The sequence below is a fragment of the Nanorana parkeri genome, unplaced genomic scaffold (assembly GCF_000935625.1).
Source record: "Nanorana parkeri isolate BGI_ZX_2015 unplaced genomic scaffold, ASM93562v1 scaffold14, whole genome shotgun sequence".
Taxonomy (NCBI): Eukaryota; Metazoa; Chordata; class Amphibia; order Anura; family Dicroglossidae; genus Nanorana; species Nanorana parkeri.
The window spans coordinates 1,436,657-1,504,264 of record NW_017306282.1 but is presented as its reverse complement, the minus strand read 5'-3'; the positions used below and the strand labels follow the sequence as shown (position 1 = coordinate 1,504,264).

The 67,608-nt window shown below is 41.8% G+C and overlaps 2 protein-coding genes across 2 annotated transcripts in view; both read left to right on the top strand.

The window, feature by feature from the left end:
* The first annotated feature begins 9,577 nt into the window (after positions 1 to 9,577).
* CRY1 (cryptochrome circadian clock 1) lies at positions 9,578 to 48,102 on the top strand. The gene is given in 14 exon segments (XM_018558151.1): positions 9,578 to 9,768; positions 26,628 to 26,736; positions 26,917 to 27,059; positions 28,527 to 28,711; positions 33,764 to 33,852; positions 35,105 to 35,275; positions 35,427 to 35,699; positions 39,688 to 39,839; positions 40,449 to 40,651; positions 40,780 to 40,881; positions 42,545 to 42,637; positions 44,164 to 44,232; positions 45,107 to 45,211; positions 48,024 to 48,102. Coding segments are annotated over 13 exon segments (1,848 nt in total). The 5' UTR covers positions 9,578 to 9,610; the 3' UTR covers positions 45,208 to 45,211; positions 48,024 to 48,102.
* A 16,536-nt stretch (positions 48,103 to 64,638) lies between these two features.
* Positions 64,639 to 67,608, top strand: part of LOC108788399 (dihydrofolate reductase-like) — a 16,270-nt gene continuing 13,300 nt past the window's right edge. The window contains exon 1 of the mRNA XM_018558161.1: positions 64,639 to 64,751. The gene's annotated coding sequence lies outside the window, so the exon portion shown is untranslated. The remainder of the gene's footprint in view (positions 64,752 to 67,608) is intronic.

The following is a 67,608-nucleotide window of genomic DNA, read 5'->3' as shown; positions in this document are numbered from 1 at the left end:
CTGATCTGATGACTGATGGGGGAATATAATATAGTGACATCACCAAATCATTACTCTAGGAATCACCTCTTCATTCGGTGTGTGAGAGGGCAGGCTGCACACTAGAGAATGGAGGCATTTTTGGCAGCACAGGGGAGTTTTCTAAATTTCACCGGGACATAAACAATGGGGATTTCTTGGCATGAACTGCCAAAATATTGCTTATACAGTATCTCCATTATGTAAATCAAAATGATGAAGTTGAATCATTCAAGCAAGCCAAATGACTCTATGTTTGAATATACGTCAACTGTGAAATGAAAGGTGTATGAATTGTAGATCCTGCAAGGAAAAAAATATCACGTTTTGAAAGACAAAGACTTATTTTTGACGCTCACTAAGATTTCAGTATCATGTGCCACATGTGGAGAGTATGTTGCCTTGATGTTTGAGGGCAGGATAATTAATGAAAACATAAGCTATAGAAAAGCTTAGAATAATGGTGTGTGAGAAATGATTCATACCAAAAACATCTTCTCCCGTACTAGTGATTACAAAGAACTTACAGCATGTACTAAATTACTATATTATAATTAAAAGGCCATTACAGAAATTATTTTACAGCTTCTATTAATTTGGTAACCCATCGATATATTAAAGCTATCCTTGTGACCCCTTAATACATTAGAGCACAGTTTATTCCACAGTTTGCATAACGCCAAATGTATAGCAACCAAAGGAGAACAAATGTATGAATCATGTGGAGATGACATGTAAATTCTCAAGCTAAAATATTGTTGATACATTATAGTTGTGTTTGAACTTTATTAAAAAGGAACTTTACCCTTATCTTTGAAATGACAACAAAGATACATATGTTTAGTAATGGCAATCTACAAACAGATACTTATAGATAATTGCTAGCTTTGTTTTCTTTGCATACCCTATTGCTCTTTTCCTCCCCATTCTCCTCACAGTGGCCATTTCATTTCAGCATACAGAGATGCATGCTGATGTGATTTTTAGTAAAAGGGGGTAAAGGTTACAGTATAACTCTTTTAAGCTGGAGTGATGAAGGATTAGACCCTCTGTTGGTTGTTTATTGATGTCTGGGATTTAGGTTTCCATCTACTTCCCACCCTAGTGACCACTGTAACCGGAAGTGCGGAGGATCTGCCTAAAATGGACTCAGTATACACGGTTAGATTTTATTTTTTTTTGCAGAATGTTTCTTTTATTTTGTAATGGGTTGTGTAATAATAAGTTAAAAGGGTTTTTGACTGTAGTGATGAAACAAAAGAGCACGATGGAAATTTTTTCTCAAACGAACAAAATTCTAACAGTGAATATGGTTTTCATTTGGGAAACTACATTCATTCAAAAATTGATTTTCAAAATGAAACACGTTTTCTAATGAGAATTCTCATGTATCTGATCGCATTATGGAATGTTCTGATGAGATCTATACATAATTCTTACCACTTATACCAATCTTTTGTAAAAAAAAAAAAATCGGACAGAAGTCCTAAGCCTTGGCCTTCTGAATCCTAAATGCATTAGTTGTGTGTACAGCAAGCAGATTTAGCTCCTGATGTAATCGGGTGTCTGGTGGAGATGGTAGGCTAAGAAAACCACCCTCATCAACAAAGGCTTTATAGTTTATTGACAGGTATTTATAGCAGACTTCAAAATAGAATTCATCACCCAGGCGAACTGATAATGTATTTTGGGTTTTGAAAATATTTTCTTGATATGGATCTGAAATGTCAGAGTATTGATAAGGCTGAACAGAACATAGCGTCATCCCTTTACAGTATGTTTTAAAAAAACAGAACTCAATAGCTTAAGTTAAAATGTATACACATACAAGATGATTCCGTTCAAAGTTTCAATAAGACAAACGCAGCCTCAATTCAAATGTGTTATTGCTGTCTCTTTAGTGAAACATATTATCTTTATAAATATATATAAAAACAGATATAAAACAAGTTTAAAATGTGGCAGTATCCAAACAGAGTGGGAGTGCTGGTATGGTGAGTATAAGTGGGTTGGGGGATGGCAATGTTTGACAGATGGCACAGTTCACTCACTTCACTCCTTTCAGCATCCAACTCTCCCGGCAAAAGACTTTTGCACGGTTGTATTGGAATTGTTTGGTTCATGCAGATCACATAATGATGCCTATGTATGTCTATCATAAAAGTGAATGTAAAACTGTTATGACATTAATTTACTTTGCAGATAGTGAGCACAAAACTCACACCTCACCTTTCACAAGCCAAGCCAAGCCAAGAGACAGGGGCCAAGCAGTCTGTGATAATAGCATGTACATTACACACCTTTGCAATTCAACCATTTACTGCTCATTTATCCATAAACTTTATTATTTTCTAAATTATATAATTGGAAAAAAAAATGAAAAGAAATATATATACTGTTCATTTAAAGTGTAACTATAGACATTTTTTTTTTTTAGTTTTGGACACAGTAGGGGGAAAGTTTTTATAGCCGTCTGGGGTTTTTAAGAGATTTTCCTTCACTTTCTGTGTCAGTCTTAACGTTGTTACTAGAATAGGAAATGAGGGAAAATCTCCACAGAGAACAGTAAAAACTGACAGGTTTTACCCTCCCCTACTCTATCTAAAACAAAAAAAATTATTTTTTTCGAGATGCACTTTTAGGACCTGTTTGCATCATGACATTGCGTGATACTGTGCATTTAACTTATGCTATCGTACAGTGCAACTACTATGTGGTACAGTGCACTAGGTGCTTTGTATTTCCATTAATTTGAATGGCACCCCAATGCACCTCCCGGGGGCTGTGCATTGCTGTGCAATGTGCAGTACCGCAACACTGTGCGGTGAAAAAAGTAGATGCTCTGTGCAAGTGTGCTTTAAATGCAAGGTATTGTGCATTTAATGCAACGCCATGGTGTGAATGGACCTTTAAAGGGTACAAGCTGATCTATAAGCTTCTGATAGAACTAAACATCTCCTGACTCACGGACAGCATATTACTTCCAGAGTAGACCCTTTATTAGCTGTAAAGGTGAAACGTCTCAGCCCTGGCTCATATACGTGGTTTTGCAAGACAATGTTTAGAGCTTATGTGGAGCAGATGTTGTCTGCTGTAGAGCCACTTTCCCATACACCTTTATCTTCATCTCTGTTGCTCAAAGCCATACAAACACGTGAATATAAACACGTGTCGAGTGAGCCTATGTACAAAAAGGAGGATTGTGCTACACATGTTCACATGTTGAGTATGGCTGCATGCGCCAGAGTACAGTCTCCTTAAAGAGTACCTGACATCACTAAAGTGCTATCACATATGAGGCCTCTGAGCCCCCCATGTGATAGCAATGAAGTTAAGTACAGAAAAATGTTTTAAAAGGTAAAGTTAAATGAAAATCTACAAACCATTTCAAAGGCAACGATTGCTCCACATATTAGGTATCGCCATGCATGCCAGAGTGAGAGCAATAATTCTAGGGCAATTATTCATAGTTAATTCTAAACTGATGACCTGTATGGGCTTTTAAACCGTTGCCCATGGACAATTTGGAGTACTGTATTTTGTTGATGTATCACAAGTGCACGCAATTTTTAATCTTGGCATGTTGGGTATCTGTTTACTCAGCATAACCTCATCTTTTATATTTTACAAAAACATATGGGGTATTCTATTGTGGTTTTTGAACACTATAATTAACTTCTGTAATTGGGTTTGATAAAAAGTTGCACTAAAATCATGCGATGTAATAATTTGCAACGGCTGCCATTTTATTCTACAGGGTCTCTGCTGTCAGGAAATAGATAACTCTTGGGGGTTTCAAGTATTTTTCTGGCCTAAAATGTGGATTATAACATGTGCAAAAAAATGCCTAGGCAGCGAAAGGGTTAAAAGTCTTCGTTTTTAAAGGGAACCTGTATAGGATGACAATATACACTCACCGGACACTTTATTAGGTATACGTTGCTAGTACCGGATTGGACCCCCTTAGCCTTCAGAACTGCCTTAATTCTTCGTGGCTTACAGGGTTATTCACCAAAGGGTGAAGAGTTTGGAGAAGGTAGAAGAGAACAATCTAGGACAAAATAGCAGATTTGGAAACAAATCTCCAATTCAGCTCACTTTCCAGCTCGGCTATGCTGTCCTAGATTGTTCACTTCTCCTGCCTTCTCCAAACTCTATGGGACTCAGAGGCCCCATATGTGATAGCACTTGAGTGATGGCAGGAACTCTTTAAGGAGACATTAGGGGGTCTATGTCACCTTGCTGCCCATTGAAGCTGATCAAGCACAGACCGTGCTTGATCAGCCTCTTCCCTGGCTTCTCTAGCAAGGAAATGACATCTCAGAAACCGAAAGTGACTTAATCATCCCCGCTTCCAGCTTTATTCAGCAGGAAGGAGATGCTTCATGTTCTCTTTTTGCCCATTCCAGTGTGTTGGTAGCCCATTCTGTAACACAGGTCTAAATACCTCTGTATTGTAAAATAAACACGTGGAGGTGGATGTGTGTTTCTGGATTTCAGTTTATAACCAGCACTTCAGAATACACTCAGCAGCCAGTGCGGCCAGTCTTGCTGACAGGGTGCTGCAGCTTTTCTTGTGAGTATGCCCACTGCTGATGCTACGTCTGGTCTTGTCACAGTGGCAATGTATAGTAGCTTTTCAAGTGCTCTGCTGTACATGTAATTGTTGGGAAGCAAGTTTTTGTTTGCTTCATTGCTTTATTGGTAGCCTGGTTCCATAGGTGTTTTTACTTCCTTTGCATTTTGTTCCAAAATTTCTGCAATTTTCTGACTTTGGTTGATAAGATAGCTTCCATCTTCTTTGCTCTCTATTTGAATTCCCAGATAGTGACTAATGTTCCCTAGCTCTTTGATTTCCAAGTTTTGTTTTAGTTTGCGAACTATGATGAATGCAGGAATGTAAATGCATGAGCTAACCATTTTTGTCTAAACTGTGAAGCAGCATTATATATGAATCATGTGCATGATTTTTACATATATGGCATTAGTGGAAATATGCTTTTAGAGACTTTTTGGTTGATAAATACGTTTTGCTGTGTGAAAATCACACCCACCTGGTGCGTGCGTGTGTTAAGGTTAGTAAATCACCCCCTATATGTCTTACTTTGTTCACTATAGCCCACCAGAATACCTCCAATGGCTGTGTTCTCCAACTTGGATCGCTTCTCATTTGGAATATAGGCGTAAGCTTTTACATCCAAAGACTCTAATGTGGCCTAGGCTAGGCTTTGATCCATTTCACATTTCAAATGGTTTGCTTTTAATGGTAGTCTGTTCTGTAGGTATGTTGCAGTCATGACTGCTCCTCCCCAGTACTTGTTGGGTAGGTTGGCACCTGACAGCATGCATCTGGCCATTCACTTTCTCATTCCACATTCTTGTAGATTGCTTGAGTCCGTAGATGCTTTTGTAGGTTGGCATCTGGCCATTCACTTTATTCCACATTCTTGCTGATTGCTTGAATCTGTATAGATGCTTTTATGGAGTTTCTATAAGAGTGCCATTTTTCCGTTCCACTACACCAAACCATTTTGTTCAGGAATTAATGGTGTGGTGGTCTGGTGTACTATACCGTTTCTTGAGATATCATTCCATTTCCTAACTGATGTATTCCCCTACGTTGTCAGTGTGTATAATTTCTGGTTTATGTTGAAATTTGTTGCTAAACATGGCTCTAAACTCTTCAAGTCAGTACATATCTGTTCCCGCCTCATGTGGGAGTTTTCATTGGTCCCCACACATCGCTCTGTATGAGCTCCATGGGGAGGGTTGTCTTTCTATGAGTGGCCTGTGGAAGTGGAGTACGAGTGGCCTTTGCATGTCATTAACATTTGACAAGGCAGTACGGTTATATCTTCGGATAAGACTCTCCTTTATAATATCTCTTATGGCTTCCAGGTTTCAGTGCCCTAGTTGTCTGTGCCATAGGTGGATACATTTGTTGTGTGGATTATGAGTGGCTGTCTTGACTTGTTCATCTGCGGTGATGAATCTGTATAGGTGTTCCAATTTTCCTTTTGCAAGGATTTGCTTATTGTTTTAGATTGTACATTTATCACCTCGGAATTGACCTGTGAGACCATTATTAGCAAGTGCTTTCACTGATAGAAGGCTTCCTTTTAGGTCTGGGACATACAGTAAATTTTTTCGCGAGGTTACTCTGCTTGTCCCCTGACACTGTGATGCAGTTCAAGAATCCTTGACTGTTACCTTCCGCAGTAATACCTTTCCTGTTTGCTAGGAGAACTTTGTTCTTTGCACTGAAATCAAGTTCTGTGAAGAAGGTCATGTCATTTGTTGCGCCTGTGTCAATACAACATCTGCATGGTGTACTGTTCTGAGTCACTTCATGATGTGCCTGCAGTTTCCTTTGTAGCTGCCTTAGTTCTTTCTCTCGTGGGTGCCTCTCGCTGCTCGGCTTCCAGATCGAACAGTCCTTTTTCAGGTGACCAGTCTTTTTACAGGTAAAACACGCTCTGCTTCCTTTTGCTTTGCACTCTCATGCACCTTAAGGGCTTTCTTGTTTTCTTTATTGTGCATATTTTCTTTCCTTTTATCATATTCATCGATTAATTTTCCTTTGACATATTCTAGTGTTAGTTCCTGCTCAGGTCTGGTTTCTAGAGCATTAATACGAGCATTGTATAACTCTGGAAGGCCGCATAGCAGTAATGCCACCAGGTGGTTATCTTTAATTTCCTCTCCAATTGCGTGTAGTTGTTCTATGATTTCCAGCATGGCATTAACATGTTTACACATTTGATGGAATTTTTCTAGCTTCATCTTATATAGCTTGTGTAGCAGATATAGTTTACTGTTTAGGTTTGAACGCTCATACAGCTTTTGTAAATGCAGTCCACATACCTTTAGCTGTATTTTATTTTCTTATATGGATAAGCTGGTCGTCTTCCACTAGCAGACTTATCATTGCTTTTGCTTGCCTGTTCTTCTTGTCCCATTCCTCCCCAGGTCCATTGCTGGGTCTGTCTGTACTCAGTGCTTGCCACAAGTCATCTTTGCTTAGCAGCATTTCAAGCTTGAACTTCCATAGCTGGTAGCTGCTATTGTTGAGCTTTGTGATTGCAAACTTCATATCTGAACTACTTGCCATCTTTCAGTAGCTTGGATGCACCTCTGGTCAACTTACTGTTCTGTTTACTGCCTGAGCCCATAACCTGTTGGTGTTGTGTTTAGATGAAGCACTGAAAACTTAAGGAATGCTGAGTTAAGTTTCACTGGCTTAGTAGAATATTACATCAGAATACAGCATACTGAGAGAACTTCCTGTGTATATCATAGATAAGCATAAACATACAGACTAGCATTGCACTACAGCGCCATCTACAACTCAAAAGACATAACAGTACATTAGCATATGCTTTTGCATTTACAACAGTGATCACTGTGAAACAATCACAGCTCCATGTTTTAATCCCCTCAATACCAGAATATTTCTTAATTTCCAAAAATGTGCAGGAAAAAAAATCATAGTGGAGTGTCTATTTTCCAAAAAGGGGTCATTTCAGGGGTTTTCATACTGTCCTGACATTCTTATTTGCCATCATTTATAAATGAAAGTAAGAAAAACTGTGTTTTTTTTAACTGAAAGACTTAGTTACATCGTAATTTAAAAAGCGGTTATTAAATACCAAAAGAAAGCTCCATTTGTCCCCAAAAAATGAAAAAAATTATTTTGCCACACTGTTGCGTAACAGAGGAATTCTCAGCCAAACTTGCACAGCGCTAAAAACTGAGAAATGGCCTGGTAATGAAGGGGATGTAACATGTCAGTACTTGAAGTGGTTCAAGTACCACCGACCACCAATGATTGTGAGAGGTTTTTATGGGTGGGGGGGTTTAAGGTGCTATTGATCACCAATGACTGTAGGATTGTTTTCCAAAGGTACAGAAATTAAAGGCGAAAGCAAGCAAACCCCAATGTTTGGTCCAAAAACCCAGGGCTTATTAAATGCCACCAGAAAAAAAGCGCTGTCATGATATAAATTTTATTTGTGCACAATGTTGTATAAGTGAGAAAATGTCAAAGTATCACAGCACTGAAAACTGACCTAGTAATTAAGGGGTATACACAGGCTGGACATGTGGCAGCCTCCAAGTAGGTATACACAGGGACATACTGTGTATGTGGCAGCCTCCGAGTGAGAACACAGGGACATATATGTGGCAGACTCCGAGTGAGAACACAAGGACATATATGTGGCAGCCTCCGAGTGAGAACACAGGGACATATATGTGGCAGCCTCCGAGTGAGAACACAGGGAGATATATGTGGCAGCCTCAGAGTGAGAACACAGGGACATATATGTGGCAGCCTCCGAGTGAGAACACAGGCAGTTACGTGGGCAGCAGGAAGCTTAATAATCACTCAGACATTTTACTTTTCTTTCAGGCTGCTTTCCAGGGCCCCCAACTCGTTTCTCCTGCAGTCCTCCCGTGTAGATGCCCCATCATCTTCCTCCTGTGTACATCCATTGGTGTAGCCCTCAATCTCAGTGTCCTGTCCATGCATCCCTCCCCATCTCCCGTCCAGGCAGCCCCCATTTCCCCTGTAGCTGCCCTTATCCCTTCCCATGTAGGAACACCCCCCTCTACCCCATCGGGTAAACAGGCCATGTTGTGCAGCAGAACTAGGGCAGGTGTGTCCTCTATTAGGGTTATATAACCAACAGACTGCCAGCTACTTATAGCAACAAGGAGGAGGGGGGATTAAAGCAGACCGTCTGACACAAAGATTATTTCTGAACAGCCCATCACTGCCGCCGGGGGCCCGGTATGAATTCAGTCGCCCAAACCCGTTGCCATCTGTGAGTGTGTGCGCGCTCCCGCGCGGCTCCCTCAGCCCCGAGCCGCCCTCGCCCTGTGCAACGTGCTCATCCGGGAATTTGCCCAGCGCGGCCCAATCCCAATCACAGGGCCGGCTGGTTCCTCCCCCTCGGCCGCCCCTACGTCCCCAGCCACAACACACCGGTGACAGACGAGCGCCCACGGTGCCATGAAGGAATAGCTGGGACTCTGGGGGGAAAGCAGACGGTGACCAGCGGGCGTCGCCGAGGACGGAACTGCGGACGGAGTTGCCAGCTCTGAGGGGAGGGGGCGGCCAGGAGAACACGCTAGAGAAACGTGAGGGCTGCCTAAGCACGTGACGCCGTCGCGACCAATCCTGGCACGGGGGTGGGGCTTAGGTGACGTGCAGCACAGTGTGCTGATGCGAGAAGTGCGCACTTGGTTGAGACAAACGGAGACGCAGGTGGCGGTGATATCTGTGCTGGACCCCTCAGCGCCTCTGCGCACACCATGTTAAGTAGACCGGTGTTCTTCTCTCATCACCACTCAGAGCCTCCACTGTACTACCCCTATCCACAGGACCGCCTAGGGTGAAGCCCCACTGCCAGCCATCTCTGTACCCTGACTCCCAATTCCTCCAGATGGATACCATGAGCTTCTTCTGGACTTAATCATCTACCATCTTTGTTCCTTCTCAGGGGCTCCTACTCTAGTGCCCCTCTCCCCTGCTGACAATACTTAGGGGAACCTTATACAAGAAAAAGGAAAACAAAAAAACCCCAGAACAATGGGGGTGAATGCTGTCCACTGGTTCAGGAAGGGACTGAGGCTCCACGACAACCCAGCTTTGAGGGAATGTATCCAAGGATCTGACAGCGTCCGCTGTGTCTATATTCTGGATCCCTGGTTTGCTGGATCTTCCAATGTGGGAATCAACAGGTGGAGGTAAGGAAACCCCTGCCCCGCTTCATGGCTTTAAAGAGAACCTGTACGGATAGAAACATGGCTGGCAAGTTACATGGTTGACCTAGTTTTCCAAAAGGGCAGGCTATGGGTTGGCATCGCCACCCTGACTCCGCTAATTGGTGAGTCAGAGATGTGGAAAAATAATGTCGGTTGGGAGGTCAGACTTTTTTTAAAACTTGTCTGATTGTGTGCTCGTTCCAGGTTAAGAGCTTCTTAGTTGATTTAAGCCAAGATGAAGGTGATGGTTGTGGAGCTTGCCCCTTTTAAATGTGACATCATGACACCTGTGGCTGCAGGTTCCCTTTAAAGCTGTGGTCATTGGTGTTTTTCAAGATTTGACCCATACAGGGTTATCTTCTAAGAAAATTGGAAAGAGCTGTGAGGTAATGCATATTGCAATAACTCCTAGCAACCTGACCCCAGTACAGAAAGTTCTGGTAGTTATGGCTTACTGATCTTTGTACTTCATTGGCTTCTAACTAAGTTATGGCCAGTTTCCGGGATGGTGTTCCTCAACCACAAGTCCATGGACCTCTGCTGGTCCTCAGACACAGCTTGAAACGTATGAATAAGAATGGTTGACAGTTTTTTGTTGTTTTTTTTTATTATTACTAAATGTACTGACATTGACTTTTCAGTCTCTAATAAGGATTACCACGCACTCCAGCATTGTTTGTTGGGCTGACGCGACTAGACACAAAGTTGATTGGTTACAACTCTTAGTGCAATACCATAGACGTAATTGGTTAAGCATAATTCTGCAAGTGTTAGCTTTGTTCTTGGGGTGGGACTGCAAAAGGTGGCGCTTCATGTTTTAGATGTGGCACACTGAAACCCCGTAGTTGAGTCTTGAGAACGTTCATTTGAGGTTGGTACACTGGGACCCAAAGTCAAACCCCAAGAACCTTATTTATGGTTGGCACATTGGGACCTAAAGTCAAATCTCAAGAACCCTATTAGGGTTGGCACACTGGGACCCAAAGTCAATCCCCAAGAACCTTATTCACAATCTGAAGGTTATGGAAACATTGGAATTCCAATGAAGAAAGAGCTGAGCTGATTGTTATTTGTAGCAAAGTTAAAAATGAAAAGCAATATTTTGAGTGCAACCAGTTGTTAGTGGTGCTTCTATCTTTTATACATCAGTCTACATATTCATCAATTTTCAGATTATATCATTTTCAGTATTTATATAATGTAGTTTATGATAGGCAGTAGATGGCTTAATAAATAACTTAACCTATATAGGCCATTGAAATAATCCATTGACTGCAGTAAGAAGCTCTGACTTCATGTTTTAAAAACTCGGGACTTCCTTGCCAGTCATATTGACCGTAGGCGTGTGCTTTCTGGCACCGTTGCTGTTTCCAAACCAATGGATTCACCAAGTGTGCATATAGTCATCAAAGCGCTGCTTGCTTGCTTGCTCTGAATCATAACCCTTCTAACAGCAGCCAGCCATGGCAAAGATCCACCTCCTAGAAGAAAACGGCAACAGCTAAGTATCTTTGGGATTGGAAGCCCAAGCGTACTTTTACATATCTGGCAGTTGTAAGCATATGCAGTTGGCATCAAGTAAATGTTAGAGCAAGATAGATTGCAGCAACACCGCTCCCCCCTCCCCTACAGCTGCAGAATGTGACGTGTAGGAAGAGCCATTCCGAGTTATGTAAAAGTGTATAACATGCTTTTGTGCTCTTGCTTTTGTTACCCACTCAAGTCTACAAATGTGCTGAGCTATGTGTTGTCCAAAACAGAATCTTTTAGCAGTTGCTACTGCAGTCTCAGCTCAGGATATGTTAGTTCAAGACGTGTTTAAAGGGGACAGGCACGGGGCTAACTCTTCATGTGGTTATAGTTTAAGGGTGTAACAGGAAAATAATTAAAGATAACCGTATAATGAAACCTTTCAGGGTGTATGGTTTACCGGTTGAGATATTGGGTTGTAAGCTTCGATGTAGCAGGGACAGATGCAAAGAATTCATGGTTGGATGTAAAGCATGACCATTATATAAATGGATCTGCTGGCTTGCTGTGAGTCCAGGATGATCATTGTGTAACATCCGGTGTTTCCACAATGACGCTCTAGTATAATGTTGCATTTATAGTAAAGTTGCTTTTGAACTAGTCAACTTGGGCACCTCTGGAAAGCCTTTTATTGATCGTATTCTCAGATGAGATATACTTGATGCAAGCTCAATCTGTGTCAAGGTCAGAGCATTGCACTTTTTTTCCCCCAGTGGTAACTGGTTTCACTTCTCAAGAGAAGTATTCAGCCAATTTAAACAGACATTCTAAAAAAGTTATACCTGTTTCTTGAGATGTGATTATTAATGGATTGCAGGGTTTACCATATACCGGGCTTGAAAAATTTGATGGTGTCTCATCAGTCAGTCAAAAATGTCACCAGTCAGCATGACCGGACTATAGCCTTGCAATTTATGTTAAAATTTTTTGGGGACAGATAGAGCTTTCTTTTGGAGGTATATAATCACCACTGGGGGGTGTTTTTTCATTCAAAAATGTACCATAAATGTAAAAAAAAAAACAGTTTCCCTACGTTATGTTATAAAACATTTATTCTTACTCATATTTTTAGTAAAACATAAAAGTCGGGGTCACGTCGGGTAAATAGACACCAAACATGGCAAGCCTTAAAATTGAGTGTGTCCGCAAAATCGCAAAAAAACGCCCATAGGCGACGATTAACCTTTTGCCGTCCGCCCGTAGTAAAAAAACGGACGGACGGCACTGCTACATCTGCGGGTTGCCGTCTCCAGATGGCAATTTTTTTCTGCTCGCGTGCGCCCCCTAGCGGGCACGCACGGGCAGAAAAGACCCGACCGTTGCGCACACCCGTTACCGGGTGTTTCACATATAGGCGATCAGCGGGACCATAGCCCGCCGATCGCCTATATGTGCTCGTTCGCGGCTCCCCTAGAGAGGGGTCCTAGAGACCCCTAATATCTCCATAAAGAGGACCTGTCAGTGTGCCTTTGCTATTATATAGGGGGTTGTTATCCCCCTATATAATAGCAATAACAATAAGTGCAAAAACATTTATATAAATAAAAAAAAATAAAAGTAACACATAAAAAAGTAAAATAAAAGTCACATATAAAAAAAAGGGGAAAAAACCCCCCCAAAATGTTTAACTCTCCCACCCCCACGTGTACGCGCCTATAAACGTAAATACGCGTCCGGTGCCCCAGCGCGCAAAAATTACAATTGCGCTACACATGTTACATATCGCCGTGAACGTCGCAGTGAGAGCAATCATTTTAGGGCCATCAATCACTGATAACACTAAACTGATGAGCGGTAACAGCTTTTAAAGCGTCGCCTATGGCCAATTTTGGGTATTATCGTTTTTTGAGGTTTCGCGCGCGCACGCAATTTTAAGGCTTGACATGTTTAGTGTCTTTTTACCCGACGTGACCCCATCTTTTATATTTTACCAAAAAATTGGGTAATAATAAATGTTTTATCATTTAATATAGGGGAAACTGTTTTTTTTTTTAAATTTCGGTAATTTTTCCTTAATATAGTAAAAAAATAAAACCCCCAGTGGTGAATAAATACCACCAAAAGAAAGCTCTATCTGTCCCCAAAAAAGGGTATAAAATTCATTTCAGTACAGCGCTGCATGACGGAATAAATGTCAGTCAAAGTACCGCAGCGCTGAATACTGAAAAATGGCCTGGATGGGAAAGGGTTTAACACCGCGGATGTCAACTGGTTAAAATGCTTTTACTGCTCATCGGTTTAGTGTTAACAGTGATTAATGGCTCTACAATTATTGCTCTCACTCCGACGTTTGCGGCGATATGTAACGTGTGGCGCATTTGTCATTTTCGCACGTAGGCGCTTCATGTACATCACTTCCTGCATTCGGGGACTGAGAGGAGATTTGTATACTACTGAACTCCCTTTGATCTCCTGTCACAGAGCCGTGCAGGCCGCATCGGGCACAGTGGTTTTTTTTTTTTTTTTTTTTTTTTTTTTTTTATAACTGGTTTTGAAACCTTTTGGCCAAGGTCAGATACATCTTGTAGACTAGGTGGCCAATGACCCTTACCAGTTCTGACCACCATACATCCTTTTTTTGTTAATGAGCAGCAAAATGTCACCAGCACTCTGGAAGAACTGGTCAAGTGAATGTCTTTTATTGGCACATATTGTCACACTGATAACGACATTTTGGGGTAACGCAGGGTTCCCTTCAGGCTCAGTATGTCATACTAAACCTGATGAAGGGACCTTGTGTGTCACCAAAATGTCACTATTAATGTGACAATATGCTTCAATAAAAGATGTTCACTTGACCTGGTCTTCCAGTGTGCTGGTGACATTTTTACTGTTCATTGGTTTCAGCGGCAACATCCGTAATCATTTCAGCACCTTTTTATAAGGGGTCTCCAGGAAGGAGTGTGGTGGGATACCGATTGGACTCCTTTGTTGTTAAGGCACATCTGTCTTGACCCTGTAATCCCGATTTTTATATAAGTTGCACTTTGCCTTGTTTATGAAACTGTTTGAGGGAAGCATGGTTCAAAAACAGCCAATCATGTTCATACCTGCAATTCAAAAACAGGTGCATGCAAACATGAATCCAATTGGGTGCTGGGTTGCCTCACAGTGCTCCCCTTATGACAGATAATCAAGGCTCACTGAGTTACTATTGGTGGTTCAATGAAATAGATTCATATAATACTATTTGACATGTTATTAAGACTGCTACAGGGAAAAATGACCCATCGCTTCTATAATTCCCCCCAAACAAAAGTCTTTACCTGTCTTAAAAGTGTTGCACTAGTTTCTTCTTATACAAAGAGATGTCTTTAGACCTGACCTGTACCACTTTACCATAAAGATGCAGTATAATGTAATAATGTCTTAATGTGATAACACTTAATGGTGGGGGTTTTGAGAATTACATGATGCAAGTCATTTTTTTTGGCTTGCTCTAGTTTTCAGCTACCAACAAAAAAACACAAAACCTCCAGACCCCCCCAAATTAGACCTTAGTGTTTCTTTTGTGAGCTATTACATTAACAAAGGTGCTTTAGATGTTTTTTTGTTGCAAGGCATTTATGTTGAGCAGCCTCAAACTCCTTAGTCATGTGACCATATCTTCGCTTGGAAAAAATAGAATTTTACCGTATTGCCTGAGAATTGAGCTGCTCACAGTTCTTTGAAACTTGCAATTATTTCACTTGCTGCATTAATATTCAAAAAGACTTAAACAATTTCCAAATACTATGAGGTGATCTGATTTGTGGATTTAAGAGTTTGTGATGTTGGAGCAGCATCTCTGGATTGATGTGAGAGGGGTAATGAAGATATATATACCCTGCCAGATGTATTCAGAAGATGAAGCTCCACATTGCAGCTTTTATTTAACCCATGGATCAGTGTTTTTCAGTTCATTTCATTCACAATCTTGTGGGGCCTAAGGATCTGTTGGCTCCACCGCTCTCTCTGGTGCTCATTAGCACATCCATTCACAACCTTCAAATGATCATATTTGCTGCAAAATCCACCATAATTAGAATGCCTTTTATCATGCAGTGTCTTTCACCCACACATACCAAGGTTTTTTTGTACTCCGAGAAAATGTCCTAAGGATATATTCTAAGCTATACAGTAAGGGAGGGCAGAGTTTTGCAGGATTCAGAAGCTACCGTATATACTCGAGTATAAGCCGTCCCGAATATAAGCCAAGGTACCTAATTTGACCAAAAAAAACTGGGAAAAAGTATTGACCCGAATATAAGCCGAGGGTGGGAAATGAGGCAGCTACTGGTAGATAGATACCAATAAAATTACATGAATATTTATTTAAAAGAAAAATAACCTAGCTCTGTAAGTGGAAAAGGGGGTACAGGGCTACATATCATGTACTACGGATCATTTAACCCATTCATATTAGCAGAGGATAATTGTAAATCTATTGTTCAGTGCACTCTATATGTAGTATATAGTACATGTACATATAGAGTGCCTGCAACAATACATTTACAATGATCCTCTGCTAACATGAATGGGTTAAATGATCCATAGTACAGGGCTACATACAGATCATTTAATACATTCATGTTAGTATAATTGTAAATGTATTGTCTGCACTGTATTAGCAGTATATACTCTATATAGAGTATATACTGCTAATACAGTGCAGACAATACATATATAATTGCTTAATGAATCTCTCTCTACCCCCACCCCCCCCCCTCACTCACTGTGTCCGTGTGCCGGTGATCGATCATCACATCACGGAGAGAGCAGGGACGAGTCAGCGGCGCGCTGGTCCAGTGGGAGGAGCTCCAGGTGGGGTCCTAATTTAGCTGGCTCAGAGGTGCCTGCCCGCTAAATTACAACCCCACCTGGAGCTCCTCTCGCCTGATCAGCGCGCCGCTGACTCATCCCTGCTCCCCTGCCTGACTGGCCGCTGCGGGGGTTTTTTTTTTCTTCTTACTTACCTCGCTGAGCGTCGCTGCTGCTCCGGTGTGCGGCGCTCCGAGCGGGGTCATCTGGCAGTCTCCGGCCACCTAAATTAGGACCCGGAGACTGCCAGATGACCCCGCTCGGAGCGCCGCACACCGGAGCAGCAGTGACGCTCGGCGAGGTAAGTAAGAAGACGCACTGGCGCTGACTCGAGTATAAGCCTAGGGGGGCACTTTTCACCCAAAAAAATGGGCTGAAAATCTCGGCTTATACTCGAGTATATACGGTAGTTGGCATTGGAAAAAAACATGGGTAGCCTGAGTAGTAGTTTTGTATAGCAGTGTACTTCATGGTTTAACACATGTTTGCACAAAGTGTGCCCTGATATTTGAAATATTTGTCTGTAAGGAAAGGAGCATAAGGTGGTTGTGTTGCTGGTTGGGTGGAAACACTAGAGCAATATTGATGTTATTCGGAATATAGACTCATCTGTGATCATGGCCTTTCCATCTGTTCATTCCTTGTGACCTAATTGCTTTATCCTCAATTCTTATTTTATAGTTTTCTCTATATTGTAAAGCATGGTAGAACTCTGGAGAACGCATTAAAGGGAAATTGCAGGCAGCATGTGAATCTTCAAACACTGAAATAGTATATAAATGGTCTCTCCCTATCCTTTACAGTGGGTTCCCTGTAACCCACTGCTGCCAGAATCCAGAGAGCAATGCAAAGGGTCACTGGGAATGTGATGCCTCTGCTGTGTCACCTCTCAGATGCCTATATTTCAAGTCAGTCTGACTTCAAAGGAAGTTGGTTACTGGTTGTGAGAGACTTTAGTACAGTAACAGTTTTTTAAACCAAGGTTTTGATTTGTGAGCAAGGAGTCTGTAGTGGGCATAAAGCTTCACAGGTAGGTATTTTTACCACTCTTTAAGCCAGGGGTGGGGAGTCATGCCTGTAACAGTTACAGGGTTTTTCACAAAAAGGTGAAGAGTTTGGGGGAGGCAGGAGAAGTGAACAATCTAGGCCAAAATATCTGATTTGGAAAAACTCTCCAATTCAGCTCACTTTTCCTGTTCAGCTATTTTGGCCTAGATTGTTCACTTCTCCTGCCTTCTCCAAACTCTTCACCCTTTTGTGAATAACCCTGTTAGTCTTGCAATGCCTCGTGGGACTTGTAGTTCCACAGCAGCTGGAGGGCCGGAGTTGCCCATCCCTGTCATCGGTTTACGGCTAATCAGTTCTCCATTAGTGAGATTTTTTTTTTTCCTCCCTTGCACTGTTGGAATAATGTTTTTAGCCGATTGTTGGCAGGTTTGAACCCTTTATCCAAAATTGAAAAAAAAAAAAAGTTTTGGGTACAATGCATCAAATTTCCATCCTTGAATGTACATGCATGTTATTACTAGTATGTAGGAAACATTTGTCTGTACACAGTTGCTTGTTCTTCAGAATAAAAACTTACTTTGAATAGATGGAGTTTAGTTAATGGCTTGTTCATCTGCACTTTTCCTATACACAGACCTAACAAACCTGTTTACTTTTCGATCAGAGAAAATCAAAATGGCCACCAGAGATCTACAGAGATCTTTGTATGCACTGTAACTGCAAAGCAGTTGCCACAACATAATGTGTCCTGTCATAACGTTATGCTGGTATACATTCTTCAGCAATTTAATTTTACTTGTGTATCTTGTGAGATTTTTAGAACTATCGGTGACATGTCGCAGTACTTATGAGAGGCCACTTATTTTAAAATGGAACTACAAGCAAAAGGGACCCACAAAGGGACATTGTGGGTCCCTTTTTATAGTACTGATGTCCTACAGTTTGCCAGCTCTCTCGGTTTTCAGTGTTTAATAACAGAAAGTCGATTTTATATCAGCTTCATTAAAAGACTTCTGAGAGGGCAGAAAAGAGCTTATTAAAATGTGAGATCTGAGCCGTGGCCAAAAAAGACCAATGACTATGGACTAGTTACCAGTAGTGCTTGTGTGCCCCCCTGTAGCTGATGGAATGAAATGGCAGATTTTTAGAAAACAGATCAACAAAATGGATGAAGCCGAGGCAGGAAGCTGGTGCATTGTAGGCCCTCAGGTACATCACCAAATATCTGAAGACTAGCACTCGTGGACAGTTGAGCCTGGCCTTTCACTCTCCTGAGTCTCCCTATTGTGGGGTGGCTTAAAAATGAGGATGTCCATCCAAATCTTAGTCCATTTATTCATTATTGTCTAAGCAGGGGCCAGGCACATATACCGTGTGTTGTGATGCCAAACTTAATGAAAAATAGATTTTGGATTTGCATATACTTTGTGCTGCCTATTTCAAGTTTGTGTTTTTTTTTGGTTGCAATAAAGTTATATAACGGCTGACTGTTTTTTCTTTTTATTTGGGGCACATCACCTCCTGCAAAGTACAGAAATGATTCTTTATGTGACCTCGTCCTTTCTAGTTTGTAAACTCTAATCTGTGTACACTTCATTGTATTTATTGTGGGTGACAGACTCTGAGAACATTTTGTCTTTACTTTCATGCACAATCTGACTTGGGCATGAAGGGAAATGACTGGGAATGGTTACGTGTAGTTCTCATGTAAACGGCAAGTAGGTCAGTAAACGGGAGCAGCCCACTCCCCCTGCTGGTTACTAAGAGAGATGACCTACTTTCTCAGATTGTTGTGACATGTCAACTTAGTTTAAAAGAATATACACAATAAAAGGCAACAACTGGTTTCAGGTGAAGCCCGGCCTTCTGTCTAAATTTGGACCGTGCTGAAGTTATTTTTGTACTTTAAAATTGGCTGATAATTGCTCACCCTTTTCTTGTTTATTAAATTACTTGCTTATTATAGAGGATGTCAAGGCTATTTTTCTGCACCATAAAGGACAAATGTTTTTTCATCACATTTCTTTTAAACATCTGCTAAACGTTTTAGAACATTTTACCTTGTATGGTCATTGTGTGAAGTCTTCCAACTACTTTAACCTGATTATAGGCATTAATGTAATGAAATTAAGCACAGAAGGGACCCCGTCACCTGGTGGAAAAACCTTCACTGGCACCCACCTGTAAAAGAAGCTTCTTTATTCTAAGATTTTCCATGTGTGGTGTGTTGAAACACACCCAGAAGTTTCAGATGGCCGTATTGTCTGGAGCTCTTCAAGAGGGGGAAGTTTCAACATGTCACCCACGGAGAGGTTAAGGCCTTAACATGGCCACAGAGCACCGTCCACTGTCAAGAAGTGTATTTCTGTGCCCGGGAGTCACAGGTGTTTGCTTACAGCCGTGGCCAGCAGCGTCTCCAAATCAATCACAGGCTGACAGATACCTTACACGTTCAAGCAGATACATGCATACAGGATGGATCACTGGCCTTGGTCGCATGTAGCTGCTTACACTTGTGTGCAGCCATGACGTCTGCCGGCCTCTTCATTTGTGCAGGCGGTTGGTCACAAACGCATGTGACCCCTGGACACTGAAATATGCTCCTTGACATTGTATCGACCTGCAGCCATGCGAGTGAGGCCTAATAAAGAAGTTTCTTTTACAGGAGACTGCGGTTGTAAGTTGTGGGTTTTTTTTTTAACTTTTGGAAGGGATTTTCCACTTGCCTTATGATTGTGGTGAAAAATCACTTTGCAGAGAATACCAAATTACATGCAAGGTAGTTTTTTCTTTTGTTTTTTTTTGTTTTTTTAAACAAATGCCAAATTTTTGCTTGGACATGTTGGGATGATGTCAAGTGAGCAGCCTTGATCAGCTTTAGTAAATTAACCCCAAAGTGTCAGCCATTGTGTGATCCACTAGTGCTTTTTGAGAACAGCACAAACACCTATAGTGAGCTGGTAAGGTGTCCAAAGAACCCCTTTACCAGTTGTTATCATTTTTGGCTCTCAAACCCTAGTCATAATGTTGTTTACCTAATTCGAAATCTTGGCCCTGTCCATTATTGGACTGAGTGATGATAACCTTTTGCCAGCAGCTACGTTGAGTCCTGATGGTTGCTCTACTAGTTGCTTACAATGCAGCTTGTAGAGGTCAGTCTGATTTTTGATGGACTTCCTACCATGCCTTCACTCGTTATATTGCAGACTGAGTGAATTGTGCATATACTGGTTGTGCTGTCCTATACAGTGTTTGGTATCATGTCTCCATGCTTTATAGTGCTAGCTTTGGGGTCACCTATTTAGTTATCCACCAATCACTGGCTGTGATGTCATTCAGGGTGACTGGCATTCCAACTGGCTATCATGAAATGAAGCAAGGTTCCTGAAAGCTGGATCTCCTTCTGCAAACATCACAAGGCTCAACAAACATATTGGCCCCTTGTGGCTGTGTTCAGGAGCCCTCTTGGGTGTTGGAGAGATTGGCATCTATGATCTAGTTCCCCCTGTTGCATTGAAATAGTTAAGTAAACATTTTTAGTGGAGAAACGTGTCGGTTGTCCTGCTCTGTCCTCTAGAATTAGAGGTTCTGGCACAAGCCTCTCTGTTGTAACTGGGTATTGTGGGCAGGCTTTTCCTCAGTTTTCTGGCACATTGTGTACATAACTTCAGTTAGGTCCTCCGATTTATTCTTGCGTAGTTACTTGTGTGGCTGCCAAGGAGACGGAATCTCAGCTGGCACACAGGCTTTTCTGTCGCATTATTCCTTTCTATCTTTTGTTCATTGTTTTAAAATCATATTTTGAGCACTTACCAGTGAGCAACCCACACAGAATTATGCAGCTCTCCATCCTGTGCAATTACCTAAACCTTTCAAAATAATTGTTAGTTTGTTATCCAGAGCAGAGAACACGTCATCGTCTTATAAGGACTGTATTCATTTAGCTGTTACGGGGCAGCCATGTTATACAAGAATCAGGGCATTTTCTCTTAAGGGTGTTATATCCTGATCATAAGCAAGACACAACTGTGACTTCACCTCTTTAGTGTATTAGGAGTTGTGCAGATATAAAAAAAAAACTAGGCAAAGGTTTTTGGACACCTGACATCACACCTATATGAGCTTCTTGAATGTTGTTCTAAAACAATGGGCATTAATATGGCATTTGCCCACCTTTTTTCTGGCCTTTAAAACATCGTCTGTACTTTTTGCAGAGGCTTTCCTCAAGATTTATTTGGAGTGTTTGTGGGAATTTGTACCTATTCTGCCAAGAGCATTTGTGCTTTAGGTACTTGTGGTGTAGAAGACCTGGCTTGCGTGAGACTTTCCGCTTGGGCTCCTTCACCATTTTTTACCACATACTTTTGGTTATCTAGATCTATGTGAAGGCCAAGTGTACACAACATTTGGCCGTAGAGTGTTTGTTTGTTTTTTGCCTGTGGTAACAACACTGTGGTTCTTACTATGTGCCCCTCTATAGGCTGAAGGCCAGTGATTTAAAATACTATTCTGGGTTCAATTAAAAGCATCTCCTTGAAACACGTGGTATTGTTTTTGAAATCTGCCATTGTAATCACTGCAGTACATTTAGGCCTCATTCACACTACTGCGCATGTACGTGCGTATTGTACCATATGCAAATAAATGGTTCCATACACATAGCCGCGTATGGAGCCGTATATTTGCGTAGCGTAAAAATGCGAAAAAACAAACTGGAACAGAGATGCGTCCGTGCAGCGTATTCCTGCATATTGTACGCGCATAAGCATATTTGCGCGTATGTGCGTACAGTTCATTATAATTTCTATTAGGAATGATGCATTCTGAGAATGCAAATAGGCACGCATATACGTGCATACGCTCGTATATACGCACATAGACACGTGTATATATACGCAATATACAATTTTGCATGAGGCCTTAGGGAGAATTGTAGGAACCTCACAATGATCTTTTAACATGAACCCGACACTTAACCATACAAAAACGATAACATTTAACCCTTTCAGTGAAACCCCATCTGAAATTTTTTTTGTTACATTTTAGATAGTCGGGAGTTAAATCCTCAGTTTTTACTTGGTGTGCGTGCCCATTGGGGAATTCTGTTTACTTCCTGTTTTGTGACCATACAGTGAGTAAGGAAGATCTCCACAATGGGGACACAGACGGCAAATAACAGCTTTTTTTTTTTTTTAAAGGTTCTAACAATCCTACCCGAAATTTTTACCCTCTGCAATTAACCGGAACTCTTAAGAGGGTTTATTTATTTATTTAGTCATGATAATGTATGCAAGTAGAGGTGCCCATACACTGCACGATTCTCGTACGAGAATCGCGGGAAATTTTTTAAACTACTTTACAACCCTCGCAAGACAAAAGTCTTGCGAGGGTTGTAGAGTGTATGGGCACCTTAAGTGTGTTGTGGTGCCATTCTGTTTGAATCCTATCCCAATCACATCTACCCTGTGCACAACAATGCACATGCTTTTCAGCGCACACCAAAATACACAGATATGAACTGTAGTGAAATGCTTTGTTGACTTTAATGCTGCCAGTCCTATCTGAAGTATGTGAGGATGCCAAGGGACATTCCTTTGCTGCAGCGTTGGTGGAGACAGGCTGGAGGGAGCACTGTGCCAGCCAGCTCCGAGGTGCAGGTAAGTATAACTAACTTTTTTCATTTTAGTCCCTAGACGAAAATATAACTGTTAACCCTTGTAGTGCGGGGGTAGCCCCGCTGCAAGGGTTAGTAACAAATGTAGAATACAGGAAGAAGATATATTTATTTTTTGACTAATCACTTCCATATAGTACATTTATCTTTTACTTTTTTCAATTGTAAGCAAATTAAATTAAGCAATCTTGCTTTTTTCCCACTGGAATTAGAAGAAGATTAATTATGGCTCTTCAGTCTAGGAATGGATTCAGCATGTTGTTCTAGGTCAGGAAAAGGCAGTACATGCCATCTAAATCTGTCTCAATCCATACTATATTTAATCATCTATGTAGCGCTGACCTGTCCTAGACCGGGTCTTTGTCCAAATGCAGTCTGCCTTATCCCCGCAACATGCGGCAGCTTCTAATTGTGTCGCTCAGGTGACCAGCTTAGTTGGTGGTGGTGGCAAATACGGCCACATTGATCTGGATTAGGTGGATTTTGAGTAATGATTCCTATAGTGTTACATGCATTGTAAACATTTAATGTCCCACTGGTGTTATCATTGATATACTGTAGCTGGTAAATCTTCGTTTTGTATGTTCACATTCTTAGCAACAGAACATTTGCATGGGGGGGGGTTGCAAGTGCAAATTAACTTTACAGTCTTTCCCGACCACATGCATATTAAGGCTGTAGTCCATCATGGGAGTGAGGTTGCAGCTGTAACCATCCTCCCAGAAGGAAGGACAGTGTCGGCACCAATTCAGAGATGATTTGGATCTACACCCGAGTGATACACAAATGAGATTGTTAGTCATTAAGTTACTTGAATGCATTTTTAAGATTGAACTCCTGAGTTCAGTGGCACTTTAAGATTAATATACTAGCAGTAGACCATGCAGAGGAGCCTTCATTCACATACGTTGTAGTGTACCTAAGGAGCCCTAAAACTCATGGCCCTGAACGGTTCATGAAGTTGGAGCTCTGACTTACCCTGGCTCATCTCCTATGACTCACTAGTGGTTATCAAAGCCGACAGTCAAATTGGTGGACCAGGTTTGAGATACACCCAGGAGCAGGTCAAGGCTCCTAATTTAGAAACTGAATTCAGTAGTCCGGGCTGAATTTATTCTCTCATTAGACTTCAATATTCTTCCAATCGAAAGTCCCTGTCTCAGTGGTGATTCCTACTTATGCCATCCCACATTCGGGGCCCAGTGTTACTGTTGTGGTTTGCCTGCAGTTTGGTTAAAAATAAAAACCAAAGCACTCAAACGATAGGCATTGCTTTTAAAGGCCCAGTTTCCATCCGTTTCTGTGGATTGGTGGTTTAGCAAGATGCAGCTGCCAGCATTTTCCCTCCCATTTGCTCTCTCATTATCATTAGATGCATATTCACTATTTTCGATAGCCTGGTTCACAAACCTCAATGAAACAGTGCTTTCCCCAAAACAGGGTAGAATTGCTGCCACTGTTAGGGGAGTAACAATGGCTGCCACATGCAGACAAAGGGGCTAATATATAAACCTTCTGCCCAACATGTTCCCGCATCTAGAAGGAGCTGAGGACTTCTAGATCCATCTAGGGGCAGGAATTCCATGCCAACAGCACTTGCTCAGCTATGTGCTGGGCCGAGTTTCAAAGTGTCTGTCATTGTGGGTTCCACCTGTGGCCATTTTGGGAAATCCTATGTCTTGACGCGAGGCTCTGCTTTCCTTAGATCAAAACTGCATAAGAGACTGCAGCTACGTCTACATTACAGACCAAGTTAGCTAAATCATCAGTTGTTCAAAAGAACCTTCTACTAGTTCACATAATCCTTTCATCCTCCTGTAGGCCCCAAAACCTTACGCACAGTGCCTCATGGGTAATGGAGCCCTTTCTAGCTCTGCACATAATAAAGCACCTGGGTTTCTGAACTCCTACTGCTCCTAGGTAAACAAACAATATTGCAGACACCTCTACGTTTCTTATTTGCTGCCTTTTTTTTCTGGGGTGAAAAAAAACCAGGAACCCCTTTTATCACAAAGGGGCTGAGAACACACTACTGCCATGTCCCCCTGTTACACCGACCGCAAACAATGTGTTTTCACCAATACTTAATTCTGCCTTTTTAAAATAACACATTCAATCATTTAGAATATGGAGTAAAAGATTGAGGTGAGGTAAAACACTTTTTTAGGTAAGAGGGAAAACTTTCAGGAAAGGGGGGACACAGGGAATTGATTTTAAAAGTGGAGCAGTCCCTTCAAATTAGGGGCTAGTTGGAAGCTATGACCACAAATACATGTAAGACATTATCTCGGTGGGTAGAAATAGATTTCGGGGTTTTTTTCCGATGAGTATACAGGTCCAGAATTATTTTGTTTTAAAATTATCTTGCTATAGGCAAGAAAACTCTTCATGGCTGATACATGCTGAGGCATTTGGGAACTATACGCAGATTACAGTAGCTCAGTCACGTGTTCCACATTTGTGTTCTGCTTGTAACAGAAATCGCTTTAATGTAAAGCATGTAGACAAGGTTACAGGTAAGGAGCGTGTCCAAATAAAACACAGTTCTATCTATCGGACGGAATGTACAGTCGTGCAGCTAATCAGCTGTACATACCAGGGAGCAGATGTTGATCCTGCAGACGCACCAGGCCATGGAAGTGGGTTTTTAGGTCACACCGTTTGTTCTGTTGGATCATTTCAGATTGTTCTGGCTGTAGTCTCCAATCCTGTCCAGGCTTTTGGCTGTCCTTGATTAAATGTTGTATAGAACTAAAGTCCCATGACGGAGCTCATGAAGTGTGGCATTTCTAAATAAATGGTTTGAAAATGTAGATAAGAAGCCTCCAGCCTTTTCTGCCATCTAAGATGTAACATGCCTAATGGAAGTAAGCTGTCTTGGTACACAAAGAATATGAATTGTAATATGTTTGTGCATTTTATGTATGTGTGTTCTGTCACCAATGGTTAATTTGTAAACCTAAGCACTTCCTGTAAAAGTAGAACATTTATACCTATCGTTGCAGTGGCCTGCATCTTCAGACTCGGCAACTTTGCATGTATTCAACACTTGGACATGTCAAATATCTGTTCCTTTGTGGCACGCTGTGGTTCCTCCCGCCAGCTTGTAGCTGCGTAAAGTGACATACAAGCTGGTGAGAGCAAATACAGGGTATGCAGCAGGAAAAGATGTTCATATCCTTGAAAGTAAAGAAAAATTTGCAGTGGGCAGGAGCAACAAAGTTGCAGAGTTTGAGAAGACACAGACAGGCTTTTTTATGTTATTGACTTAACACACCTGGGTATGCCTGTTATCATTAACAACATCTCGGCTTTTTTGAGTGCCTTGGAAATCTCAAATCATGGGGTAGTCTGATGTGAAAAATTTCAGCCCACTCATGTAATCAACAGCCTGCCTGAACCCTGCAAGTGCTTTACCGTACAACTGGCCTATCCTTGTGATGGGCAGTGTCAGTGATGAGGGGCCCAGACTTTTGACTACATTTTCATACATTACCCTGTGATTTCAGGGTCCCGGGGATGCTGGGTAGTTAGGCTGAGCTGGAAGTGTCTGTTGTATGGTAGCATTGCCATGGCTACAATTTTTAAATTCATACATTTTGATTAACTGTACTGCCTGTTGTGAGTTATAAGTGTATAAGGAGTAGTCTGTGTTCACTAATAGAGGATTGAGGTCCAGTTACCAATAGCAAGCGATTTGTGTAGCAAGTGTAGGACGCACATTTTTGCCTTTTTCTTTAAGTGTGTTTTTGTCAATGTTGTCTCTAACATGTTTATGTTTTTAACATGTTTATGTTTTTAACATGTTTTCTTATTGTGCTTTGTTTAGATTCCTGCTTCAGTGTCTGGAAGACCTGGATGCTAATCTGCGGAAATTAAACTCTCGCTTGTTTGTGATCCGCGGACAACCTGCTGATGTCTTTCCGCGGCTCTTCAAAGTATGTTTTTCACCATCGTTCTTATTATTATTCTTTGTTGCCTGCTGCCTTCTAATTTGCTTTCTGTACCATGTTGCATTCATTCCATCCATACTAAAATGTTAATAGATCTAATGTAGTTAACAGAATCTGTTTGTTCTGTATGAAAACAATGTGAATATTTTGTCTGCCCTTTTCCAGGAATGGAAAATCAGCAAGCTGTCTATTGAGTACGACTCTGAACCATTTGGAAAAGAGCGAGATGCTGCAATCAAGAAACTGGCAACTGAAGCTGGTGTGGAGGTCATTTTAAGCATTTCACACACTCTCTATGATCTGGACAAGTGAGTATTTGTAATAGTCCTAGAGGGCATTTCTATGTAGTAAATTACATTTACTACATGTAGTAGTTACATCTGAAGCAGCCTTTGTTAATGTTTGCTGAAACCTCTGCCAAAAGTATGAACTATTTTGCTTATTAGCTACCCTCATGTGCATAATCAGTTAACAAACATGCTGCTCAGGTTTGTCCCACAACACCCAGTGTTTACTACTGGACACCACTGTCTAGCTTGCCGAGCTGTAATTTACGGCCTCCACATCAAAGATGGAGGAAAACAACGTTTCTTGGATATGGGCATCCACCACGTGAACCAGGAGATCACTGCAGAAATGTAAAGCAGAACTCCGGGCACATCAAATTTTAACCCTTGCTGTCTATCCCCGCACTACCAGGGTTAAGTGATCATTTTGTCTAGGGAGTTAAATTAACAGTTGTACTCACCCGAACCGTCATACCGGCTTGCTCTTACACTGCTCCCTCCAGCCTATCTCCTCTGCTCCAGCGATGGCATGACCATTGGCGTCCTCACGTCCTATACACTGTATTGGACATGATGACTCGCTGGACCTTAGACCGCTGCAGCGGAGAGGGGGTAAGGCTGAAGGATGCGGACTAAAAGCAAGTCGGGATTGTGGTATGGGTTAGTATGACTTTGTTATTTTAGCTCTCTAGACAAAACAAGAACTTAACCCTTGCAGTGTGGGGGTAGACCACTCCCAGGGTTAAGATTTGAATCACCCGGCATTCTGCTTTAAAGCTGAGAAGTTTAACATGACGGATCTTTAGAATAGGGTTGCAGGACACCTGACCATTAAACCTATAAGGGGCATGTTGGACATCCCACTCCAAAATCATGGAATTATATCCATGGAGTCCCAACCACCCCTGCACCTCCACTATTTTGGGAAGGTTTTCCACATTCGTTAGTGTGTTTGGAATTAGTATCCATTCAGCCAAAAGAACATTGTTAGGTCGTGTAATGATTTTAAACGAGAAAATCCTGCTTACAAATGGTGTCGCAATTCATCCCAAAGGTGTTCAGTAAAGGTCAGGGCTCTGTGCGGACCTTTGGGGTTCCTTCACACTAAACTCCTCAAATCATGTCTTGTAGAGCTGGTTTTGTGTAAAAGGACACAGTTACAGGACACCGTGTGGAACATACTGTTGCCACAAGGTTGAAAGCACACATTTGTCCAAAATCTCTTTGTATGCTATAACATTAACAGTACCCTTCACCGGAAACACCCAAACTTAATCTGAAAAGATTTCGAATACTTGTGGACATTTAGTATTTGTGATGGTCAGGGGTCCACAAACTTTTGACCACATAGTATAGTTGTTTGAACAGGCTGTGCCTTTTTTTTTTTCATATTTGTATAGCAGATATTGTCTGGAATAAAATGTATGCTTGTAGCACGTCTTGCTGTGGCAAGAATGTTCTTACATAGAAGTATTTATTTTTCAATAGGATTATTGAGTTGAATGGAGGGCAACCACCTTTGACTTACAAGAGGTTCCAAACACTTATCAGCAAAATGGAACCACTGGAGATGCCAGCTGAGACCATTACAGCCGAGGTTATGGATAAGTGCACCACACCAGTGTCCGATGATCATGATGAGAAGTATGGTGTCCCTTCCCTGGAAGAATTAGGTATATTATTGTATACTTCTTGGTAACCTAAAAAATGTTTAAGGCTAGGTGGGATTCAGTGTTGACTAAAATTCCATGCTGTTATTCATCTTCTACTAGTTAAATTCCTAAGTCTGAACCTGTATTATAATCCATAATTGGTGGAACGTGTAACAAACCTTTATTTTTTATGGGGAAAAACCATTAAATATCCTGAAAACGTTATTTAAATGTTATCTGACAGTATCTATATTAATACTTCTTGATTTGGACAAGTTCCAGTTCACGAGTGCAGTTTACCATTATTTGACACATTCTCGTTATTTGACCATGAAAACTGACCCCTGCTGGAGACCCTTCCCTTACAGGGGACTACAGCTTTGTCATTTTGCTAGGACAAGAATCAGCAAGTCTTACTGCCTCTGCTGATTAATTGTGACGCCACAGCCTAAGGGTCCCCACACACCTTACGATTATGCTACGATAATCGCGGGAAATCCCGCGATCGTACGATGATCGTAAGGTGTGTGGAAGCCGTGCGACCTCTACTACTGTAAGGTTGCACGACTTTAAACTTACTGACATGTTTGAAAACCCGCCGAGCATCGTACAATGTTCGGCGGGTTTGTGGCATGTCCGTACGATAACAGCCGTACGGGCCGGTGTGCGCAAGCGCACACTGCCCGTTCGGCATTGCGGTCATCGGAAGCCCGCCCCTCAGGGGGCGTGGCTTGCAATATTCGGAAGTACGATCTGCCTATGCAACATATGCAGATCGTACGTTTTTTTAAGTACCTTACAACCATCGCAAGACAGAAGTCTTGTGATGGTTGTAAGGTGTGTGCCCAGCCTAACATTTCAGATAATGCTGGTGCTGTATTACCAATTGAAAACATTGCTCAGGGCTAATCGACACAAATCTGAAGAGGCCTTTTGGCATGGTTTTTTCTTTTTTCTGTCTGCAGCTGTGCAGGCTTGTGGCATTTTTCCAACCCATCATCTCACAATCTAAAATGCTGCTCCAACCTTTTTTGCATCTGAAATATAACTGGTGTAGTTTTTTTCTTTTTTTTTTTTTTCACTACATAATTTAGTCATTTAAAAACATCAATCAGACTTAATGGAGCCAGAGTCCATAGTGACTAAAGCTTTCCAATAATTTCTGATTCGGGCTAAATGAAAGGGTCACAAGGAAGCCCCAGTAAGTTTGGTGTTCCGGTGGGCAGTGTCTACTGGCAGAGGTTTCTGGCTAACCTGCTTGATGATATGTGACAAGTAGACCTGATTCAAGTCTGGCACATGTCAATTTAAAACTTATTCCTTGCCAAAACCTTTTATATTTTGGATAGACTAGGGAATGATTAAAACAAAACCTTTTTTATGTTTTGGATAGAGTAGGGAATTAGTAAAACAATCTACCCAAATTTTTTTGGAGAGGTGTCTAAGTCATATTAATATATAGGGGTTATAATTCTGATCTGCAGAGTCCCCATATACAGGTATAGTTTTTTTTGGGGGGGGGGGGGGGGGGGATTGTTGATTTAACTTTATACCGGGGACTCCGGATTGTTGGGAGCCTGTGTAGCCAAGTCTATGTATTTTCTCCATAGAGAATGGCTAAACTGCATTTGTTTTTTTAAATGTATTATTTGTATTTTTTTAATGCGGTTTGTGCTCCTTGGATATATTTCCTCTACCTGTCCTGGAGTCACAGCAGGAACTTGTGAACTGTGAAATTTTGGACTTTCTATCACTTTTATGGACAAGGAGAGCAATAAAAACCTGATGGATTCTAGTCTTTCCCTACACCATCCAAAAAAAGAAAAAATATTTTTACATATATTTCGAAGTTATAGAAACGTGTAGATGGACATATTTTTGTGTGTATGAGCTACGCTAGTCCAATCTGAGCATTTTGTTTCCAATGTATACATCATGGCCCGCTACTTATTGTCATATTGCTGGCATTGTGTTACTGATACCAATCTTATCTGTGTAAGGGTCTACAGCATGAAAGTGCAGGCTTCTGTTCTAAACCATTCCATTCTACAACCCCTCATGCGGTGGTAGTCAGATTGTGATCTGCTAATGATGAAAAAATAACCGTTCCGAGCAAAAAATAATGGTTTTCTGTATTCCGAGCTTGCATTCAACCCCTCCTTTAAACCAAAAGATATTTTCTTAACTGCTGTTTAAGACGGGACTCTTGTGTTTAATCATATACATTTATGTTTAAAATATTTTGCTTTGAACGCCATCTTTTTTTCTCATCTCATATCGTGATTGGCTACATTAACGCTAAAAGCTCACATAGGTATTGATGTTTGCACACACGATATTTGTAAATGAAGTCTAGCGCCCCTGGTTCTCACATTCCTAAGCGCAAGCATGTTGTTAGTAAAAATTGTTTAAATGTATAGCTATGTTTGGTGGCGCACTTTAAAATTTACATCCACAAGTGTAAAACTTGTTGGGATTATATTTACAGAGTTAAATTAAGTACCATAACACAACCATGCACGAAATGCATAACTGCTTAACTTTGGCTTTTTACATTCTTATTATTTTTTAAATCTCTGCAATTCTCTAGCTTTTTTGCTCCCCCTATTGCTGCTGCACTCCCTGTAATATGTGCTATGGGTACCATTTAAAAAAAATTATACTTTGGCACAGAACACTATATTATCTATAGCTGTATACAAAATGTTAAGCCCTAATGTGGATATGACATTTAGGCAAAGCTTGCAGATGTTTAATTTTGCATTTTTTTTAGAAAGAACAAAAAAAACTTTAACTCTTTGGTGCCACATTTACCAGCAATTGGATGCATGTCCGAAAAAAAATATCTCACTCCCGTATTGCAAATAATAAAAGAATTTTGTTTAATATGAAAGTAGCTAATTTGTTAAACTGAACTTGTTAGTTTGGAGTGATTTTCAAAATGACAAAAATAAAGAATAAAAAAAGTGCTAATTTATCAGCATGTGGAGGCACATCCTTGACTCTGTCTTGGACATTTCGTTTTCTAAATATGCAGAGAATATTTCAGTTCTTTTGGTTTCATCTCCCAACTGAGCAACTGCACGATGTCTGGAACATTAACAATTTGTAAACTTCACAAAAACTTTGTTTTCCTTCAGCAAATGAGAGAAATAGCAACTATTTGTATGTTCTCCAGGAGACCAACAAAACCAGTCCCTGCACGTTAAACTAAAGCAATTAAAAATTAATCTCACTAAACTTTTTTTGCCAGGATCTCAATTAGACAGGGCGCCATTAGGCTGACAACTAGTGGGGTTACTTTCTGGCTGCAAGACATCACAAACGGACACCAAAGGGCGGTGGCATCACTTTCCCGCTGACTTCAGTGATCAGGTGATGCCAACTGCTCCAGCCCTGGCCGGATTCGTGGCAAGGAAGCTTGCGAAAACCCAATGAGAAGGCGGCACAGGTGGGGTTGTTCATGTTTTGTAAAGAGAGCCATAGTGTGGTAGGGCCTAGCCCGTATGTCTGCAGGGCACAGCAAATGTGCGCCAACGTGGTACTATGGGATAAGCCCATAGAGCAGTGGAGACTTCACTAGCATTTTTGTTCTCTTGTGTTTAATGTTTCCTACCAAAAATAAACTGGATTCCTAAATTACTGAAGATGTGACTATACAATCTCATCTTAAAGTGCATGTCCAGCCAAAACTTTTCTCTTCATTTTTGATTTGAGTGGGGAAGGGTTAAAACCCCTGTCAGGTTTGTACTGTTATTTGAAGCTCTGTTGCAAAGATTTCCCCTCATTTCCTTCCCTGGTGGCAACATTTTACAAGACAGGAAGTGAGATGAATGCTTCAGCAGCATCACAGAAGAAAGAACAAAGCTTTTCTTTCGTTGAGTAGGGGAAGGTTAGAATCCCTGCCAGATTTTCATTTGTCTATGTTCCCGTTGCAGATTTTCCCTCATTTCCTCCCTGGGGCAGCTGTTGTCAGCAGCACAGAAAGTGAGGGTGTTCTCTCTAACGGAGCCCTAGATAACTTTAAAAATCAGACAGTTGTAAACCTTCCTCATGCTATCCCAAACTGGAAAAAACGTTTTTTTTCTTGATTATACACTTTAACCCTATTCAGGACTGAAGGTTTGTAGTAAAGAATTGGGCAGATCGGTTTCTAGTCCAGGACTACTCAGTTACCACTTTAGGACAGAAGATATGTTTTTACTTTTTGTCTTTTGATTACAGTTAAAGGGTTTCATACCTACAGTGATCATCAACTTATTGGTGTTTATGAACCTTGCAGCTACTGCTCCTGAATACATGATGTTTTCTTTCCAGTCTCTTCCTGTGCTTTTCCTGTGCTTTCCATGTCTGTCACCAGGCACAGCTGTTTAACTTTGTCGCTTGTGGAGATGGTACAGCACTGCCGTCTGTAGTCAGCCGTACCTGAAGTAGCAGAGCTATACCATGTCCAAGGGCAACAAAAAGAAGCAGCTCTTCCTGATGATGATACAGCATGGCAGCCAAGCACAAAAAGAATCCTTAAAGATAAAGCTGTGCATTTGTGCTACACGTTTCACAGGGATATGTACAAGCGCATAAGTTGAAGTCATCTGAAGGTGGTCAACCCCTTTAAGTGAAGAACTTTCCCAATGTGTTGGGTGGAGAGGGTGCAATGTGTTAGTCCTGAATAGGGTTGAATTTGGTGTTTTAGCATGTGTCCTGTCCAAGTTTGTTACATGTTTTCTATATTGCCTTGTTTTTTATTCTATATTCTTATTTTCTGAAAATTGTTAGACAAAAATCTCTACTAAATATATAAATTATACAAACAGACCAATTAAAGCCAATATGCTCTAAATTCTGATGCCTTCGTGCCAGGAGTCAGATTTTGTGGGCCTGTGTCCCTTTGCCGGAAATGGATTCACCTGTACTGCTAGCTCCAAGGAGTTAACGTATTGACCATTATCAAGCATCTAATTCACATTATGGATTGTTTCTTATGTTTGCACCGCATTTTCATGTTTTATGTTGCATAAAGGAAAGAGGGAGATTAAGAGAATCCTAAAGTTATGTTTTGTGATTGTTCATTAGGGTTTGATGTAGAAGGATTGCCATCTGCCGTGTGGCCCGGAGGAGAGTCTGAAGCACTGACGCGCTTAGAAAGACACCTTGAGAGAAAGGTAGGTAGAATGTCTGACCCACAAAAACAGCACTGCATTATACATTTAGAAAAATAGCCATATTTTTGGAACCCAAAAATACATCAATAATCTTTTGGTCCCTTTCTGGCCAACCTGTTCACATCTGCATTTAGAAAATGTGTGCGGGGATTAGCAGTGAAATGGGCTGTCAGCTGAGACAAAGATCACTGACTCCTTTAAAGAAGGTCGCCCTTATCTTTAAAAATGACAAAGGCATCTTTTGAAATGTTTAGTAATGGCAACCTACAAACCGATGCTTATAGATTATTTCAGGATATTTTTCTTTGCATACCTTTTTTCTTTTCCTCCACAGTGGCCATTTTCACTAAGGGCAGATAAATCCATCTCCCTTGTTTCTTGCAACTTTGTCTGCCTCTTGGAACATGTAATAGTGCATATGATGGGGCGGGGGGTGCTTTCCTCTGAGATAGCATGAGATTTCCCATGAAGGCACTAGTGATGTAACCTTCCTAGTATGCATCTGTGAGACCAGGGCTACATCACCTGCGCCTCACTCAACCAGAAAGAAAAATAGTAGTTATAAGTAAATGCAAAACGCAATTAATATAACATGTTCTCATATACAGTAAGCATGCAGAGTTGTATGCTAATATGATTTTTATTTTAGGGAAATGGGGTAAGGCTGCGTTCACACCTGACCGTTTTGTAGCGCGTCCTACGCTCGACGAACGCGCTACAAAACGGTTAAAAAAATAAATAGCATTGTAGTCAATGCCCTCGTTCCCACCTAGGCGTATTTCCGCCCGTCCCTAACGCCCTACAAAACGGCCCACGCCTGAAAAGGTCCCGGGACTACTTTGGGCCGTTTTGTAGGGCGTTTTCCATTGGGATACAGCCAAGTAGCCTTTGGAATCGCGCGACGGTTGCGCGACTTTTTTACCGCGAATCGCGGTAAAAAAAGCGTGACGGTCGCGCATATTACAATACGTCTAGGTGTGAATGGGGCCTAAAGGTCTGCTTTAAGAGTCAGGGGTAATGCTGCTAATGCTCCTGCTCAGAGACTCAAAAGGAGCTGCATTTATTTATTTTTAATTTCTGTTTTAACATACCTGCTTCTAGACAGTTGGTTTTTTAAATACAAAAATGTTGTAAATGTCGCCTTGTCTGGCCATACAAGGACTGCTTCAGATGTTCTACTTAATAGGTTACCTGCTGAATTTTTTCCTTTTTAGTGCATTAATATATATCAGATTTTTTTCTTACATGTAAGGCTTGGGTGGCAAATTTCGAAAGACCTCGGATGAATGCCAACTCCCTTCTTGCAAGCACTACAGGACTTAGCCCTTATCTGCGGTTTGGATGCCTCTCTTGTCGCCTGTTTTACTTCAAACTAACAGATCTTTACAAAAAGGTACCTTGATACATTTTTAATCCACCTTGAGTGTCACTTTAACAGCTTTTTAATATTTAACTATAGGTTTATGTTCAATGAGACAAACCTCTGTGGTGTTTAATATGTCAATAAATGTATTGTTTGGGTGGTATGGTTCATGTAAGCCACTACCCATTGTTTTAAGCATTTAACATAAAAGTAAGCCTTGAACTGGTAATTCTTCTACACTGCAGCCACAAGCAACCCGCGCTTTGATAAGATGGAAGGAAACCCCATTTGTGTCCAGATTCCATGGGACCGGAACCCTGAGGCCCTGGCCAAGTGGGCTGAAGGCAGGACAGGTTTCCCATGGATCGATGCCATCATGACTCAGCTCCGGCAAGAAGGCTGGATCCATCACCTTGCACGGCATGCTGTCGCTTGCTTTCTCACCAGAGGTGACCTGTGGATAAGCTGGGAAGAAGGAATGAAGGTATACTGTTGTTTATTATATGGCCACCTTAAAGTGGACCTATGTTTTGCTTGTGTAGGCCAAGAAACTGGCTTACTTTAGTCCTCACCGCAGCACATAACAATCCATTCAGCTCCCGGGGCATCATCCTTTGTGAGCTCAGTTGTTTGAATGGTACTACTGGAGCCCATTTGTCCGTCCTGATGCTTTCTAGGTTGCTTGCTGAATGGGCGACCACTGTCGTATGCTCCTCCATATGTGGAAATACACGGTAGTTTCTTTGTTCCTAGTCGTTAAATAGCGCAATAAGGAAGTGAGGTAGAGGTGCAGCTGACAAGGGCTCAATTAAAGTGAACTTGTTGCAGAAGTATTCTTTTTACAGAGATGATGGAGAAATTGTACTTTTTGGACTGTAACATGTGGAGGCGGTTTTGCTGTCTCTCTGAGATCTCTTCTGTCACAGCCAAGGGTGATATTTTAACATACCAAGCTAGCGCAGTAGTAAACCCAGTCCAAACAAATGGCACTGCCACCGTATACATGGGGCAAGAGTAGAAACAATCGTTCTTCCTGGCTAGGGTTGAGAAATTGATGTGCGCTCATAACACTCGTACTATGACACAACACATCGATTTGACCTATTTCAGAATAATACAAAGCCTAAACATGCAGTTTACATTAATGTCATGTCATCATTAATATGTATAAGAACTGAAATGTGATTAACCCATTTATGCTTCTAATAAGAGTGAGGCATTTATGCCATGACCTCAAAAAAAAGCTATTTATTGTACACAGCGGGGCGCACACAACCTAGAAAATTGCCGGGCCATGTTTATAAGTGAAGATAATGCATGAAGGAAATGATGTTGGGTTAAATGTCAGCAGGTCTGCAGATTGTACAACCCATTACAGGGGAACAGTGGGATACTGTAATAGTGACACCGATCTTAAAAATTACACAATTGCTGTATTTGTAATAGGTTAGACAAGTAGAATAAGTTATGTGGTTCCATTTAAAGCTAAAGCTGCCTTTTCCAAAAGGCATTAAAGATTCATGACTTTGTTATTTCCCCTTCTGCCGCTAGAGGGCAGACCTGTACTCCTTTCCCACTGCATCCTTTTTCTTTTTCCTGTCTTCTGTTTCCTGTTCCCCAGCTCCCTACCCGTTCCCTTCCCCTCCCATTTTGATACTGATTGTTAAGGAACTGTTAAAAAATACTAATAAAAACTGATTCAACACTAAAAAAAAAAAAAAAGATTCATGACTAGCGGTTATTGAAAACTAGATGGCCAAACCAGATTTAGGAGTGTCAGTTGGTTAGGTGCCATTTACTTCAATGCACCGCCACGCCCCCTCCTGCCCCTAGACGCAGGGAGCTGGACGAGTTGCAATACAGTGCGTTCCAGAGGCTGACCGTTCTGGAACGCACTGGTGTGAAGCGGACATTAAATTGTAGCTGTATTTTACCCGTTGGAATAGTGATAATCTTTTCACAAATATGTGAATAAAGGACAAGACTGTCTCTATACTAAGGTGTGCTCGTGAAGATTCCTATTTGTGCTCCTAAAATGTAACTGCACCTGTCCCCCCAATTCATAGAAATACTGGCTGCATGACCACATCTGCGCCACACAACCGGCTTTCTCCCCAGTGAACACATTGGCACCACACAGTCTGTCAAGCACACATGCTCTCTGCACTCTTTTAATCCTATGGAGTTTGTCTGGAGTACAGTCTTGAGCTTCAAAGCCTTTCAGACGATTGAATGAGTGCTCATGCTCAAGCCCTGTGGGATGGATTTTACCAAGAGGATGTGTGTTACTGAAGGGGTCGTGCAGCCAATAACTTTCTGTATCGAGGACAGGCGAGTATATAATGGTGGTGTTTTTTAATAGCATACATTAAAGAGGAACTTTACCCATATCTTCAAAATAACAACAAAGATACCTTTTGGAAATATTTAGTAATGACAATCTACAAACCGATACTTCTAGATATTTGCAGGCTTTTTATTTTTTGCGTACCTTATTTTTCTTTTCCTTCCCATTCTTCACACAGTGGCCATTTTAACTTAAGGTCAGATTGCTAGATCTCCTTTTTCTTCCTGGCACTTGTGATTAGGACATGTGACCATGCATATCATCTCAGGGGAGGAAAATGCCTTTCCCTGAGATCTCATGAGATTACAGATTAGATTTCCCAGCAATGCTCTGCTGATGTAACCTTCCCAGAATGCATTGCTTGGGCACAATTACATCATGTGTGCCAGAGTGGACCGGGAAGTGGAAAAAAAAAGCATTTGTACGTAAAATAAAAATGTTTTATTTAGCTCATGAATGTAAGATGATTTCATATCGGCATGTAGAGCTGTGTATGCGGATGTGATTTTTAGTCGAAGGGGGTAAAGATGCTCATACCCTTTCCAGGAGGCCAGCCCTGCCACCTCAGTGTATTTCCTGTAGGTTACTTTGTGTCTTTTGGGGTGTTTGCACAAGGGACCGAAGATATCTATGCTGTCGATATCTTAATATCTACAGCATATATATTACATATATATCGATAGCAATGCTATATATAGCTACATTTTCAAGATGGATATTTTGACTGATTCTAAAAACCTCTAAAATATAAACATTGGTAATAATTTTTAGGTATACATTGGCAGTGATATCTGCTTTGAAAGAAATTACCTTGTTCTGCCATTCTAACAAGAGTATGCAGGAGGTCAGATGGATTTCATGTTCGATTCGGTGCTTCCTACGTGCCTCTAACGTTTTTAGCCGATTCATGCACTGATTGGTAGCAGATATACCTATCTAGCGTCACAATATATCATTTTTGGGCTGTGAACCGCTCTCTGTAAACTGCATATGTGATACATCAGATAAAGTGAGACTCGAACAAGCTTAATATATAAAGCAATTCGTGTCACATCTCTGAAGTAATTGGATACCCAGTGTCCTCTGTGTAGTAATATAGTTGACCTTTTTAAACCTGATCAATTGTATAGTGACTCGCATGTTCTGAAGTGCCTGACCTTGCTTTTGGAAGCTGATATTGAAGGTCATGAGACGGCAGATGTTGCTACTGTGTTATTTAAGGTCTTAAGAAGTCTTCGGGTGGTGGCAGGGAAATAGATTAGCCTTCGGAATTGTGAAACAGTTTCTGGGGGTGGAAAAAAGGAAAACGTTAAAGGTTGAGACATCTTGGACTAAGATGCACATGTAAAAAAACACCATATAGTGATGTTTATTCCTTTGGAAGTGTATTTTAAACTTACAGCTAGCATAACTACCTGAATCTTGTGTGATGTCAACCTCCTGTCATCCCTTGATCAGCGGTACTTAGACTAGGAGAGTGAGGGACAATACTAGCAACCAGAATCATAACTTTTGTTTTTCCCCCTTTTATGCTCTTGCCTTAAAGTAGAGAAAAGCATTTAGAGTATATGTAAATTCTATCATTGCAAAGTCATTCAATCTTTTGCATCTCATTTCACGTTCGTTTTCAATCTCCAGCTTGCATTAAAAGAATACATTGCAATTCTGCCATTAAGATCCTTTTTTAGGCCCTTCTGTTTTTAGAATGACAACACTCTGTCCCTGAGTAATCACAGTGGTTCATCGGCACACACAAAGGAAAATTCCAATTCCAATATCAATATCTCTTTAACATGTTTATTTTGTTAAATGTCACGCCGTGTCATCAGAAGCTAACGTTTCAAGACCTCGCAGGGACCCTCTTATCAGAGCGACATAGTGAAACACAGTGTCCCTTTCTTCCCAGTTGGGCTCCTACATTGTCACCCTGTCGCATGTGCTTCCAGTGAGGATTTAAGTGTCCATGCTGACTCTTATAAGTGAGAGGAAGTGGTTGCAAAGGGACAGAGGATATAAGCAGCAGCGAGAAATAACTGTGAAAATTTTTTTTCTAAATTAAAGTTTGATTTGCTTCCAAACCAGTGCGTGTTGTAGACTCATGTAGCTTTCTCTTCTGTCTACACAGGTCTTCGAGGAGCTTTTATTGGATGCTGATTGGAGTGTCAATGCTGGAAGCTGGATGTGGTTGTCCTGCAGCTCCTTCTTTCAGCAGTTTTTCCATTGTTACTGTCCAGTTGGGTTTGGAAGAAGAACTGACCCTAATGGGGATTATATCCGGTAAGATGTTTTTCTTTTATTTGCTCAAGGTTTGGGTAGCTGTAATGGTTTGGAAAGCAAATGGAATGGAAGCTTGCAGTTGGAGTTTAAAATGCAGTTTCTCCATCTGTGTCTGTGGATTTGAAATGAGATAATAAAAATCACACCATATCTGAAAACAAAATGGCCAGGTATTGGCAAAGCAAAGTGTTTCCAACAGGGTAACAGATAAAAACAAAAACATATTTTCAGTAAAGTGGGGAAAGGTTAGAACTTTAGTGTTTTTATTGCTGTATGTGCTTTCCTGTCCTGGTTACAACGCCCTCCTATTTCTTGCCATGGTGTCGCAGGAGGTAAGGGACAAACAAACTCTAAACCCTTTCCCGGTTACAGAACCCCGCAAAATTCAGCTTAGGTTTTAAATCAGATGCGTGTTTTGTAATTGCATCTAGTGTCAATAAGCTCTAAGTTAAGCAGCGTAGAGAGCAGCAACCTATAGCAACCAGATTTCATCTTTAAGTGATCTGACTTGCTGGTGAATTTTGAGTACGTCACTTTCTGATGCTTGAAGCCTTGCCCAGGGTGGTAAAATATACTCATCGTTGGTTGTTTTTTTGTTTTTGTTTTAAGCCGTTACTTGCCGATTTTGAAAGGATTTCCTCCAAAGTATATCTACGATCCTTGGAATGCTCCTGAGGCAGTGCAGAAAGCTGCTAAATGTATAATTGGGGTAAATTATCCCAAACCAATGGTGAACCATGCTGAGGCCAGTCGTCTGAATATTGAACGGATGAAACAGATCTACCAGCAGCTCTCCAGATACCGAGGACTTGGTAAGTCCCATTCAGTGCCACTTGTGTTTATTGCTGACACTTCTCCTGTCATATTGGTTCTGTACAACTTCTAGTATACAATTGGGTTACATCGAGGTTCTTGACAATGTGCATTGTTTTCTTTTTAGGACTCCTTGCATCAGTGCCTTCAAATCCAAATGGAAATGGGAATGGCGGACTTATGAGCTACTCTCCAGGAGACAATATGCCAGGGTGCAGCAACAATGGAGGTAATCTAATGCCCAACAGGTTAAATCGTTAAAAGATAACTCTGCAAAGTATTATTTACATCTCAACTGAGAACATAACCCCACTGAAAGTTTAGGAAAACTGCAACACTTCTGCTTCCAGACTGGAGGCTATGGGATGGGCACAGACACCAGATTATTCTGCTTGTCTGGTTTAGGAGATGAGCTAATTGGTATATTGACCCTCCCAGCTTTAACCCCTTCATGACAGGCCCTTTTTTCCATTTTTGCACCCATTTCAGGTAAGTCGCCAGGATCGCTTCTGTTGTAAAGCCGACAGTCGGCTCTACAAGTTTAAACGTCGCCGGGAGTCTGTTTAAACAGCCCCGATGCTGGCGACGTACACTGTACGTCGTCAGTCACGAAGGGGTTAAAATCAAACTTGATGATCATTTATAAACTCTTGGGGCCTATTGACACTACCATGTTGTAAACTCGTGTTCACAAAACCGTAGGGTAAGTAGTTTTCCAATATTCATCAGTTTTAAAAAATATCAGGTCACATTATAGTCGGCGCTAAGGCACCAAGCGCAATATGCATTTTAATTAGTGCGCTTCCACTCGCATAAACATTTCACATGTTTGTAAGCAAAAAAAAGTCATTTAAAACACATCTGGCATTGTGTTAAGACCCCATTCACACTGAGCTACATAAAAAAAACGCTTTTTCAGTGCTGATTTGAGCTGAGCGACATTGAGCTACGGTGCAATTTTTGTCATGCTACGTAGCGCTTCTTTTGGCTGCCTATTGGGGCCAAATCGCACAAAATCCGCTAAAAAATAGGTCATGTTCGAGCGACAAGCTTGAGCAACAAGCGACATTGAGCTGTTAGATGTGAACCGCTCCATTGAAATACATTGGACGAGCTACATTGAGCTTCATGTTTGAGCGGAAATCGCTTAGTGTGAATGGGGTCTAAATTTGCCTTTTGAACACGGCACAAATGCATTTTCTAATGTGATGGTGTAAACGAGCCCTTAAAGCATGCCCACGCACCCTTTCATGACTGGAGTTAAATTAGTAGAACTATCGTCTAAAAACAAATATCTTATAATACAGCTTGACGAGTTAAGTCATATACTATTGAACAGTTTTCACCAGCTTGCTTATTAGCAGGCTACATGACAGCTTTTAGCTGCCATAGAGGGTAACTTGATCAAGGTTCCCACAGTATGGGACATCGAACAGCTGAATGTTCATCTCCAGGTAGTGAATAGGAAGTGGTTATGGTGTGCAGGCAGATGCACTCCCTTATTCAAATTTGTTTCAGTAAAAGGGAATACATAGTGGTTTGTGAGAATTTTTCTTTATAATGGTCAGGATTTAAACTAAACCTCTTCATGTCATTTAACTAAAATGTTGTCTATAAATATTATGTGCACATGTGGCCAGCAGGTGGAGCTACAGCCTTTTTTCACAGTGCTCTACAAATCAGAGTCATTACATGAGAGAGGAAGCAATGGTTTACAACGTCCTCTATACACAAGAGGAATGGCATAAGCATAGCATGTTAAACGCACCGGACATGATGTAGGTTAGAGAGTCATTAAGACATAAGAGGAATAGATTGTTGGATATTTTCATTTTTTAGTACCCACATTTTCCATCTTGCTGCAATGTGTAATCTAGTGCTTCTCTCCATAGGGTCTCTAATGGGAACCAGTGATGGAGCCTCCACCAGCAATCCAAATAACAACAACCAGGGAGAGTCTCATACTGGGATAGGAGGGATACAAGGTACTAACCTCAGCTCTCTCCACTATTTTAGTGGGAAACAAAATTGATGCTAGCCTACGTTTTTTGTTGTTGTTTTTTTAAATACAGTATGAAAGGCAATGCTTTGATCCATAGCAGCCAATCAGAATTAATCATCTAGACAGGCCTGTCCTCCTGTCTCACCAGTTGTGTGCATCTTGTACATTTCCCCACAGTCTAATCAGTAATAATTAATCTGTTTGTAAGGAGAAAAATACACAAATGCCCTTGTGGTTTATAGTCTAGACTGACAGTAAGATCTTATTGACAGCTTTGGGTTAAGGTGTGTAAAGAATTGCTGCTTCAGTGCAATGTCGTGAATGATTGGGTGATACAAACATGTGCACTAATACAGTAGTAAGTGTTGGGCTTGTGTCGATGGGTAAATGCAGCGTGTTTTCAGATGCATTTCACATGCATTTAAGTTCAGTTTAGGGCACTTTTGGGATCATTCAGAGTTCATTGGCAGGTGAGTTTTGACCTGCTATGAACTGCATTAGGTCCTGTGTTGACAGGCTTGTGTTCACGTCATACAGGTTTTACTTTCCAATATAAGTCTATGGGAGTGCAAACCTCCCCTGAAGCAAGTCAGAAGGTCAGCTGCAGGCCAGATGTACCAGTCAATTCTGAATGATCTCAGGAACTTCTGAAACTGATGGCTATAGCTCGCGGTATACTGAGATGCCGCAGCCAGGACGGATCCCGACATTACTGTCTGGATCCACCCAGCTGCGTGAAAGGCAGATCAGTGATTTTCACTCGCCTCATAGTTCCCCTTTAAGTGCCAATCGGGCTATGCTGGAGTGCACATGTGCTGACAAGGAAGATGCTGACAGGGAGAGAGCAAAGTAAGTAGGATGTTTCTCAACAATCCATTCAGCAGACTGGGGGATGTGTCTTTTGACCAGATTGTCTGTTGCTGCAATGTAGGTCGAGGATCTGGCTGTGCAAAGCCTGGATCACAAAAAAATATCTGCACAGAATTTAAAAAAAGAATAAACACCTGAAACAGTTTCCATATGCTGTACATTGTTTAATTGTATATTTCGTTTCATGCTAGTTCTGCTTTGTATTAAAAACATCAAAATGATAAATATGTAATATTATACTAATGTTCCCTATAGCAATACTTATTTAAATACTAGAAGCAGCATTTATATATCTTACATCAATTCTTTCATGAAAATGAAGTTTTCATTGAAGGGACTTCTATTATCCCAACTCTTGCTTATGGCCATGCCATTATCCAACTCACTCCCCATAGCATTCTAAAAGGCTCAATCCCGAGATGTATTCAGAAATGCACTAGAGAACCACGTTTTCTAGTCAAGTCTGCAGGATACTTCAGATATTACCTTTTTAGCATCTTATGGATTCTATATTAATGTCCTGTACAAAACTTTTAGTCTGGAGGGAGAAGAGCGCCATAAAAATACTAGTCATCATGGCTCATAGCTTGTTATCACTGAATGTTTAATTAGGACCTAATTGAATGCCATTTCTCTTAGGTTACTGGCAGGGGAGCAGTATCTTGCATTACAGCCATGGAGACAGCCAGCAGTCTTACTTAATACAAGGTATTTTATGTTTACATTCAAAAGTACATCTCATTTACATTGAATAGAGTCAGTCTGACACTGCATGAAATTCCGGTAGGGATATCCCTGATAGATTGTTCCCTAGAGCCGAGGAAATATGCGTGCCTTTACCTGCTTAAAGTGTAATACCTTTTTAAGTCCTCATTCACGGGAGAAGTGGCTGGCCCATACAGATCCGTGCATGGCCATATCGGGCAGCTCCTGGGAAGGAGAGATGCTGCGTGTGATTTGTACGAAGCAGCCTGTCCTTCTCTATGGGAGTACGCGGCCCTACGCTCACCAAACCTGCATGTCCGTGTGGGTGTCCCTGCTCGGACGCAGACAGAATCCATCCGGTCAGCGTACGAGTACAGACGCCCACGGACGTGCAGGTCGGGTGAGCGTACGGCCAGTGTACTCCCATAGAGAAGTACAGGCTGCTGTGTAAAAATCACACGCAGCACCTGTCCTTCCTGGAAGCTGCCCGATACAGCCATGCACACAGCACAGATCTGTACGGGCCGGCCGTTTCTCGTGTGAATGAGGGCTTATATGCATTAAACCAGAAGAGTGATGAATGCACTATGGACCACTTTTGGAAATGATTCCTGCTAAACATAAAGCATTAATGCAGAGGTGTCTGTTCTGCTGTCCAGTAGAGGTTCCCTTTTCCTGGTTTGCAGAATTAGGCAAGCAGAGGACTCTGGTTTATAGACCCCATGCTGTGCGCTCTGTAGATAAGTGAGGCTGTCCATGTAGTTTTTGGAAAACAGTGGAGCTTCACATATTTATTAGGGGAACACATGTATAGAAATAATATCTCCTGTGTGGCAAAACTGGTACACATGATCATTGTCTGCCTCTGTCTTCTCAGGGAGGAATGCTATGAACTCTGTGATGTCTTTTGGCAAACGTCCCAGTCCTGAAGAGACTCAAAGCATTGGGCCTAAGGTGCAGAGACAAAGCAGCCATTAACCTGGTGAGTGTCTGTCCTTCACTTAATGTTTGCGGTTTACAAAGAATATCTTGCATGTTTTTCATGGGTAACATTAAAGCAGCATCAATTATTCCTACTCATGTTACTACAAGTACAGTAATACCTTGGTTCACGAACGCTTCTGTTCGCAAACAATTCGGTTCGCAAACAGGAAGTTCAGCAAAATTTTGCTTCTGTTCACAAACTCCAAATCACGTGATGAACACGACCGCGGCCATCTTCCCAGCTCTGACACATGGTAGTGGCTTTCTCTAGCCGAGATTGCGGTCGCAGACAGACCTGTGCACACTTGCTGTGAAGCTTTTGTGTGCGCTTTTTAGCACATACAGTACTGTACAGTATTCAATCCAGTATGGCTCCAAAGAAAGTGCAGAGCAAGCATGGTGGTAAAAAGAAAGTGCAGAGTGGTAATAAATGCACATATGGTTCAGAACAGATTAACCTCATTTACATTTTTAAAAAAAATTTGAGTCTGTTTGCGACCACGTTCCTTGGGGTCAGAGCGGATTAACCTAATTTACATGGAACCTTATGGGGAAATTTGATACGGTTTGCGACCAATCGTGGAACGAATTAAGTTCATGAACCGAGGTACCACTGTATAATACTCCTCTGCATGGGCAAAACAAAGGCTTAGTGTCCACCTCAATCCCTAAAAGCTTCAAAGGTTTATTTCGGACTTTGGAAGTAAATCTGTATTCATGCTCTTGAGGTTTTTTTAAAAGCTCATGCCCAGGGATGATTGTGGACAAACTAAGGGCTTCTGTTGGAAATACAAACAGGTCCGTATAAACACACACACACACACGCAGCCAGACAAATGTCCTGCTTGTGTACAGACCTCTACCCCCGTCACAATCCATTGCTATAAATCATGTCTTCAAATAAGAAGGAAGTAATCAGTTCCTAGCTATGTACTTACCAGACAGCTTTTTGTATTCATTGAGGTGTTAGGAGAGCAGAGCAAAATTGTTTTGTGCCAGGATAAGGATTTTAGTTTTACTTTTAAAGTAAACCTATCATTAGAGAAATATTTGCCGCTTCTATTGCTTTTCTCCTGAAAATGCTAGTTACCTGACTGTTTGGCTTGAATGCTCATAAGGTGCAGGCCCAGGTCTAGCATAAGCTTAGGGAAAAGTTTGAATTCTTACCTGTATACTTGTCAGGTTGGTGACCCAATAAATATTGAAGCATTCGGATGACACTTGAGGACTAGCATTTTCTGTAGATGTCAGTAGTGACTGCCAACATATGACTGCGACAGGTTCGCTTTCATGTGTGAAATTATACTTTTTGCTCCTGGTCATCCTTAGGAATTATATATAGTAATATACAAATGCTAGGTGGCTGGTTTATGAAAACTGGAGACAACGTGGAGCTGTTGGCAGTATTAAACAGTCAGGTTTCGCTGTTAATTCTCTGGGTTAAAAGAAATGGGGTCACTGTGGATAACAACTTCAGTTTTCATAGAGTAGTAACTATATGAGGTACATCTCACTACATATCTGTGAGACATTGTAACTGATTGGGCTAACTAGCAATTGCTAAACCAGACACATGATGCCAGTGTGATAAAAACTAAGGAAATTCTGCTGTCCATGTCAATTTTCCTTCAGCCACTTATGAAGCATACAGTTTTCATTCTTACCTTGATAATGGTGCAATTTGAAATACTGTATAGCCCATTGTATTACAAATATAACCGTTCTAATCCAGGATACAAACATCTGTCATGTACGCTCCCTTGTAGACTGATAATCATCTGACAACTATAGCTGGCTGTACATCAGTTCTAAAAGCTGCATGAAGGAAGAGTGTTCTATAGAAAGCTCTGAGATTCCAGCTGCTAGAATAGTGCAAAGAAACCTGGATATGGGTTGCCACATGCAACATCTTCATTCTTGAAAATGTCCAGGACGGTTTGGAACCAGCCTGGTTTCTGCTGCTATCCCGGGCTCCTTTTAGAAAGAATAACCATACTTCCTGTCCTGCTGACTGCTTTTTACCAAACAGGAAGTGAGAGGAACTTTCTAGCAGCAACACATGTTTCTGTAGTAGAGTAGAGGAAGGCTAGGACCCATGATTTTTATTTGTTTGTGTCCCCGTTATAGATTTTTCTCTGTATGGGGAAACCATTGCCAGCAGCAGAGGAACTGAGGGTAAATCTCTCTAACAGAGGCCAGGATAGCAGTAAAAGTCGAACAGTAGTTCTAATCCTTTCTCAAAACTAGAAACAAACTTGTATGGCTTCACATACGCTTTAAGCTGAAATCCTGGCAAACTGCAAAAAACACAGATGACGTGCACATATGAGATCTGTTTTACCTGCCAAAGGATTTGTTTCTGTCCTTCCAGTCCTTGCATTTACACAGCTTTGCCTCACAGCAAAGCCACCCAGGTGACCTGACCTTACTCTACTGCAGTTAAGTAATACAACTAGGCCTTGTCCCCTCTTTCAGCTTATTACTTGACAGTGAAAGGAGAAGCTCATTTTTCTGTCACTCTGCTCGCTGCTCCTATCAGCAGTTGTTGGCACTGCAACTCACCTAATTGGCTGTGTAAAGTGCTGCTTCTCCCAGTCTGAGTTTTGCTGTAGAGGGACTAGCAGAGCTAGATACCAGGTCAAATATAGGTACTTGCAGATCTGAAAATCCTAAAGAAACAGTTGGAAGCTTAGAAAATTGGCATCTGTTGCCATTATAATTGTTTTTTTACAGTCTTGTTACTCCTTTTCTTTTAATACTGCCACAACTAACAATCTATTCATCTTTTCCTTTTTTTTCCCCTAATGCAGATGATGGGATTCATGAAGCAACCTGCAAATGATAACTTTCTCAGTATTGGACTTTACTATGTAAATACTTTAAAAAAAGAAACTTGAGAGCAGCATTTTTCCGAGCTGTTGTGGACTGTTGTAAGCGAATCGGTTTGTTAAAGCTTAATTTATCACTGCGTTTCTATTTTTACCTTTTTCAATATTTCACTAAGCAGTTTTATTCCCTTTTGTACATATTTCTGTAAGTATTTGGTGACGCTTGCTTTACCAACGTGTAAATATAGATATATATGAACTAGATAGACAGCTCAATATATTTTTGATAAATTCTGTACTGCAAGAAACTATCTAGAATGTCTATAATCTTGGGATTTTACTGCAATTCCTCCACCCTTTTCATTTTCAGTAGTTTTACGGTTAGGAGGCCTTCTGTTTAAAGTCCAGCCGTTTAAAACATCTCACTGTCTTTTTTTCATCTCCGCTGAAGCAGCCACTTTGTGCACTGAACCAATTTCAGGAGGTGGATGGAGGAAAGGCTATTCACAGCAAGGGCAGTTGCATGTGCTGTTGATACTTGAGGGCAGCTGGATGTGGGAGTGGCCAATTTTGGGAAAGGCGGGTGGTATGGGATTTGCCTTTCACTGCACAGGCGCGTGATTGGCTTTTCACAGCAAAGGGAGGAGGGAGTGGCTATTCACTGCAAGGGCAGGTAGTAGTCAAAGGGAGGTGGATGTGGGAGTGGTCATTCACAGCAAAGGGAGGGTGGAGTGGTCATTTACAACAAAGGAAGGTAGATGTAGGTGTGGCCAACCACAACAAGGGCAGTGAAAAAATCCTCCAGCACTAAAGTAAGTTAGCCAACCAAGCATATATAAATAGCAACTTCTTGTTTGGCAGTATAAATGAGGTCACAATTGCATATATTTGTAGTCGGTGCTCATTATACCAAGACACCTCTGTAAACCTCAATCTGACTCTTATCTATGGGAGCACCCAGTATTGACCTATAGAGTGATGAGTTAATTGATAACAGGCTTATCTACAGCTTTCCCTTCTTTAATGGAAGAACAACCTGTAGGTGGTGGTTCAGTATTACAAAGAAATCTGTTTCTAACCAAATTGTTGACAAGCAAATAAAGTAGATCTGAACCCTAAGTGGATGAACGTTAGCTTGCTAAAGTACCGCGTATCATAAACCATGCGTTGCCATGTTTTCTTTTTAATCCTTTTTGTATGCGAGTGCTGCTGATCTTCAGCCTCAGTTTGCCACTTCCTTTTTTATACATTCTCTCTCCAGTGTCCGATGCACATCCTGATGGTGACCATGGCAAAACATGCCATTTCCATGTGTGCCGGCACAGCAGCTTGTAGTCTCCACCAGGGGCGCATTTACTTGAGCCACTTGTCACCCTGTAACGGGAAGTGCCTGAATGGCAGGATCACTTTTAATCTATTTAAAGCTGCAGATTTAATAGGATTTAACATGGCTTTAGAAATTACATTTTACATGTTAAAGTTTATTCGAGATGTTATTGATTTGGGTTTAGAACTACTTTAAGTCATAAGGAGTTTCTCTGTGACTGTACACCACAATTGTCATCCACGCTTGCATGGGTGACAAAGGAATATTCCAATAAAAGGATTCCATGTATCTTTATAGCGTGGATTCTGTCTAGTCTACATTTAGATGCTTTTGCTCTGCCCTCCCTTACAGATAACTGTGTGGCCCTGCGGTTTTTCATACACTTCAGGTAGTGTACACACAGCACAGGTTTTATCTTTGTAGCATCAGATGCAAAAAAGAGCCTCTGATATTGTGTCGCCCCAGGCCTAGAGTGACACGGCCTTTCCAAAATTGTGTGCCTGCTTACCAAAGCATTGACTGCATAGTGACTGACATAGTGATAGATGGCAGAAGGGATTAACAAGCAGTTTTTTTTCAGAGGTAGGACATTGCCACCATAGTGATGCTTATTCATATTCCAGTAATGTATCATAGGAAGCTGCAGAGCTGCAACAGTGAATAATGGTTTCTGGTTCTAGCTATCTTGCTTGGCAGGAGTGTGAGAACCACAAAGTGGCTGAACAGATTACAGTGCTCAGGCAGGTAAAACACCCATATTTGTATTTCATCTATGAATGGAGCTGTCTGGCATTTCTCCTATTATAATTTACACCCCAAAAAAGGAACAATAGCCCAGATCTGCCCCACATTTCCCAGTTATATGTATTAATCTCTGGTCTATTGTATAATAAATATACCTGCCACTCTTCCTCGGAGAGAAAGGACCACATTATCCTCAAGATAAACATCCTAAAAATGATCGTCAGTTGAATTGAACACCATTTTGTCTTATAATAATGTAAAGTATTAAAGGCTTTTTGTACTGTATAAAATGATCGCAGGGTCTGTTATTCTGAATCCTATTGTTTTCTGACATCACTAAAAGTTTCTGACCTCGAAACTTGGGATATTTACATTGAGCATCAGGTTACCTTTAGGCACAAGGATCCGTAGATCTAGATTGATGGGCAGCTGACGTTCTATGCAAATCTTTTTATGTGAAGGCTGAGCTTGGCCCTGCCCTTTTTGATCTTGGAGACCACCAGTCACGTTAGTTAACTGGTTTGGAGAGGACAGGGCTGGCCTACACATTTACAATAAAAGTAAAGATTTGCACGCAACAACTACTGTGTCCATCTCTGATCTGCTCGTTCTGACATGTGCCGTTTTCACTGAAGTTTACCTCTGCTTAGGCATTTTTCACCTTATGCTCAGTTTAAATAACACAGGTCTATGACAGGTTAACACACATTTCCTTTGTCATTCTCCTCTTAAAAGCTGTCATCACAGAGCCACTTTTACTTGAAGAACACCCTGTAAAATAACAAGGTTCTATAGATGGCTTTACGGTGGCCCATTTGTTGAAACGCTGTTTGCGTCTCCCTGGCGCAGAATCAATTTGTCCCTTTTGGGTGTATAGAATACCCGCTCCCCCCTACTCCCACATGCTTTGGTTTCTCTTGTTGGCTCGTAGTCCTGTATAGACGTACAAACAGCCAGGAGGAAACACAGCGTGAGGTGGAGGAACAGGTATTCTACACAACCACAAGTGTGGAATTCCTGTTGCAGCTGTCGAAGGAGTGAAGCAGTGGCATTTCAACAATCAGGCCAATGGAAAGATAACTACACAACCCTATCATTTGCAGTATCGTCTGAGTCAAAGTTACCCTGTGGTGGCGATAGGGGTCACTTTAATAGAGCTATTGGAGTAAATTGGTTGAATGTATAATATTTTCACTATATTAGCACTGATTTCCTTTAACCCCTGCCACTCGGATAAGGAATCCTATACCTTTTTATTTAGTCTTTATTATGTAAATCTACTGTATGATACCTTGGTTACTACTGTTTACCACAATTAATTGTGTTTCCATCATTTCTGATTGGTTAGGACACCTTAGCCCATGCAAAGGTATGATGTATGTATTATGGCAGACAATGTATTGTTTACATGTAGGGGGATTTATGAAAACCAAAATGTGGATGTGCAAGCGATCCGGCTGTCTATAAGAGATTCTGGATCCTGTGCTTTACACAACCTCATTCCCTGCACCAGAATCATGAAACTGGGTGTTTTCACAACTCGACTTTACTGATAAGGCCAAGTTTTAGTTCATTCTTTACTGTATTTTTAAATGTCTGTTCCCTTATTGTGCCAGAATTCAATCTGGATATTTTCCAACATACATTAAAGGAGAACTCTACTGAGCACAATTGGCATCTAAAATGAGCACACAACCTAGGCTCTTTGTAATTAAAAAGAAGAGTAAATCCTGGGGCGATGCCTATTGTTAGCAGTTTGAATTATTTCTGACAATTGGTTTGAAACCAGAAGGCACTCTCTTATTTCATAGGCTCATTTCAGACTAGCATTCCTGTCAGTGCAGACACAAAATATGCAGGGACAACACTGACCTGATTTCATAAGTCGCTCCCTTGCTGACCAAATGCTGCAGAATGCTAGTAGTCAGCAAAAGAGCGATGCCTCCCTCATCCAGCCCCCGAGGGAGCAACACAAGCACTGCATTGGAGCTCTTCTTTAATAATAGAAACAAATGCTAGTAGACACAGCAAAGGAGGCTGTATTTTATCGTATAGCAGCATGCTGGAAAATATCCGTCCTGGTTTCTTACTGTGGAGAAGTGACAGCTCTAATGATGTACAATCATTGGAAGGATTGTGGCTCCATAGCAATTTCAGAAACAGGTTGCACATACAGATTGTGTTCCTCTGTCATAGTGGCCCGAATCGCGCAGTAACGCGTGTCTCGCCATTCCGGCTCCATTCATCTTATGTCTTTATTTTCTATTTATTATCTTGTCAGTAAGAGCAGCTGTATATATTGCATGCATGCCAATTTTCTTAACTGCTGTACTACTGTCAAGTTCCTGTTTGTCCTTTTTTCTTTGTACACCCCATTGCCTTTTTGATTTTTCAAGAAATAAAAAAAACAATCCCTTCTAATAAAAATGTAAATACTGTTTTACAAACTTGTGTGCCACTTTCTTTACATCGCCCACTGAAATTGCTGACGGCTTTGCCTAAAGTGTATCGAAATGCAAGAACAAAAATATACAGTATAGGGCACCATACTAGTCTTTTGGATGTAGAGGCTGCATTCAGTGCATTTAATTATATTTTTATTTTCAGTTTATTTCCCTTTTATTCATAGGACAGGAGGACAGGACACCATCTCCATTAAAGGGGGGGGCGCGCGTAGCAGTCTGCATGTAATTGCCCATGGTATGATTACATACGATTCCGGATCGAATGTTGCTGGATGGAGGATAGACCATGTATGATTACATGCGGACTGCCGCTGTCACCCTGTCATTAACTTCAATGGGTACAGTGGCCGCTTCTGGACGGGGCACCTAGGATTCCTGCCGCAGGAAGGAATTCAATATGAGTAAAAAAAAAACAAATCAAGGCAACTCAGAAGTATCCAAAATCATACTACATTTGCCTTCTGAGGCTGATACATGTGTACATGAGCCCTTACACTGATAGAGTGGTTCCTGCACTTTGCACATACCCATTCTTCACACTGCACTATTAAATAATGCCTCACATGTTGGATCATACAAACCTATAACGGAAACAATGCAGTGCATGACAGACTTCTCCCTCTATGTATTTTAACATGGACGGGAAGAGCCCATCACAATGGTACCAGCAGGTATGCAAACCTGGGAACTCATCACAAAGATCTAAAGTTATTGAGCAACATCAGAAACCAACAGATGGTTAACTGTAAGTGAAATATCAGTTTGCGGTGGACTGAGCCATTAAATAAAGACTTCATATATTGTTTATCGGTAATTATGAATAACTTTTTTTGTAGCTCTCCTGTTTTTTTCTTTTTTAGGGTGAAAGCCATTAATGACCATATTAAACTGCAAGATCTCGTTGAGATTAGGAAATGAGCACTTTGCATGAGCTCTTCTTATACACAATTATTACTTGAGTAGTTTGTGGCCTGTTATGTGTACCATATTTGCCGGCGTATAAGACAACCCCCTACTTTTTGTGTTAAAATATAGGTTTTGGGCTATACTCGTTGTATAAGACGAGTATAGCCCAAAATAATATTTAAATGCACCTACTAAGCTCCATGACGGTATTCCCGAGTGTGGCTCGGGGTTAATTTTCAGTACCATAAGCGGTAACCCCGAGCCACACTCAGGATTACAGTCTCTTACCTTGTCCACGATCCCCACTGTGTCCTCTGTCTTCCGCTGAGTCAATCACGGCAGGCTTTGTATTAATGAATACAGGCTTTGTATTCATTAATACAAAGCCTGACGTGATTGGCTCAGCATGGTATACTGTATGTAGCCGAAGCTACAGTATACCGTATCCTTCCGTATGTACCCGATTTTCGGGGGATGTTTTAAGGTCTGAAAACCCGTCTTATACGCCGGCAAATACGGTAATTGGTTTTCAGCTTTGCTCTGTGTTGTCCTTGGAGGAGGCATAGCAAAACTGTTATACAAGGTACCAACATCAGGATCTATGTTTTGTTTCCATTATATTAAAAATAAAAAAAATTATAGTAGTAGTAAATTGCTGGGTGGGGGGTTTGCCATAATGTGCACATATGCACAGAATACTTGCACTTTATGGCACAATTACCTTGTGTCTCCTTCTCCAGCATTAATCCTCTGTCCCTCACCACCTCCATCTCTGCCACCACCACTTCTGAATTCCGTGGGAATCCTCTTTGGTCATTGGGTGGCCACTGATGATATAACTCCTGCGCACAGAAAAATCCTACCTCGGCAAATTTTTATTTTTTTAATTTTCTTTTTTTTAACTTTGCTACCACTTTAATGTAGTATGCCTTGCTTAACCACAACGAAAGAAACGATTGGATAGCCAGTACATCTGTGCTGGCCAAATAAAAATGGAATAGCACAGGGAGAACATGCAAACTCCTTGCATTGTTGTTTTTTTTTTTTTGTTTTTTTTAATGCTTTAGCTGACATGATATGCTGATCAAAGGTCATCTTCAGCTATAAATAATCTAATTATATTGCTGCACCCTCTTAGGCCCCATTCACACCTAGGCGTATTGTAATATGCGCGTCTGTCTCGCGACCGCCACGCGTTTTTTTTACCGCGATTCGCGGTAAAAAAGTTGCACGATTCCAAAGGCTACTTGGCAGTATCCAAATGCAAAACGCCCTACAAAACGGCCCAAAGTAGTCCCGGGACCTTTTCAGGCGTGGGCCGTTTTGTAGGGCGTTAGGGACGGGCAGAAATACACCTAGGTGGGAACGAGGGCATTGACTACAATGCTATTTATTTTTTTGACCGTTTTGTAGAGCGTTCGTCGAGCGTAGGACGCGCTACAAAACGGTCAGGTGTGAACGCAGCCTTATTGGTACTGCAGCCTTGCTTTTCTGTAGGTGTGAATTTACACAGAAATTCACACCATGTCACACTGTCATACGGTGCTCAGACATACTTAGCACCGTATGACAGTATGTGACAGTGGGTATTGAATAAACATATCAATACTTTAAAAACACTTCAAAATGTGTGTGCCGGTGAATTACTTTTATTTAATCTTCTAGCAGGAGAATCCTGGAACGTCTGGGAGAGTTGAGATGTCTGCACTATCAGTCATAAACTTGAATGGGCACAGTGGGCTCATCTGTATGGACCCACCAGGGATTCCTGCCACCATGTGCATGACGCCTTAAAACAGGATTCCCCTCACTATAGAGATTTCCTCTCACTTCCTGTTGTATCTACGAGACAGGCACTGAAAGGAAATCTTCCCAACAGCACAAAGGCAGCGAGAAAAATAAACAGATGGGAGTTCTAACCGTTACCTACTCTATCCAAAGTGGAAAAGAATGTTTTAGCAATGCATACATTTTAATGAAAGTTGTAGGTTTTAAAAGAATGAAAATGACTTGACATGGCATCAAGCTGATATGAGGTTTGAGTTATCGGACTTACACATACTGTAATAAAGAAAAGTATTCTGTCCAACTAAAACAAAAGCTTGCTGTTCCATAATGAACTTATAGTAGGTTTTTCTCACACTTGGTGAGCAGACAGTTACATTATACAACCCCCAAGCTTGAATGCATTTCCTCGCTTTTCTCCACGGTTCCTGTCAGCCATCCTGTCACACTGGTTACAAAATGAAGGACATAGGGCAGGGGAGCTTAATTCAAGCCTTTCCCCTGACTGTCACAAATGAAGACTTCTCCTGGTGCTATATCATATGAACCAGCACACAGAACACCAATGTGTAACATTTAAACGCATTTATAATCAGGCTACAGACAGTAATTGTACAAAATACCATACCATTCATGATCATTTTAACCTTGCTCAGATGATCTCAGCTTTATTAAAACATGATACTGATTAATCACTGATGGCACAAAACCTCTATTCTCAACTGGTGCATTATGTGGTTTTCTGAGAAAGACATGATTATATAAAATTAATGTTGTACAAGCCCTCCGTTGTGTATACCTTAATTAAGTATAGCCCCTGTGTCACATACCGCAATGGGAGCCTGAGATAACAAGGGTGGCCCTCTTACTGCTACAGTCCAAGCACCCTTGGTAGTGGAACAGAGAGTGCAGGGACGAAGGAGTGGCATGAGTGCCGGCTAGTGACGATAACGCTGGTATCCCAGTCCTGAGAACACAGTGGTCTTGTGGCAAGAGGCAGCAGGAAGTGCAGGTCACCAATAAGTCCAGAACAGGTCAGGGTTGGCAACTTGATGGCAACACAGTACCAACAGAGTAGTCAGAAGCAGAGTCGGGGACAAGCCTGGTCAGCAACTTGCAGACAGCAAGGTATCAAGTGGCCGGCAGTAAATGTGGCCAGAAAACAAGCCAAAGTCAAATACAGGAACAAACAGCAATCAGGGAGAGCCACAGAAAAGTTACAGGTCAAGTTGGGTCAGTAACAGAAGAAGAGAATCAGATGCAGGATCACAGGTCACAGGGTAGAACTGAAGATCTCACATCACTGGAGTCCTGCAGGTCTCAAAGCCTTAGATAGTCTGCCTAGCTGCTACTGAACACCTTTGGGATGAATTGAAAACACTAAATGCAAGCCAGGTCTTCTCATCCAACATCAGAACCTGACTTCACAAATGCTGTTTTGGCTGAATGGGCAAACATTCCAAAAGGCACACTCCAAAATCTTATGTAAGCCTTTCCACAAGTATTGAGGCTAGTATAGACACAAAAAGGACAACTCTAAATGAGTGCCTATGGGCTATGGTTGTGGAATTAGATGACCAACAGGATCATATAGGTAGTCAAGTGTCCATAAATTGGCCATATAGTGTATCCTTCTGTTACAAAATGTTTGTGACAATTCTCATTCATGCAGTGGTCGAAAGCCATAAAGATCCTTTACCACTAAACTATTGCATGTGTATGAGAGATCAGAGACTGGTATTTAACAGCAATATTGAAAGAATAGGCAATTTATATGCCATGCTTTGCTGAAGCTGTTCGAAGAAAGGTAATCAAAAGGAGACATAGGGGTTCACCGGAGTGCACAGGAGTCACAGACACAGGAGTGCAAGGGTCGCTGGAAGGGCAGGAGTACAGAGGTTGCTGAAGGGAAAGGAGTGCAGGTATAACTGGAAGTACACAAGTGCAGGGGTCACTGGAGGCGCAGGAGTACAGGGGTTGCTGGAGGCACATGAGTGCAGGGGTCACTGGTGGTGCAGGAGTACATTGGTTGCTGGAAGCAAATGAGTTCAGGGGTCACTGGTGGTGCAGGAGTACATCGGTTGCTGGAAGCAAATGAGTTCAGGGGTCACTGGTGGTGCAGGAGTACAGGGGTTGCTGGAGGCACATAAGTGCAGGGCTTGCTGGGGGCACAGGTGTGCATTTGTCAATAGAGGAATACAGGGACTGTGGGAGGCACAGGAGTGCGAGGGTTGCTGGGAGCACACGAGTGCAGGGATTTCTGGAGGCACAGGATGAATTGTCGATGAACAATTTGGAACTTCATGAAGGGGTTAAGGATGTAAAATAGCTTAAAAGGAAAATGTATTTTAAGGCCTTTCCAATCATAATCAGTGACAAATCACAGCATGCAGTGTACAGGGATATAAAGGTATAAAAAGGTGTGATAATTCATTTGAGCTCTAAAATAGAGCACTGTTCAAAAACCTATTTCCTCACTCCAGCCACGGGTTTCAGCCAGACTCTGGGCCTCATCACCTCCCCTTCACTGCATACATACAAATGTGAGACCGCACACTGCTCCAAAGTGTGATTCAAAAATGTAACTGAGCCAGCGGCAGGGACATTCCACCTCTCCCTCTACTCTGATGCCCCACTGCGGCTACAGGATTAAACTCTGCTACAGGGCAATATGCCCCAGAGGAGAGGAAATGGCGGAGTGTCTCTGCTACTTGTTTAATAAAGCTTTTTGAATATGTAGTTGGATGCAGTATGTGGGCTTTAAAATAGGTGTGAAAGTCTAATTAATATTTTTGTACCAAGCTAAGATGACATGCGACAAACCCAACCCAGAGAGCATGGAATATCAGTGCCTTCTGATTTAGTTCCCCTTGTATTGCCTGACAAGAAAAGGTTTCACAAAGCCCTTCGGTTAATCATTATCTCTGCTCGTATAGGACGTATTGCATTGCACAAGACTGACAAACTGACAGGTAGGAATGTTCATACTCCTGCACTAAAACGCTTTGCAAAATTTCTGTATATATCTGTATGTCTTAGAGATCAGACTGCTCATTTATAACAGGTTCTACGTGGTCAGCACTTGTGGAACTTGTTTAACACCAGAATAGAGTCACCTGTCCCAGCGAGTTTTTATCTGAGTACACCTGAGCTTTAATCCCTGCACTGACTGATCCTCTGTGATTGGATAGTCAGCCTGACCTTGCCCTACCTGCCTGTCAAGGTGTGCAATGTGATTGAATGCGGTATTCAAAAGGTTATATACAAATTAGATAGATACTGTATCCAATGACACTTTAATCCATAGAAATATTTCCATGGGAAATGTGTTAAATCTCGTCTTTATCTGCATATTTGTTTGGGATCGGTGGTTTGCAAAGTAGCAAAATAAGGCGGTCAGCATTACAGCCAGGCAAGTGACATTTTCAAAGAGACAGTTTAGCAATAGCAGCTTTGCCTGATAGATTTCTGCAGATCTCTACAAAAGACGCTGTCACCAACTTCAACATTTTCAGGTAAAAGCACAGAGAAAACAAGTATTTAAAATGCTTCCCCTCTTCCTCAAATCAATCTTCCAAAAGGTCCCCACACACCTTACGATAATCGTACGATAATCACGGGAAATCCCGCGATCGTACGATTATCGTAAGGTGTGTGGAAGCCGCGTGACCTCTACTACTGTAAGGTTGCACGACTTTAAACTTACGGACATGTTCGAAAACCCGCCGGGCATCGTACGATGGTCGGCGGGTTTGTGGCATGTCCGTACGATAACAGCCGCACGGGCCGGTGTGCGCAAGCGCACACTGCCCGTTCGGCATTGCGGTCATCGGAAGCCCGCCCCTCAGGGGGCCTGGCCTGCGATCATCGCAAGTAAGATCTGCCTATGCAAGATAGGCAGATCGTACGTTTTTTTAAGTACCTTACAACCATCGCAAGACAAAAGTCTTGCGATGGTTGTAAGGTGTGTGCCCAGCCAAAGACAGCCGCACTGAACCAGTAAGCATGTAAAAAATCAATCTTTAATATCACTCATCCAACATATCCATTAATATACACCTCTGATCGCTCCTCTATGAGTAAACCCATGTGGTGAAACATGTTAGAGGCAGAGCTATGAGGGAGCGATCAGAGATGTATATTAATAGATATGTTGGATGAGCGACACTAAAGATTGATTTTATACACAGTTACTGGTTCAGTGCTGCTGTCTTTGGAAGACTGATTTGCGAGAGGTGAGAGCGCACTTTCAGCCTCCACCTGGTACATGCTGACGGTGAGAGATGGGAGTTAAGGCGCCCATACACCTTACGATTATCGGCCGATTTTCATATGCGACCACGTTTTCGGCCAATATTCGTAAGGTTGATGGACAGTGTCCATCAATCTCAAATACTGTACAATCGATCGACTTTTTACTAACCAGCAGGTTAGAAAACTTCGGTCGATCGTATGATTTTAGCAAGGTTGGTTGCGTTTCCGTACGTCAAAATTCGTACGATTTACACTGCACATGCACAGACGAAAATACGTGCGGTCAATTACCGCAATTCGTCCAGGTGCTTTCTTCTAATTACTGCTGATTCAACCTTGCGATAATCGGGGCAGGATGGGGCCGCCGTATGAAAATCGTACATCGGTTCGATCATTGGACGAAAAGTTTCGTCCGATGATCGCAAGGTGTATGGGCAGCTTTAGAATTGGAGCGGTGGAACTTCTGTAATTGCTTCCCCTCTCCCTGTTACAGACATCCCAACTCTCCCGGACGCTCCGGTAGTCTCCCGCTATTACGGTAGATAGCGGCTCCAGGCCGCCCGGGAGAGAAACACTTCCTCCTGGAAAGGTTAAACCTTTCCCTGCGATCGTTTTTTTTTTTTTCTTTTCTGACATCGGGAGCAATATCCAATAGAGAACTAGCTAATGCACCAGCCCACTGCTGCTGTCAATCAACAGAGGGGGACCTGAATTTTTCTATCAGGTCCTCTTCTGGTGATTGAAAGCAGCAGAGGGCGGGTGCAATAGCTAGTGTACTATTGCAAAGTGAAATAGCCAATAGGAATCTGGGGGGGGGGAGGGCACATCCCTGAAATGAGAGGGACACCTCCCTGAAATTGCTTCTTTCAGGTTGGGATCCCTGCTGTTATGGAGATGAGGAGAGGGGAAGCTTTTCTATAGTCTTGTCCTAGGATGACAACACTGCTTCTCCATAGATACAGTACAGTGATAGACCGTCATCACCCTAGGACAGGAAGTGCGTTACTGGCAGGTGGGAATAAACTAAAAAGCCTGCATTAAATAAATGCAGCCACCGCACCTAAGGACTGGTAACCTGCAATATATTACATTTGTGTTCATACAAATGTGGATCTATGCAGATAGTGGTCCTTGTGGGAAATTAAGACAGGACATCAGTCCTGCAAAATCTGTTGCGTCGAAATCCTAAGCGATGTTGTCAGTCCTGTTTGAGTTCTTCCCTGCTGGGCTTCACAACACCTCCCCCTTATCTCTTACGGAGATGAGAAGAGGGGAAGGTGGACTGTATTCCGGAAGGAGAACTCAGACATGGACAATAACACTGCTAGGGGGTTTCAATGCAGCAGATGCAGCTTTGCCAGTGTTGGAAATACAACAGCTTATGCTGATGTAGTATTATCTTTTGGGCACTAGATGGGGCTGTGGTGCAGGTCTGGTCTATGCTGGTTTTCTATATGCATGCTTTGGTCTATAGTCTATATGTGTGTTTCCTGTTCTATGCTATAATGCTGTATTCTGATATAATGTTCTTCTAAGCAAGTAAAGCTTAATTAGGCATTCCTCAAGATCTCAGTGCATCATCTAAACACATAACCAACAATCACTGGATTTCTGGCAGATCAACAGGCATTGTTCCGCATGTGCAGCACTAAAGAGACAAATCATGGGAAAATGTGATAATATTGCAAAGTTGTACTGAACAGTTTCTTTTTTCTAAACATGCCAAATCAAGTCATACTCCTTTAAAGCAGAACTCGTATTAACCCTTGCAATAGGGCTATCCCACACTGCAAGGGTTAAGCGCTAATTGTTTCCCAGGTAACATAAAAAGTTATACTCACCTGATCCTCAGAGCCGGCTTGCTCTTAGACCAGTTCCTTCTGCCTCACTTCTCCTCCGATGCAGCGGTCTAAGGTCCCTGAGTCATCACGTTCTATACACTGTGTATGGGATGTGAGTACGCCGAGGGACATACCATTGCTGCAGTGGAGGAGGAGACAGGCAGGAGGGAGAACTGTCACACCCACCTGGCTCAGAAGATCGGTTGAATATAACTTTGTTATTTTTGAACCTAGGCAAAATGAGCACTTAACCCTTGCAGCACTTAAACAAGCACTTAACCCCTTGGTAACCCAGCAAGGGTTAAACTTTTTTTTACCCAGAGTTCTTATTTAAAGAAGAGACTATATACTTATTCCTCCTGTTGCCCATGCAGCTAAACATTGCTTTGACCTTGAGAAATAGTCCCCCTGAGTCTGCTGGGGAACAGGATCCCTTTAACCTCCTTGGCGGTATTCCCGAGTGTGGCTCAGGGTTAATTTTCAGTACCAAGAGCGGTAACCCCGTGCCACACTCGAGATTGCGCAAAAGTGTCACTTACCTTGTCCCTGCGAGCCCGCGGTGTCCTCTGCTGTGTTCGCCCGGCCGATGCTCGCATTCAGCTTTCAGTTTCGTTTTCGGGCGTTACAGCGGGGAGCGGAGCCGGTGGGAAATTCAAAAGTGCAAACATGACATTTACACGGATTACACACAATACAATGTAATCTGCTATAATTACACTTATGTATCAAACTATTTCACTTCAATGTTGTCCCTAGAGCTTTGTCCAGTGCCCTGCCTGCCCTTTTACTGTAATCTATTGACTGTGGTACGGATCAGGCAGCGCCCCCAGAATTCCCATTTACTGGACCATTTTTTTAATTATTATATTATAATTTTTTATAATTATTTATTATATTATAATTTATGATTTTATGTTTCAAATTTATCATACCCGGGATGTCTACTGGACTCTTGTTTGGACAGGTGAGTTATTCCTAAGATTTACTATAAGCCCTCGTTCACACCTGAACGTTTTGTAGCGCGTTCTACGCTCGACGATCGCTCTACAAAACGCTCAAAAATATAAATCCCATTGTATTCCATGGTCTCGTTCCCACCTTGGCGTATTTCCGCCCGTCCCTAACGCGCTACAAAACGGCCCACGCCTGAAAAGGTACAGGTACTACTTTGGGCCGTTTTGTTGCGCGTTTCCATTGGGATACAGCCAAGTAGCCTTCGGAAACGCGCGACTTTTGTTTTACCGCGAATCGCATATGCAATACGCCTAGGTGTGAACGAGACCTTAGAATTACAGGCCTACAATATAAAACAACAAATTGCCATGAAAAACAATTGTCTGCTTTGGCATGCTAAAATCCTGCATAATGATACCGCCAGGGAGGTTAATGTGCTGCTGACTCCTCATCATACAGTTAGAAAGCTGGTGGCCAGGCTGCAGTGGAGATAACCAACCCAGCTGTGCTTTCTCTCAGGAGTGCTCAGAACACTAAAGTGGCCAAACAGAACTGGAAATCCTTCAGCAGGCAAGACAGTTTACAAATGTGTGTTTTACCCAAGTGTATGGCTTTCATTTATTATCTATCTATTTATCTATCTATCTATCTATCTATCTATCTATCTATCTATCTATCTATCTATCTATCTATCTATCTATCTATCGATGTGGAAACAAGGAAAACATAGGAACTGGGGTGCAGAAAAATAGCAGCAGGTGCTCTGGACTGATAAGTCAAAATGTGAAATATTTGGCTGTAGCAGGAGGTGGTTTGTTTGCCGAAGGGCTGGAGAGCGGTACAATGATGAGTGTCTACACCAACTGTAAAGCATGGCGGAGGTTCCTTGCAAGTCTGGCGCTGCATTTCTACCAATGGAGTTGGAGATCAATGGTGTCTTCAATGCTGAGAAATACAAGCAGATCCTTATTCATCGTGCCATACCATCAGCAGGACCACGATCCCAAACATACAGCCAATGTCAATAAGAACTATCTTCAGTGTAAAGAAGAACAAGGAGTCCTGGAAGTGATGGTTTGGCCCCCACAGAACCCTGATCTCAACATCATCAAGTCTGTCTGGGATTACATGAAGAGACGGAAGGATTTGAGGCAGCGTACATCCACAGAAGATCTGTGCATAGTTCTCCAAGATGTTTGGAACAACCTACCTGGCGAGCTCCTTGAAAACCTGTGTGCAAGTGTACCTGGAAGAAGGCAAAGGGGGGGAGGGTCACACCAAATATTGATTTGATTTGGTTTTCTCTTCTGATCATTTACTTTACATTTCGTTAGGAAGCCCCACTTGCTGGGGGGAAACGCGTTAGGGACAGCGTGTTGCTGACTTCCCTTGACACCCTGGACACCTTGGACTCACTGCCTGTGCTTTGTTGGGTGGCGAACTTTCAATACACCAACTAAATTGGGCGGAACTGATCTACATACCGTAGCAGCAACAGCACGGTCCACTGATTCTGAACCTGGACAGAGTGCAGCTTATTTGCTTTGACCATCAGATAGCAGCCGGACTTCTGATCCAGCACACTGCCTCTGGAACTTCATCTATCCCTGCCTTACCGTGCGGCCGCACTCGCAAGGGAGACCCTCGGGTCATTCCAAATGTGGAGAAATATTCCCACCCTCCTCGGTTGATGTTAATCCGGGCGAGAAATAAGAGAAACCATGCGATCTTTAAAAGCACAATGAAAACAACGTCTGGGATTGCAAATCATTATATGGATATGCTCCATTAAAACATCCTATTTACATCCAACACGGAATCTCAGATGGACTCTCACTCTGTGGCCACACATGAAGTGAGTAACCCTGCTGTGTGTTGATACAATTGTATCTGCTGTTTCCATATAGCACATCTACTTATACCAGTGACTGCCTGTTAGTTTGGTGGTTAATTAACCCCGACTGTCCTATCCAATACTTGGGCTATTCAAGGGAAGCCTTTTAAAGATTTTAAATGTTGTGTATTAGGTGATTTATGATTTGTACTGCTTCATGTTAATTAAAAATACTATTTTTTATACATTATACACTCATTGAGTTACTTGTTCAGCTGACAGCTCCTAACGTGGGATTTCTTTGCTAAGGGGATAGTGTTGTTTTGATTACAATTTAGGGATTAGCATTAAGTGACAGCTTTGAAACCGAACACTGATTTCCTCCTTGTAAGGATGAAAATGTGAAAACTGGAAACCCCTCTTTTGTATATTTGTAAGCCCCGCCCTCTCCCTTTTTATTCATTCAGTGTGCCTGACTCCCGTCATCTGCTCTCTCTCTCTCTGAGTTTTCAGCTGGCAGCAGCACAAAACCGTGTATACCAGAAGCATCATCTGCTCTGAATATTCTCCCAGAAAAGCAGCTACAGCCTCTCCTTGCAGGTACGCAGCTTTCTCTGTTCATACAGAAATGTGTCTTTGCTTTCATTTGATTTCCAGGATGCAGATGTTTCAACATTCAGCGTTGTGTAATTCAGTGGCTGTTATGCAATTTGGTAAAGCAAAGAGCACAGCAATGGGAAGCAGCCAATCAGAATTCATATTTGATTGTGCCAAGTTAGGTAAAGTGGAACCTGATTGGTTTGTTATGGGTTTCTGCATTTATACGTGGTTCTTTGCTTTACTGAATGAGCACCACGCAATGATTGCACAATCTCCTTTTAAAACTACCAACAACTATGTAGTACAAGGGCCTGACTAATTGGAGGTAAATGCATTGGATAGATTAGGTAGGTCTACATATTACATAGTTTTGGTAAACCTAAAATGAATTACACAAAGATTGTCTGGTCAGATAGTAACGTATGGTAAACCTTACTCTCTTACTAAATAAGGTTTTACATGATTGTAGTTAAAGTGAAACTCTTTTCTCAATAGGACCATATCAGGTGAGTCAGCCTGCTGCTGGGAACAGCTCGCCAGCGACAGGATCTCTAACAGACCACTAACCTTTTCCTATGGATTCAGTCCCTTGAACAGTGAGATCTCCCTCTCTGCTTCTCACGCTAGGGCAGAAGTGGTCCCATTTCTGGGTGAATTTCATGTCTGCCATGGCCTTTCAAAGGATGAAAATCGTGCCTAAAGCCCATCTCAGGGCAAACCAAAAAACTACCCTTGCAGCTGGACTGCCCCACACAACAAGGGTTTAAATGCTTGCCTATGTCTAGGGGACCAGAATAAAACACTCTTACTTACCTGATCCCCCGCCCCCACGGCAGTCAGTTCTCACTTATTTCCCCTATGCTCCAGCTGTGGATTGTTCCTTGGCGTCCTCATGGCTAATGCTAGTCTATGGAGCCTGCATTAGATGTGATGACTTTGGTGTTTCTTAGACTGCCAGAACCCCAAGGGCGAAGAGGCTGTGGGAACCAGTCTAGCAACCCAGGGGGAGACGGTGGAAGCAGAGATCAGGTAAACAAAACAGCTTTTTCCTCCCCTAGGCATAATGAAAACGTAACCCTTGCAGTGCGGGGACAGTTGGGTAGGTTTTTGGTTGGCCGGAAATGTGCTTTCAGAACAGACAACAAAAGATGTGTGCTATTATCTGTAAAGGCCAGAAAATGCCACGCCTGTGCTCCTCTCTGATTAAGGTTCACTTTGTTCCTAGGGCTCAACTGCCTGACTTCATGGATTAGCTCTGCCAAATGCCACTGCACTGTCCAATGAGAATGCCTTAGTGGCCTGTAAGTGCATTCACACTGGGCAGCTGGATGGTAGTCAGGTAAGTCGGCGAAGAGCACAAAGGAGGCTTTTTAGACTTGTAAAGGTAATAAATAGGGGGCATCTTCTGGTTTCAGTTTTTACTTTTCAACTTGCAAAATGGATTACAGGTTCATTTTAAGATGCACCACCAAACATTATTGCTTTATGTGCTTGCTTACTGTAATCCTGCAAATGATGATAATCATTATTGAATCCTATTTATCATGGTTTCCCAGGCCCCTTCACACAGGAGGACATGATTGGAAGCTCAAGGTAATCTATGGAGAGTTAGATGTAAGCAGACCTCTGCCCGTTTACATCCAATCACTGACAAGTTTGTCTAGGTCCCGAGTTCTCTTTTGGTGGACCTGAATATGACAGACCGGAGGTAATCGGATGTAAACGGACATATGTCCACTTGCATTCAACTCCCCATAGACCTAACAGTTCAGTTTTGTTTCCCTCCATTGCAAGACTCAGTTCTGCTCCACTCCAATCAGCAGGGGATCTGTGAACTGATTCCCTGCTGATCGGAATGGATGCCAACCGTGTGAAAGGGGCATTGGACAAGAACAGGTCTTGCAGTCTGGGGCAACTAATGAGACTCCCCTAATTAAAAAATGAAAGGAGCAATCTTATTTGCTGGGGAAGTCAAAACAGTTGTTCTTTTTGATAAAAATAAATAAATGTGGGTGTCTTGCTGCTGAAATATCCAAGATATTAAGAAAGCTAGTAGCTAGCTCCTCAGGCTCCAAATATACTGACAAAGTGTATCTAAACTATAATGCATAGCCAAAATGTACCAGTCCTTAGCTGTTGGGTCTTCATTCATTTTGGTTCAGGCTTTTTCCCTTTATTTTCACAAGGTGAGCCTGCCAGTAAAACATTTCCTGTCGTAAGGTGACAACGCTCAACTACTGTACCGTATCTATGGAGGATTTAGAGTTGTCACTCCATAAGAGGGAGATATTTTGTAATCTACAAAATGAGCTGGGCAAGGCTGATAACACTACTTAAAGGAGAACTATGACCCATAACCCATGAATCCAGTGCAACAGAGGCTGAGTTTGCAGGAAGTTAGGCGCTCACTGGATTTCTGGCAGGTCAACAAGTAGTGTTCTGTACTTGCAGTGTTTTAAAGAAATAAAACATGGGGAAATATCCATGTATCACAGATATCACTGCATATGGTTTTTTTTGTTCTTCTTCCCAGACATGCACTTTAAGCATATTTCTTTTGCAGTGATCTTTTTCCACTATATATTATGGATGATTTTGGTCTCTTTGATGGAGCCAACTAAATAGCACCCATGTAGCTGTTCTATTATTGCTGGCACAGGTAAACCAGCCAGCATTTACTAAACCTGAAAGACCGGTCTTTGGAGGGAATAACCTTATCAGATTGATCTGAAATCTGTTGATTAATATTATTTCAGTGGCAGTGTCCTTTTATAAAGCAGCTGCTTCTTAGTTACATAACATTACTTACCTTTCTAACAACCAATTCCCTTCACACCCAGTGTTGACATGCGTTGAT